General features: G+C 39.3%; 2 protein-coding genes, 1 long non-coding RNA gene and 1 other non-coding gene across 4 annotated transcripts; 1 reads left to right on the top strand and 3 right to left on the bottom strand.

The window, feature by feature from the left end:
• Positions 1 to 22,265: 22,265 nt before the first annotated feature.
• On the bottom strand, positions 22,266 to 25,643 carry LOC141644273 (uncharacterized). The gene is made up of 4 exons (XR_012543984.1): positions 25,217 to 25,643; positions 24,792 to 24,871; positions 24,397 to 24,561; positions 22,266 to 23,466 (listed from the first exon to the last, which is right to left on the bottom strand). It is a non-coding gene; the product is annotated as an uncharacterized LOC141644273 (long non-coding RNA).
• A 2,734-nt stretch (positions 25,644 to 28,377) lies between these two features.
• On the top strand, positions 28,378 to 28,812 carry LOC141641930 (mitochondrial import inner membrane translocase subunit TIM17-3-like). Its single transcript, XM_074450572.1, has one exon. It carries the CDS (start codon positions 28,378 to 28,380, stop codon positions 28,810 to 28,812), a length of 435 nt encoding a protein of 144 aa, XP_074306673.1.
• Positions 28,813 to 44,082: 15,270 nt separating this feature from the next.
• On the bottom strand, positions 44,083 to 49,550 carry LOC141641929 (uncharacterized). Its single transcript, XM_074450571.1, has 2 exons — positions 48,269 to 49,550; positions 44,083 to 47,993 (listed from the first exon to the last, which is right to left on the bottom strand). The coding sequence occupies exons 1-2, from the start codon at positions 49,548 to 49,550 to the stop codon at positions 44,083 to 44,085; spliced, it is 5,193 nt and encodes a 1,730-aa protein (XP_074306672.1).
• A 16,895-nt stretch (positions 49,551 to 66,445) lies between these two features.
• Positions 66,446 to 66,552, bottom strand: LOC141644691 (small nucleolar RNA R71). The gene has a single exon (XR_012544302.1). It is a non-coding gene; the product is annotated as a small nucleolar RNA R71 (small nucleolar RNA).
• Positions 66,553 to 72,089: the final 5,537 nt, after the last annotated feature.

Below are 72,089 nucleotides of genomic sequence, written 5' to 3'. Positions count from 1 at the left end.
TGATTTGTCTTTCTCTTAGAGAGGGAGAGAAATGAGAGGGGCAAATTCGGAAGAAGGCGGAAAAATGTGTGGGATTAAGTAATATTGTGTGCGGGATTTAGCACATCCCTAAGTTAATTAGAGAAAGTTTGAAGAGAATAAATCATGAAAAATGATGTACAAACTTATACTTACCATAATTAATGAAATATTTTCAACAAATTTTCCCTAATTAACTTATTAATATGTGCCCTAAGGACACATGTTAGAAAATCTATGCTCTCGATCAATTTTTTTGGCTGAGGAGTTTTAGGAGATTAAGAGTTTTTTTTTTTTTTTTGGTGCAAGGAAATTAAGAGTTAAGGTTGTAATTTTAGTGTTGTGAGTTCATTACAATTACGTAGATACAATGTCCTACTACCAAAATTGGTGTTGCTCATGATCTAGGTTTAATCCCCGTCAATATGAAAATTGCCCTTGTGGCTCCACTCCGTTAACCCCAAAACAGAAGAATCCAACACAAGATAAGCAGTATAAAATTAAGGAAAAATTGGATTAATTTTTATTAATTTATCAGTAACATTTTTTAAAATTCATTTAATTTTGAACATTCTTTAGACAAGCACAAATTGTTAGATAAGACTGTCTTATCATATAAGACCAGCCCATTTATATATCCAGCCCATGGGTCATTTGTGAGAGGAAACGGTATCCGTCACAAGTTTATGACGGATGTCCCCTCTCCCTTTTTGTGAGAGGTCACAAGCTTGTGACGGGATTAGCCCGTCACAAGCAAGACTAGCCGTTTTTCTTGATAACAGCTATTTATACTTAATTTTCAATTGCAATTTTATTTCGGTGTACAATTCTCTTTCATCTTCACTCTATCAGTCTCTCGTATCTGTAAAAAAATTGCTTAGGCTCCGTTTGACAAGACATTTAAGGTTTCTGATTTGGTCAAAGTAGCTTATTTGACCAAAGTTTCAATTACCTTATTTTTTTGCAAGCGTTTGGCAAGTAGCTTATTTAATCAAATAAGCTACCTGAAATAAAATGCTACCTAGAGTAGCATTTGAGATTTCAGGTACCTGATTTGGTTTGATTTTCCGTTTTTACCCTTTAAATCTATACTACTCCCTCCTATTCTAGATAAACCTCCATATTCATGGGGGCACTAGAATTAAGGAGAGTGATTAAAATAAGGTAAAATATCTTTAAATCTTCTATACCCCTAAGATCAAACGCAAACCTGCATGTTAGCGATCGGTGTAATTGTGACGATTGGCCGATCGGGGTTCTTTCCTTGCGTTAATTGATCGATGGCAGGCGAAGGTCGGCTGACAGTATTAATGGGCGAGCGGTTCAGTGGTTGCAGAGGTGATGAGGGCTAAGAAATCGAAAGTGATGGAGACGAAATCGTGGTGCTTTTGTAAGGGAATTTAAAAAGGAATTGTCAGTTTTTCATTTTATTTTGATTATAATTTTCGTAATTGGGCTGATCTCTTCTATTCGGGTCCGTCCTATAGTATAGGACGGTCTTATAGAAGAGTTAGTGGTCAGAATGACAAAAACCAGGATGCATGTAGCATCTGTTCAAGGAGATACTATATGTAGAATCTTTGTATGTTATCATTTGCTTAACTTCGATTCAAAATAAGGCGTAGATAGTGTGACGGTTTCAAATTTCAATGAATTAATAATCTACAATTTTTTCGGCCCAACATTAACCACAACACTACCGAGGTAGCTTAAAAACTCAGACTCATTACGGCTAAATTGACAAATTGGTAAAAAAAGTAAGGGATAATGGACAATTTGGTAGAAAAAGTTTCATTTTGGACAAATTGGTAAAAAAAAAATGAAGTGATGGACAAATACACCAAAAAAGAAATGAATATCTAGATAATTAGCACAAATGATCATTTAAGGCGGGTATATCCGTATTAAGTTTAATACGGGTCAAATAGTCGGAATAAAACAAAAACAAAATGCATGAGAAAAATGCAATAAGATATACTCGACCCGTTTTAATATTAAGACAGATATAGTTGTTTAAGGGTTCAGATGAGTCACTTTCGAGTTTACTAGTTTCGGATCGGGTTATCTCGGGTTGAGGTCCTTTTCGGGCCAACTAATATCAAGTTATTCATGGATTATAACCGGTTTGCAACAATAAATATTCGGGTCGGGTTACGGTTGGTTGGGTTAATTCGGGTTTCGGAGCTTGAGTTCGGGTGTCGGGTTGGGTTTATTCGGTACATCTGGCAAACGGGTCAGGCCAGGGCAGGTCGAGTTAGTTCGGTTTCGCATTTTTTTCGGGTTAATTCGGGTCGAGTCATTTTCGGTTTCGGATATGTGCGATATATTTTTCGGCCCATTTTCGGGTCAATGAATAAGATAAAAAAAGTCATTTCAAGTTTTTTTTTTGTTAAATTAAAGTTAGATTTTGTCAGCTCATTTTTTGGGTTGGGTGATCTTAGATCGGGTCATTTCGGGTCGGGTCATTTACGTGTCAAGAAAATTTGGGTCATTTTCACGCCAAGTCGAGTCAAACGGGTTATTAGCCACGAATAACTTGATAATAGTTGGCCCGAAAATGACCTAAACCGAAATAACCCGATCCGAAACCAACAAGTCCGAAATTGACTCGACCCTAACCGACTCGACCCGAACCCATGAACAACTATATCCGTCTTAAGATTAAAACGGGTCGAGTATATCTCACGTGTGCATATAAGACAAATTTGTTGCGTTTTTCTCGTGCATTTTGCTTTTGTTTTGTTCGGACTATTTGACCCGTATTAAACTTAATACAGACATACCCGTCTTAAATGATAATTTGTGCTAATTAATTGGATTACAATTCTTTTTTGGTGTATTTGTCCAATCCTCCATTTTTTTTTACTAATTTGTCCAAAAAGAAACTTTTTTTACCAATTTGTCCACTACTCCTTACTTTTTTTACCAATTTGTCAATTTGGCCGACTTATTACTCCCTCTTGTCCAAACTAGTGAGGATATCTATCCTACTTTTGTGTTTCATTGTGTGAGCCACTCCACTTACCTTTTGACACATCAGTTATGGTAAAATAAAATATTGCAACAAATATATAAACTTGCTGATGTGTTAAAAGGTAAGTGGCGTGACACATATAATGGGACATCAAATGGCACAAATGTTACCTTTGATTTGATTGGGAGGGAGTATAAGGCAACAACAATATTCTATTTTTGAATGACAAATAATGAAAATTGTGTTGAAAATTAAAACGACCTATCGTAGTACTAATGTATGGGTGACTGGGTGAGTAGTCCATTTTATTTTATGCTGCTCTTACAACTATTAATGTTTTGAGTTGTTCATTGAATTCTTGTTCTCGATCTAAAGATAATCAAACACAAATTCTCATTTATGACGCGTTACAAACTTATTACGCCTCATAATCCGGCTTAAACAATATCGTCACAAGCAAGAATAGCGGATCCATAAATAGTAGAGCATGAAAACAACAATTAGTCTTGCTGAAGACGGGTCGGAGCAAGTGACGGATAATGTCACTCATAAAACGAATAGGGGGGACAAGGTGGGTGCACCCCATATGCTTCCCTCTCTCCTCTATTTGGGTCATTTGTGAGGGAAAATGGTATCCGTCACTCTAAAGTGACGAATACGTGCCGTCACAAATGAGATTTTGTCTGAAAACAAAACTAATCACAACCCCACATGAAAACAAACACATAAAAACATGAAATCTATCTTGTCTTTTGCATGTATCTTTGATTTAAGGATTTAAAGAAAGGTTGACACAATGTCCAAATCATACCGCTAAAGAGGTCAAATGAGCTGGTATACAAAAAACCTCTCAATCATGCTCTTTTTTTATCATAAATCACAAATTCTCAGGGAGATATCCGTTTATAGTTATAAATATGCTAAATATCCACTTATTTTAAGCATAAGATAAGCAACCTCTTTAAATATTTTTACCCCATCTTTTACTTTAAACGGATATATTCGTCTATAATAAGACTAATTGCTTTTTTATATGCATGCAACTTGTATCAACAACTAAACTTGCCTATGTTGACTCCTCTTGATCATTAACTTCATAAAAATTGACAAAAAAATTGACATGAACACTTATATGGAAGTGTACAGCTTGCCTCAAGTGACCCATATTCATAAAAGGTCATAACCATAAACACAATCCATATTTACAACGGTCCGTCTTCCTTAAGATGAGAAAATATCACTATTTTATACTCCCTCTGTCCCGGTCATTTGTTGTCTTTTTCCATTTTGGGGTGTCTCAGTCATTTGTTGTCCTTTCTATTTTAAGAATAAACTTGATGAGTAATTTGATCATTCTCATTCAATTTGTTCCACATGTCATTTAGTTATTGGCCTATTCCTCTTTCCTTGGTCTTTGTGCCAAAACGAAAGGACAATAATTGACCGAGACGGAGGGAGTAATAAAAAATTAAAATTTTATTATATAAGTTTATGACTATACTGCCATTTTCTAACAATAAAATTATTGTTACTTTCTTACTTATTCTTAAAATCTAAACAAAGTCGTCGATAAAAAGTTCACTGATAAGTGATAGCATAGCCTCATAGGGCAGCACGGTAACTAGTAAAATTTTTATAAATGAATTTTAGACAATAATACCTTAATAGCAGGAAAAACCAAAAAAAAAAAGTAGAAAAAGTGTTAAGGAGATATGAGGGGAAAGCTTGATCATTATTAGGTTTGCCTTAGAGGCTTAAATAGGTTACAAGAGAGTAACAGTATCCCGTAAATAAGGAGATAATCATGCTAAATATAAGATTATAATCACATAATAATAGCAACTAGATAATATCTTCCTAATACCCCCCTCAAGCTGGAGCATGGAGATCAAGAGTGCCCAGCTTGCGAAGGAGAGTGAGAAACTGTGGGGCGCCAAGAGCTTTAGTAAGTATATCAGCTAGCTGGTCCTTGGTAGAAACATGCGAAGGAGTGATTAAACCTTCAATGATAGCATTGCGCACGAAATGACAATCAATTTCAATATGTTTCGTGCGCTCGTGAAATACAGGATTACTAGCAAGCTGGAGAGCGGACTGGCTATCGGTAAAGACTTCCATTGGCCGGGTCAAAGTGACGCCAAAATCCAACAGTAGTCCCTTCAGTCATTTCAATTCACAAACGATATTCGCCAGAGCCCGATACCCGGCTTCAGTGGAAGACAAAGAGACGGTGTGTTGCTTTCGAGTCTTCCATGAAATAGGCGATCCGCCAAGAAAAATATAACATCCTGTGACGGAACGACGAGAGAGAGAGAGAGTCAGTTCCCCAATCCGAATCACACCATCCGGAAACGGTGAAAGAACTATCAGACCGGAGTAGAATTCCTTGGCCCGGGCTTCCTTTGAGATAACGAACAACCTGTAATGCGGCAGCCATATGCTCATGTCTCGGCTGATGCATAAATCGAGAAAGAATGTGCACAGCATACGATAAGTCGGGGCGGGTGGCAGAGAGATAAACCAGTCGACCGACTAGTCGCCTATAGGATTCGGCGTCTGGAAGGATGTCACTAGTGGTCTCTTCTAATTTATGATGTTGTTCAATTGGGGTAACAGCAGGTTTTGCGCCAAGCAAGCCAGTTTCCGAGATGATATCAAGAGCATATTTTCGTTGGGAAATATAAATACCTTCACGACTGCGGGAAACTTCAAGACCCAAAAAATATTTTAAGAGTCCTAAATCCTTCATATGAAAACAAGTCCCCAAATACTCCTTGAATTGTGCAACAACGGAAGAATCATTACCGACAATAACCAAGTCGTCCACATAAATAAGAATAGAGAGACGGACTTCGCCTTGCAAGTAAGAAAATAGCGAATAATCGGAGTAAGATTGTTTGAAACCATATGACTTAAGAGCAGAAGTGAGCTTAGCGAACCAACACCGTGGGGCCTGCCGTAGACCATATAAAGATTTCTTGAGACGACATACTTTACCTTCTTTTCCACGACTGAAACCGGGAGGAAGACGCATATACACTTCTTCATTTAAATCGCCATGTAAGAAGGCATTGTGGACGTCCATTTGATGCAACTCCCATTTATTTATTGCGGCCACAGCAAGAAATGCACGAATGGTGCCCATCTTCACAACGGGAGCAAAAGTTTCTCCATAATCGAGTCCCTCGACTTGGTGATTCCCAAAGACCACTAGTCGAGCTTTAAGCCGTTCAACTGTACCATCCGATTTATATTTTATCTTGTACACCCATCGACACCCAAGGGCCTTTGTATCAGGTGGTAATTCGGCCAAGTCCCAAGTTTCATTACGTTCCAAAGCTGCAATTTCTTGTTGCATTGCCTCACACCAACCAGAATCACGAATGGCGTCTTTAAAAGACGGGGGTTCCATGCCTGCGGTTACAGCTGCAAGGAAAGCTCGGTGTTTTGCGGAAAAAGAATCGCAATTAACATAATGAGCAAGGGTGTAAGGCGTGCCTGATGAAGACGTCGGAGAGCTAGGCGGGCTTGAAGCGGGGGGGCGGACTGTTTGTGGTGTCGAGTACATAACCCGAAAGACGAGAATTTGGAAATTTGGTGCGGCGACCCTTACCCATTTCCTCGTTGGGCCTGGCAGTAGTGGGAACCGAACCAGTGGGCTCCGTTTGAGGCTCGGTAGAAGAGGTTGGACCAGGCGTAGTATGTGGAGTAGAAGTGCCAGGAGTATTAGGAGCCTCAGTAGCCAAGTTCGTACCATTAAATGGCTCATCCGACAGTACCGTATCATGGTCAGGAATGCTTTGTGCCGGAGTATTAGTGATAGCAAATGGAAAAATAGACTCGTGAAATACAACATCACGAGATACAAAAAACGATTCAGTTTCGAGGTCGTAAAGTTTCTACCCTTTTTTGTTACTTGGATAACCAACAAAAACACTACGACGACTTCGCTTCTCAAATTTGTCACCCCCGGTCTTTTGATTATGAGCATATGAAAGACACCCAAAAACTCGCAAATTATCATAGGATGGTGCAACCCCATAAAGACATTCATACGGAGTCAAATTATGAAGCAAAGGTGAAGGGGTTCGGTTTATTAGATAAACAGCGGCCAATATACATTCTCCCCAAAAAGTTTTTGGGAGATTAGCTTGAAAGCGAAGAACTCGAGCAATATTCAAAATGTGACGATGCTTACGTTCGACCCGCCCATTTTGTTGTGGGGTACCCACACAAGAGGTCTCAAATTTTATACCGTGTTGAAAAAAATAATCAGCCATATGATGGAACTCGGTACTATTATCACTCCGAACATGTTTTATGGTTTTAGAGAATTGTGTTTGAACCATGTGAATAAAACTCATGAATATATCAGTGACCTCCGTCTTATCAAGTAATAGATAGACCCACGTTGCACGGGAATAATCATCCACAATAGTTAAAAAATATTTCGCACCACAAGAAGAAGCGGTACGATAAGATCCCCACAAGTCGCAATGGATTAAATCAAATAACTCCGAAGCACGCTTATTATTCAAAATAAAACTATCACGATGTTGTTTGGCCAAATGACAAGCATCACAAATTATGTCTCTATTGCAAAATAAATTACGAAAAGAGGGAATAGTCTTGACCACTTTATCCGACGGATGTCCGAGACGTCTGTGCCAAAGATCGAAGGTCCCTTGTCCAGACACCGTATGTACCGCCAATGGACGCTCCCCCGCAAAAATCCAAAACAGTCCGTCCCGCAGCTCACCGACTCCAATCGTCTTCCTCGAGGAAGGGTCCTGAATAATACAAGATTTTTGAGTAAATTGAAATGAAAAAATATTATCCACCGTAAGTTGAGAGACGGAAATTAAATTGCAGGTTAAAGTGGGAACAAATAAAACACCAGTAAGAGTCAGAAACTCGTTAATATAGACCGAACCCATTACGGTAGACACGACCTGCTGGCCATTAGGAAGTCCAACAGCTCGACCTGGAATTTGGATTTGATCCTCCAAACACGACAAAGTACCAGTAACATGATTAGAAGCGCCTGTATCAATTATCCAAGGACACATACCACTGAGACGATCCGAGTTTAGCAAGGAATGAACGAATGCATTTGTTATCACTGCATTGGCACGGACAGTAGGAGTCGAAGATGCTGTAGTAGACGCACCACTTGTACCAGAAACAGAGCCACCAGCAGTCCCATTTTGGGACGAACCATAACCAGACCCGCGAGAACTACGGGCTCTATAAGTACGATATTCAGCAAGAGTGCGAGGCCTATCGCCCCACCATTCAGGAAAACGCATAGTTTTAAAGAAGCAGCGAGGGGCATCATGACCACGGGTTTCACAAGAGGAGCAAAACAGAGCACGTTTTTCAATACGTTCTCTGTCACAAAGGGCACGCCAATCAGTGTTGGCAGACGGGGTAGCAAAAATAGCAACATCAGATGTATCAGGTTGAGTTTCAACCCGCAAACGTTCCTCTTGAAGAACGAGATTGTAAGCACGGGTAAGGGCAGGTAGAGGGTCCAATTGGAATTGAGAAGATCGGATATTACCGTAAAGGGTGGGATCAAGTCCCATGAAGAATTGATGTAGCCTTTCGTTATCCATTCGCTGGAGAGCCTTTTCGCCGATTCCGCACTCGCATTTTCCACAGCGACAAGCAAACGGCGGTTCATGCTTAATAAGAGAATCCCAAAGAGACTTGAGCTTCCCGAAATAGGTAGTCACGTCCATGCCCTTGGTTTGTTTGCAACTGTTTAATTGAGTTTTTAAACCGTGAATCATGGTACCGTCGATGACGGCATATTGTGCTTTAATTTCTGCCCATAGAACAGACGCATCATCAGGGTAAGAAATATTGTCGAGCAAATTCGGATCAATCATATTTCGGATCCATTGAACAATTGTGCAATTGATGACCACCCAATTATCGAGTTCGAATGCGTATGTAGGTTTCTTAATTGACCCATCAACGAATCCGAACTTGCGGCGAGATTTGAGTGAAAACGTCATGGATTTTTGCCAAGCGTCGTAGTTATCACGACGAAGAACGATATTCGAAACTTTTGCTCCCGGGACATCGTGTGAACCGAGATAGTATGGACTAAGGGGATCGATTGTGGGATGGGCAGCGGAGGTATCGTCTCCGGCCATGGCTAAGGAGTTGATGATTTTCGTGATGAGAAAGAAAAAAAATATTAGGTTATTTTTTGTGGAATAAGAATCCCTGATACCATGTTAAGGAGATATGAGGGGAAAGCTTGATCATTATTAGGTTTGCCTTAGAGGCTTAAATAGGTTACAAGAGAGTAACAGTATCCCGTAAATAAGGAGATAATCATGCTAAATATAAAATTATAATCACATAATAATAACAACTAGATAATATCTTCCTAATAAAAAGTTTTAGTCCTTTTATTTTTCTTTCTTTAACCAAGAGATTCATGAATCGAGATCCTTATGTGCTCGTATTTTATCTTTTTCAGTCTTCTCGTTAAATTAGGACATTATTCATGTGAAGTTGTGAACGTCGTAGTCACAAGTGAGAAATTGAGGAGGATTTGGAGAATATTTGAGAAGTCCATCACCAAGTCAAATCAATTTTTAAAGATAGTATGCGGGAATGAACTTATCAACAGTCCCCGTCCTATTCCACAATACCAGTACCCAAATGATTTGGAAGGAGGGAGTAAATGAGTAATAGTCTAGTTATCTCAATACCCAAAAGCTGATAATCCCCCTATCTGAAAAAGTTGCTTAATATACCATGAAGGCATGAGCAAATAATTGGTAAGGACGAAGAGACAAGAACTGAAGAAGCATTCATTAAGTAGTTACAATCAGACTGCAAACAGGCCCAAATTCACGGTGCAACTACTAGTAATGTTTTCAATATAAAATTAAAGTTTTAGAGCCAAAGCCAAATTCCAAAGATATACTACGATAAAAGTCTACAAGTACTAGTGTACTACTAATAATTATGATGAAATGAATCACACTTAAAGGGTGAGAGCCAAAACAATTCCAACCCGGGGAATTACGTTGAACCAGCCAAAATCTCCAGCAATACTCACACGGGTGGTCTTCGTGGTGCAGTTATATTGCAGAACACCAGCTATTCCTCGATTGTTGATACGACCCTTTAGAGTGAATGACTCCCACGCATACTTACTTCCAAGGGAGAAAGTCTTCTCCTGGGTGGTGGTGTCATAGGCTACCTCCCCACCTATCTTTAAAGCTGGCTTGAGAATAACAGAATGATAGACAGACGCTTCCAAAATGCTAGTCTCAGCAGTGTTCCTGTATAAAACATAGCAACAAAAATTGAAAAGAAATATTAAAACTCTCGACCTTATTATTGCAAAGTTTTGATTCTAAACTCTTAAATTTTAAATTTGTGAGCAATTTATTTTCTATAATCCTGGTTAAAGATTTAAAGATTGATTACAAAATAGAAGGAAGGTTTCTCATAAATCAAAGGATAGGAAATCAATTATTTGGGGAAGTAGATTGTTGAGGATTAGAAAACAAATGTTAAAATTTGTATTAAAATGTTAAAAAAATTTGTATTATTAAATAAAATCATTAAATTTTGGCTTTTCATTCAAATTTGATTTGACTTTTTATTCTAAAAATAAATTAAACATTAAAACAAATACTAAATAAATTTTAGGATTTTATTGTTGGAGTAGATTTTACGAATAAAATCGTCATTTATTTTTTCAGCGTTTATAATTCTCACTATAATATTTCAAAATAAGTTTAACCGTTCAATCTAATTTGAATTATAGTTCACAAACAAAAATATAGAAATTTCTATTATAAAAAAAATTATTCTAGGTTGAATTAATTATATAGCTAAAAAAATGAAGACAATAATAATAATAAAAATAACCGTGATAAAACACTAATAAATATAGCAATATTCGTGGCATAATACTAATAATCCGTGGCAAACTTTTAGTAAATTGTGGAAAATATAATTTGACGATATATTATAACAATGTAGGTATTGATTAACAAATTTTTTTTTCTTACGAGCCATAATCAATTGATGTTAAACAAATATTTGAGGTGTTGGTTGCAGAAGTCGTTTTTGTTTTTTTAATTTAAAATTTGCTTTCAGCTTTCTAGAGTTTCAGAGGGGTGATTATTTGTTTGTCATAATTAATCTCTTACCTATTTCATTGAATGCAACCCTGTTGTAAAAGTGTTATTCATATGTGTCTTTTCAAATTGATTGGTTTTGCGTCTCATATTCTAATCTTCAGTTTTGTCGGCAATACCATACTGTTGAATCAACGTGATTGTTAATCTGAAATAGCACGTTTTTCTACCTTAAAATTCTTTTCATGAACATAAAATGAAGATATTGATTTGCTCTCAGATATTTGGAATGCTAACTGCTGCAAAAGCTTACATGTCAGCGTCACTTGCTCAGACAATTAGTGATAGTACGTATTGTTGTCCAAAATATTGATTTGACTCTTTGCTATGATGACAGAGGTGTTTGACATAACATTTGCATTTGGCTGCCTCTTAAAAAGTACTCCATATACATTAAACTAATCTGTTTGTGGATTTTTGCAGGTGCGATTATGCGACTCCGATATCCTGAGTGAACCAACAAAATTGTCTGGAGCATTAGAGATGACTAAGTAGAGTACTTACTTAATATACAAAGTACACTTTTGAGGAAAAAAACATATATTATGCTAGAGTTCAAATATTTTTGGCTAATCATTGAACTGCTAAGTAATACTAAGGCTTTGTTTGGTAAATGACATATTGATTAAATTTCAGCATATTGGAGAGGTTTAGCATGTTTGACTTACAAATATGCTATTTAGAGCGTTTGGTTAATGAGATATTGAAATAGCATATTGGGGTCCAATATGCTATTTTGCAATATGCTGCTTCTACCAGCACCCTCTCATCATGAGATATCTCAGCACCAGCCATGACTACTATCAAAAAACAAATCATCATCGCCCACATGCGGCGGTGACAGCCGGGATTACAAGCAGGCTTACACCTCACGGGAGTCTCGAACTCGTAAGGAGTCTCATATTCGTCGTGAGGTGGTGGAGAACGTGAGGGCGTGGAAGACGGAGGCGAGGGAGAAGGTGATGGCGTGGTAGACGGAGTTGATGAAGACGGCGGTGAAGACGACGGCGGCGACGGCGTGGTAGACGGAGTTGATAGAGACATCGGTGGAGACGACGACGGCGATGGCGTGGTAGACAGAGGTGATGGAGACAGCAGCGGCTTGAGATGCGGAAGCGCGGCGAGAGACGGAGACAGCGTAAGATGCGGAAGCGGCGCGACATACGGAATCGGCGCGACAGACGGCGACGTGAATGACGGCGGCAGCGTAAGAGACGGCGGCGTGATGAGATACGGCGGCGGCGATGAAGACGACGGCTTATCGAACACATACTTTTTAAGTATTCGTTGATATACCTCTTTAACAACTTCGATGGTGAAATTAGGGTTTGAGGGTCTACGCATAGGGTGCATCATTGTGTCCTGGTGGTGGTAGGGAGGTTGTGAGGAAAAGCTCGTCGGGTGGTCGGGTATTTATAAGCCCACCGCCCACGCTGCTATCGTTTCTTCCTTTCATCCTTCCCTCCTTTCTTTCTCTCTTTCTTTCTCGTCTGCTTGTATTGTGTTATTGTGTTTTTGGGAGGCCGGAGAAGTGAGGAACTGCGATGTAGGGGATGATGAATAATTGTTTTTTTTTCTTTTTTCCTAGTTTGTCAAAAATAGCCAATCATCAATATATTATTATACATACGCGGGATTTCGTGGGTTTCGATCCTATGGTGAGTTTGTGCTTATAAATTTTAATTTTGAGAGATAAGAGAAAATAGATGGCTGAAATTAGATCTCATGACATTTAAATAAATAAAAAACACTTTATCTAAAAAAACGCATCAGACTAAAGAAAAAAAACATATTATCTCTCTATACTCTATTAATTTTTTCTCAATCAGATTAAATATAGTATGTAACTTTGATGCTTCCCGATTATTGTCTGATTCACCTCTCATATGTCGTGAATCGTGATCATCATCTTCGGCCTTGGCTTCCATCATTCGTTTTTGCTTGATTCCTTCGAATTTCTAAGTTAAGTAATGGTTAAAGAGATGGGGAATTAGGGGTTAAGTGATTGAACGAAAAACAAGAAAAACGAAGTGTTTTTCTTAAGAGTGGGATTGAAAGGTTCTTACGAATGGGATTGAAGTCAAATTGTAAAGAAATGCATTGAGTGTGCTTGAACCGCTTACCATAAACGAGGAAGATTATGGTCTTGATCTCTCAAGTAGCAGTTCAGAACTTGCAGTGAAGGACAATGATTTCTGTAAGCTTTCCATATTCTAGCTTTTGGGGATTTGTCGTAATCTCGATTTCGAGAAATAAGAAATCATTTTTCTTATTTTCTGATTGCACAAATTATCAAAATAAAGTTTCCCGCAATATTATACTCAGTATTTGAGTCCGCTCCATTTACTTGTTAATTCCTAAATACATTTAAATCCACCTTTAGATCAGTTTAAGTCTCGTAATCTCCTAAGATTTTAGCTTGATTGGTTGGTGTTTGCCGATGGTGCAGGTAGCATTGCGTTCCCTAAAGTGAGCAGGCCAAGAGTTCGCCATACTGGACCATGGCCTCAGTCTGCAACTGAAAAGCCCAACAATCGGAATTGTTTCAAGGAATTTCAGACTAACATCCATTTCACTCATTGGGCTCAAGGTCGGGCTGCTGCTACTAGTTATCGAAGTAACAGGTGGAAAAGCGAAGTTTGCACCGAGGCGTTGATGGCAATTGAAGGTGGCGGATGTGACGGACTCAAAGTTGTTGTCGTGGAGTCGAGCAGGTTGGCGCTGGTTTGGTGAAGGGTCAAGCTCTTGGTGTATTGAGTTCAAACGATGCTATGTGCCTATGTCAGTCGTCGTGTATTAGTAAATTGAGTTATCTTTGGGATGAGAGACAAACATGAACCGCTTATTTCTTGTAGTTGTAAGAAGTGTGACTGCGATGTTGGCAAGCAACATGCCACTCGTTGAGAGTCTGATCGTTTGCACCAACTTTTACTTGGTCTTCTATCTAAGCGCTATGGTAGTATACGGTTAGTCCTTTTGTCCCAAAACCCTCTACCGATTTTGAACAGGGCGCGTTTCAAACCATATCCCAAGAGGATAGGGTTCATGACATGGATAGGACTAAGGATGGCGGGTCTGAAGCAGTCGAGTTTGTTGTTCGCTCCTCACAACCTTATGCCCGTCCTCCTTTTCTTTCCAAACCTGTTAAAAATAATTTGACGTGTACATAGTGCAAAAAGTCGGGTCATGATGTTTCCACATGTTTTGACCTTCTTGTTGAAATTCCTGAATGGTGGTACGAGCTCAAAGGAGTTAAGCCACCTGTTAAATTTGGTCATGGTTGTGGTCGAGGTGTATACCGTGAACCTAACAACTCGTCTATTCATGCTAACGTCGTTGAGCTGCCTTCTTCTTCTTCTTCTTCTTCTTCTTCTTCTTCTTCTTCTTCCAGTGGTACTTATCTTGGCGCTGTGACGGTGTATGACACACCATCTCCAAAATTTGCAGGTAAGTGGATTGTCGACACAGGGTGCTCACCTCATGTCACGGGAGACAAAGCGCTTCTACTCGATGTGCGTGTGGTCGCACCATGTCCCGTGGGTCTGCCTAATGGTCATCCGGTCCTTGTTAATTGTGTGGGGCGTGTTGATCTTACTTCCTCTCTTTGTGTTGAACGTGTTCTATTTGTTCTGGGCTTGACTTGTAATTTAATTTCTGTCTCACAGTGATGTGTCCATTTTATATATGCTTTTACCCCTAATTTTAGCTCGGTTTTGATTGAATATCACACTTTTATTAGTGTTTTTGTGAGATAATCTTGTGTTTTAGGTGTGTTGCTTGTATTTGTTGCATTTTGTAGGAAATTGAGCATTCGGTAGCTTATTCCTCTCATTTTAGCAAACACCGGAGTTCACTAAGCTAAGTGGAAGCAAGCATGATGACGGAATTACTTTTTCACATACGGATTTTACTCTTTCACATACACTTTTTCATAAACTTTCCATCTAATACCCCTCTCACCTAAAACCTAATAAATTAACTCTTCTATCAACTTTTTCGTAAAACATAATCTAATTGCTCAAAAAACATAACAATGGATCGTCAATTCGTCATTACCCGTTAATGAAGTAATTTTCTTGTTATCAATCATTAATATTTTTTATTAAATTTTATTTAATTAATTTATTGTTTGTTATAGATGAAATAAGTGTTTGTAGCGTTTTATTTAATTAATCAAATTAGGATTGATGTGGTTTCAATTCGCGGTGGCGGTACATGAATATTACCTAACAATCTGTAAAATCTTCATTATTGTTCCATACTGTTATGTCTCAGAAAATTGTTTCGGAATATAAGAGATGCATGAACATCGAGTTTAAACATGAACAATCTATATACAATTGCATGTGTGACCCGATTCCCCTAGACTCCTTTATCATATATTTTTACATCTTTTTATCTAGAAGTTATCAAACCAACCAAACCAACAATCGTAATCGACTTTGATAGAATTACACTCATATCATTTCATAACGCAATTCCCGTCTCCTTGTCTTCGACCCCTTTGTACTACATTCATTTATGTCCAGGGAAATTTATCTTTGGTTAGGTGTGAGACAAAGCCTATCACACAACTGAGTGACGATCTTAATTGTGAAGTTGTTACTAATTTTTCCTCGTGCATTATTCAAGCTATTCCTTTGAGAGTGATGATTGACACGGGTACTACCTTCGATGTGAAGCATATTTTGCGGGTTGTGTAGGTGCTGGTGATTCCTTGGTTTTATGGCACAATCGTCTCGGTATCCGTCTGAGAAAGTTATCAAGTTACTACCTTTTGTGGGTTCTACTAATAATATTATGCCTTATCCCTGCGAGATTTGCCATCGTGCAAAACAAGTTCGGGCTAGTTTTCCTTTGAGTTATAGTAATGGTACTCGTGTCTTTGAACTTGTCCATTGTGACTTATGGGGACCTTATGATCCTTCAGCGTCTTCTCGTCGTCGTTATTTTTTGACGTTGTTAGATGATTTTTCCCGTAGTGTCTGGATATATTTATTAAATGCTAAGACGGGATGTATTTGATGGTTTTTTGGCGTTTATTACTATGATTAAAACTCGGTTTTCTACTTCTATTAAAGTGGTTCGTAGTGACAATGGAACCAAGTTTAATTGTCTCCGCTCCTATTTCCATCAGCATGGTATTTTATTTCAAACTTCTTGTGTGGGTACTCCCCAACAAAATGGTCGGGTCGAAAGAAAATACCAACACATACTTAATGTTGCCCGTGCATTGCTCTTCCAGGCAGGTTTACCTATTAAATTTTGGGGCGAGTGTATTCTTGTTGCAGCTCATCTTATTAATCGTACTCCGTCTATGGTTCTCCGTGGTAAAACTCCTTATGAGGTATTATTTGGTTGTGTTCCTTCCTTTAATGAGCGACGAGTTGTAACACCCACATATACCAAGGAGCCTTAACCAGACCTTCCTTAGCATATAAAGGCGTTACCATCTCGGTTGCCCGAGGTAAGTAATCATCAAAAGTCGATAAAAGAACAATTATAGTTATATTACAAGTGTTACAACCAACTAACAAAATAAAGGTACAACTCGTCAGCTACACGTTATCTTTATCAGAACTCGTGACGACACACCCCTGCCAGGACCCCAGCTATCAACCACATCAACACCTGCTAAGACTGACTGCTCACCATAAGGGATCACGGCAGACACATAAACAAACAGGACAACCACACAAGGTCAGTAACTGAGACGAGACACAACATAAACCAACAACAATCGTCAACACAATACAAACACAACCAATCACACACAATCATACCCACTCCAATCAATCTCCGTCACCGACTGTCCACTGGACCAGCCCTGCCAGTGGGGGACCGCAGCCGTTCTCACTTAAGCCCCGCTCATCATACTGAGCGATAACCCTGTCCTATTAATGTGCACATCCCCTCCCGTGGCGGGTTCACGAAGGGCGAAACTAGGGCGTGAAGCCACTCCCGCAAGTGACTCCACTCAGCCGAGGACGCACCTCGAGAACCATAGACAAACAATCACAGACAGCTGCAATACAACAACAACCGACAACCAGTATACACCAACCAACTACCATGGATACTCAACTATACGGTCACAACAACAATACAACATCACACAACAACCGACACTCTAGACATTCAACAGAAACTGAGTAGGCGAACCTACCTTTAAGCGATTGCGACGATTCCATGTCCATACACGCAATACCCAGCAAACAAGCAACACCTATACACACAATATAACCATCTATCACTACCATTCTAACCCTAACTGAAAAACAAAGATACGGATGATGATGAAGACATACCTACATGAGGAAACCTGGCAAAGGACCGCTACCCAACTCAAGCTATGCACTCCTAAGGCACAAGGACCTTCAAAGGCTCCCATGGAAGGCATATGGTGAAGGGAAGAGGAAGGAACGACATCTAGGTTTAGAAGAAAGAGGCGGAAATGATTTGCGGTTTTAGGAAAACACGATTATAAACCCTCGCTGAAAAGACGCTACTCGATCGAGTAACTAACATACTCGATCGAGTGGCCCCTACTCGATCGAGTATCCAAGCTACTCGATCGAGTAGCCTCTACTCTATCGAGTACCACCCACAACTCCAGACACAAAGTAACTATGTCACGTAATCCCAAGCACCATTACCGCTCCCAAGGTCGGTCAACGCTGGTCAACGGGTCCCTAAAAGGGTGGGTATTACACGAGTGTTTGGTTGCGTTTGCTTCGCTCATAATCAACGGAGTAAAGGCAATCAATTCTCGAGTCGTAGTCGTAAATGTGTGTTTATGCGGTACCCCTACGGGAAAAGGGATGGTCTCTCTACGATCTTGATCAAAATGAGTTCTTTGTGTTCCCGTGATGTGAAATTCTATGAAGATGTATTTCCGTACATGGGTGATTCTACCTCCGCTACTGGTACTTTGCGTGTTGCTCATTCGGATGCGGATTCAGGGGGGATGATTGGAGGTGTGTGTGATGATACTTGTACCGCCTCTTCATCCGCATATACCCCTGCTGCAAATTTCCATCTTGTTATTGATGAGGGGCCCATTAACGAACCCGATGTTACCTCGTCACCAGTTCATGTGGCTGACTCTCCCTCTTCTTTGTCTGAGACAGTGCACACTGAACTCACGGACATAACAGAGGTGCCTCCTGCTGTTATTGAGAACACCAAAACCTTGCCATTTGACTATTTGGGTCGCGACAGGCGTGTGAAATACCCCAACTCAATTCTTCGGGATTATATTGTTAAAACATCAAAGTCGACTACTAGCCCATCTAGTGCCTCTCATATCACTGTGTCCTTGCCACCATCTGGTACGTCGTACCCTATAGCCCATTATGTTAAGTGTGACAAATTTTCATCCTCTCATAGTCGTTTTTTAGCTACTATTACGACTAATGTGGAACCGCGTAATTTTAAAGAAGATGTTCAAGAAGCAAGTTGGCGCGCTGCAATTGAGGCTGAAATGGAAGCTCTTGAGGCCAATAATACATGGACTCTCGAGCAACTTCCATCAGGTAAGAAGGCATTGGGTAGTCAATGGTTGTATAAAATAAAATACAAGTCTGAATCGACCATTGAAAGATTAAAAGCCAGACTTGTTGTCTTCGATAACCATCAAACCGAAGGGATTGATTATGATGAGACGTTCGCCCCGGTTACCAAAATGACCAAAGTTCGTACTTTTTTAGCTATTGCTGCTGCAAAGAATTGAGCATTACGTCAAATGGATGTCCATAATGCCTTCATTCACGGAGATTTAAATGAGGAAGTGTACATGCGATTTTCACGGGGTTTCTCCCCTACTCCAGGAACGGTCTGCCATCTACACAAGTCTCTATACGGGCTCAAACAAGTTTTGAGGTGTTGGTTTGAGAAGCTTGTTACTTCCTTGAAGCAATATGGGTTCCTTCAGTCATACTCGGATTACTCCTTATTTACTTATACAAAAGGTATTGTTCGGCTTAATGTTTTGTCTATGTTGATGATCTTATCATTTCGGGTAATGACACTGCTGCGTTAAATGGTTTACAAAATTATCTTCACTCGTGTTTTCATATGAAAGATTTAGGGGAGCTTAAGTATTTTCTGGGTTTGGAGGTAGCCCGTAATCATTATGGTATTTTCTCATGTCAGCGTAAATACATGCTGGATATTCTTTATGAGGTGGGCTTATTGGATTGTAAACCCGAGACTACTCCTATAGCGCAAAATCATCACCTTAGTCGTTCTTCCAGTTCTCTTCTCGCGGATCCTGAGCCGTATATACATCTCATTGGGCGACTTTTGTATCTCTTAGTTACGCGACCAGATATTGCCTATGCTGTTCACGTTCTCTCCCAGTTTATACTACTCCTAGGCAAGATCATTGGAAAGCCGCCCTCCGCACTGTTCGCTACTTGAAGGGAATACCTGGTCAAGGTATCCTTTTACCCTCCGACCGTGATTTAACTTTACGTGGATGGTGTGATTCCGACTGGGCAGCCTGCCTCGTTACTCGTCGGTCTCTTACTGGCTGGTTTGTTTTCCTTGGCCATCCTCCTATTTCTTGGAAAACCAAGAAACAACCGACTGTGACGCGATCATCTGCCGAGGCCGAGTATCATCCATGATTGCTCTTACTTGTGAGATTAAATGGTTGGGTGGCCTTCTTCTCAGCGTATACAACATACCAAGGGTGCATCTGTTTATTGTGATAGTCAGTCGGCTTTATATATTGTTCAAAACCCGGTCTTTGAAAAACGTACCAAACATATTAAGATCGACTGCCATTTCGTTCATGATGCTATCCGAAATAGACATATTTCCCCCTTTCATGTATCTACTTCTCAGCAGATTGCCAATGCTCTCACCAAGACATTGGGGTCGTCTCAGTTTAATTACTTCATTGCCAAGTTGGACACTGCGAATCCTCATACTCCGATTTGAGGGGTAATGGGCTAATGTACTTAATATATTGAGTTGGGCCTAATCCGGGAAAAAAAAGTTGTGTATGCCTAACTCCTAAGACTAACGACAAACAAAACAAAATACGGGAAAAATACTTTGTCAACTACTTCATTTGCTTTGCAATTGCAATTCTCGATTTCTCACATAATCTCCATGATCAGAGTAACTAAAGCTTTGTGCCAAGGCAAATTAGTAGTCTTTTGTTTTTTCCCCTCGAGTTAGACGTGCATATAGATATAATTCCTATGTGAAATTTATAGTCTTATATTTGACATGCATAGATTTAAACGTTCTTGATTAGGCTGATTTTGAGATGTTTTATGATCTTGGTTTAGAGCAATGATCCTGGGAATGGTTTGATTTTTGCATTTTCACAGTGATGAAGCCAGAATTGCTGTTGTATGGGGTAATTTTTAGTTTGTTCTCGGTTGGTCCCTTTTATACAATTATATACGGGTTTCCGCCAATGGAGGAATTGGTATTTGTGCTTAGGGGCTAAAATCTCCTGGGACAAGCTACAAAAATGCTAAATAGGAAGAATCTTGTAATTTTTAACTAAATTTTCAATTTTTTCATTGCATACAACATTACAACAACAATTATGACGACCTAATTAGCGCGACCCTTGCTTGGGGGTGGTCTTAGGGGCGAAATTCTTCAGGGACAAGCTACAAAAATGCTAAATAGGAAGAATCTTGTAATTTTTAACTAAACTAGTTGTTCCTCCGCGCGCGATGCGCGCGGAGTCCCAAGGATCATGTCCGTCTATTATGAAAAAAATTAGCTTGCATATAACTTAGAAATGATTTTTATATAATATTTGTTTACGTAACGACTGCCTTACGTATAATCTCCAAGGTAACAATTGATAATAATGGCTACATTTTTAGTTAGCAAAAATATTATTAGACGCACGTGTTCTAAATTCTTGTAATATAATTTACTAAGTAACGCGCTTAATTTATCTTTTTATTCCTTTCATATCAACATTCCGCTTTTTCCATTTTCTACTCGCCTCAATCTTCTCCCTTTATAAACTCCATCCCACTTCTAACCACTACCTATGCTACCACCAGACAACCACCAGCCCTCCCCCTACCAACCTCCTCCTTTACTGCAACTGTCATCTCTCGTCCCGACCTAGCCTTCCTATTTCGCAACCGTCTTCTCCCACCCTTTCTCTTACTCTTATTCGAATATGACGCCCGACCTTGCCCCCTCCCTCGCTGGCCTCCTTCGACTACACATGGTTACATCTTGTAATAAACCTATATCTACATATATAGAACGATAAGTAGCCTTAAAAACTCGTAATTGACTTGCTTTGTAATTACCGAGTCTAATGTGTGACAAATCAATCTAGCATCCTTAAGACCTTAACAGCTTATTCGCTGCCACTCCCAAGGAATGTCAATGGATCGGGTTCGGGTCGGGTGAAGCCTCATCCGTCATCCATCCATCCTTTTAAAATCTCATCCAACCCATCCGTCATCCGTGAAACATATCATCCGTCATCCATCCATCCATCATCCACGGATGAAACGGGTGGATCGGGTGATAAACGGGTGTTGTGTATTTATATATTTCAAGTTAAAAAAAATGATGATTTTTTTTTCTCTCCAAAAATAAAGTTAGATAATTATTTTAGTTTAACTTTCTAGTGGGTAGGTTCACAAAATATTTATATTGAGAGTAGAAAAATATGAAAATTTAAATATTTTATATCTTAATAATGTGTTATATGTAAAAATAAATAAATAAAAAATAATAAAATCGGGTGATGGATGGATGGCGGGTGGATGGCGGGTGGAATTTCTTCATCCAACCCATCCGTCATCCATCATCCGTTTCATCCGTCATCCATCCATCATCCATTTAAATCGGGTTTTCATCCATCTTTTAGGATCGGGTGGATCGGGTTTTGATGGATGCGGGTGAAATTGACATCCCTGCAGTCCCAAGTCCCTACTCTATAGCACAAACATTAGTGAGTCGATCTTTTCCGTGAAAAAAGAATTACATTCTACTGACCGAATTTACCAGTTTAGGTGTATGACTTGTATGCATCCTAGTTTGCTCCCAATTTTGGTAAACAATATTACAAAATTAGTAAAGGTATGACTTGAAAGTATCCGAATTTGCTCATTCTATTTGCAATTTTCAATTGTAATACATCTATCGTTATAGAGATTGCTCACATATATTCTTGAAGAATTCTGAGCTTATATTCCCTTGAACTATTCGCAAGTATAAATTGTTGGTATTCAACTGTCAAAGCATCAATTGTGGTATAAGCGTACCCACAACTCCCAAACATTGGTCAAGTTGTCTCCTGCTCCTACCTCCATTGGCCGTCGTACACCATCCACCTCGCCACAGTCAGTTGTGTCTCCATCCTTTATCACTGTTGTCATTGTAACCCACTAAAAACAAAAGTAAAATAAAATGCAATGAGTAAATAAATAAAAGCAAAATCTGGAAAAAGCAAATTAAAATCATGAAAAATGAGAAAGAAAAAACAAATGAGAGTGTAAACTAAAATTAAAATTAAGAATTAAACAGACACACAAGCGTTACTCTCCACCGTCAAACACCACTTTTAACCACATCTAATGTCTTCGCCTACTGTCCTGACAATAAATATCCAGTTGAATACAACATTAAACCAACTCAAAGCAACCCCTTTGAAAGAAGTTGCAGAAAAGGAACCAAACTAACCATACAAGCAACGCTAAATAGAAAGAAAATAGAATCAACGCAGCTCTAATAAAGCTTTAAAAATTAGGTTCAAGAATGGATAATTAAATCGGGAAAAAGGGTACATTGACAACAGTGGAATGCTGGCTTTTAAAAAACGGGAAACTATCGTTCTATATCTCTTCTAATTATGGTCTCCAATCGAATGCACCCAAAAATCTGGCCTAGGACAGGTACTGCAAGAATAGCTTAAAACACATCCAGAACTAAGACATGGATGTTTAACATTGGAACCATCGTTCTTTTCCAACTTCTTCACTTGATTAACAACTGTAATCAGTGAGTAAGCTGTTAGTAGATGGATAGCATGACTAATTTACACACCAAAAGTTAATTATTGTAATCGAGCTTGAGTTTTATTCTTATTGTTTGTAATAGGAAAAGAAATCAAAACCCATAACAAGAAAAAAGATTGATCAGGCAAGTTACTGGTAAGGGAAAAAATTGCAGGCCTGATGCAACAAATGGTTTCTCATGATGAGACTCAATAATCCTCCAATCAAGTTGGGAAACTCGTCTGACTTCTTGTCCTTCTTTAAGTTTCTTCTGAACTATGGAAATTTCACGCCAACACTGTCAGGGAAACAATATTTAAGGACACTGAGCATCTGGCCACAAAATTTATGTTCGATGAGCAATGACAAATAAAATAAGTTTACAACGAGCAAGCGGTGGGATTTACATGTGTTCTCATACACCGTAAAACTGACTTTAAAGTCTATCAATAGCATTAAAAATTTCAACGGGATGCCATCATGCCAAAAACAAATATACTTGTCTGCCACTTATCTTAGGTACGTGACTTTCATAAGAGTTCAATGGATGGCAAATCTAGCCCCTAAACGACAGCATACTGCATACAACAAAAAACCATCTTACCCATGCTAAACCAAAATTAGTCAAGGAAACAGCTAAATAAAAATGATTTTCAAATTCATTAAACAACCACAATTGATAATACTTCTCCTTAGCCCTTAGATACTCCAACATGGAAGCCTACAAAATCCATTCATAGTCATGGACATCAAACAACCTACTTTACACGTAAACAACTACCTTTATCTCCATTCCATCAGATGCATTTGCAGCTTATTATGGTTTCACCAGTATAAGTTTTGCTCAAAACTGCAGATCCATCTACCATACACCCCTCTTGAACCAGATAAATACTTAAAATATTGTTGTGATACCATTTACCCTATTTTCCAATAATGTTGATACACCACACTCTCAGGGAGCTGAACAAACCATGATACCATACACAATCAAGTTGCAAAACCTTTTGTACAAGTTACTCCGTATATAATTGATAATACATGATACAACTGTAGCCCGTCTCTAAGTCTGAAAACGAATAAAAAAGAGAGCTGTCTCCACACACACACACACACACACACACAACAAAAAGCACAAAAGAGTAGATTTAACCCGAAATTGATATAAAAATTAAGAAAAAATAGCAAAATTAAAATAGAACAAAGACAATGAGAAATCAGATCTCACCTTTTTAAGGAAATTTGAACGACATGGGACGAGTATTGCCGCAAGAACGAGGGTCAATAAGAATGAAACTCAAGCTCGATTGTGGTAGAGTATTATACAAAAAGGCGAAAATACCAATATCTGGTGTTGTAGTTGAACCCAAGAACTCATGTAATCGCAATAAACCTTCAAGGAAATAAACGTATGAAGATTAAAAGGGGAAGAAAACCCCTAAAACCTAACAGTCAACCACACGCACACAATTCATACCACATTTATCTCGCTTCATTACACAATTCATTAATCTTATTTACCATCCCTACCCTAAATACAACTGACGAAATAATTACGAATCACTCCAAACCCCTAGAAGGGAGTTTAATTTCATAATGAAATGAACAACGAAAGGGTAATACCTGAGAGGGCGGTGGGTTTGGCGAATTGGAGCCAAAAGAAAACCACTCAAGAGAATCACCGATTTTCACTGCATCAAAAGCTAACATCCAGAAAACAAAGATTAGAGTAAATGAGAAGAAACCAAATAAAAGTAGAGTAAAAAATGCAAATGAATATGTTCGTCTTTAACACAGATGAATATGTTATTTTTAGCACAAATGAAAAACGCAACACACGAAGAAATCAAAAATTAGCAAAATAAATTCACCAGATCTGAGAAACACAATATAAAAGTAAAGCAAGAAATGACCTCGAAAAAAATCAGCAAACATAAATTATAAAAAACGCAATACATGAACACTCAACAAAAAATGTATCTAAACCCTAATCAAGCAATTGAAATCAGTAAATGAAAAACGAGGAAATCGGGAAATGAAATCAATACCTGTGATCTAGCAGTTGCAACCCACTGCACCAAAAATTTCAGATCAACAACCTCTTCTAAGTTCGTGCCCAGATAAAATGATTAATTATAGGAGTTGGGGAGCGATTAAAGAAGAAACGGAAGATGTTTTTGATGGTGATGAAGAGTAATAGCAGGCCAAAGACGGAAGAAACAAATAGAAAGAGGAAAGAAGAAGGAAAAAGTAAAGAAAGAAGAAAGAGGAAAGAGGAAAGTAGAAGGTGTTGTTCATCACGCAGAGAGCACGAGAGTTACTGCTCGAGCTCGACTGTTCAATATTTTTCAAAAGAAGCGACCAAGAAAGAGAAAGAGAATGATAGAGAAACAGATGAGCGAGAAAGAGAAAAGCAGCAGAGAAAGAAAGCAAATCAAAAATATGTTTAGGGTGAGTGAACAGTGGCCCATGTGCAAGGGAGGCTCCTGTTACTGCTCTACTGTAGCTAAGGCAATATTTTCCAAAGTTCATGCATTTAGAAGGGTCTTAGATATTCAATTTTTTCATTGCATGCAATAGCAATTCTGGCGACCTAATTAGCGCGACCCTTGCTTGGGGTGGTCTTAGGGGCGAAAATCTTCAGGAACAAGCTACAAAAATGCTAAATTAGGAAGAATCTTGTAATTTTTAACTAAATATTCAATTTTTTCATTTCTAGCCGCTGTCAGTTCTGCTGTTAGGATGAATTTAGCCCAATAAAACATGCAGATTAGTTTCGAGTTTCGACGCACATTTCTAGGATAGTCATTCGTATCATCATTTTAAGAGGCAATGTATCCTTAGCCTAGGGATAAATAGCCATTGTTCTTACTTCGTTGTATCTATTAGTTACGTAGTAAGTATTAAGGTTGTTTTTTAATAGGACTAGGTTCAATGATTGCGAAATTTATTAATGGGATCTTCTATATGAATATGTGATAGGAGTTGTAGGCAGCTCAAGGTGCTACCATGTCTTAGAAATGTTTTCGCCTTAACCTCACACCCATTACTGTCTCGGTGTCTCCTCAACATGTTTGTTCAAAATGGTATCTAATTATGCTGATCTAATGTTACATAGCAGACTAGTACTTCATGTTTACGCGTAAATATATCAATAATAATAATAATAACGGTGCTGTCATATCAGTAACCTAAATTGTTGCTGTAGCCTGGTCTCCTGCCGGAAGAATAGTAGTAGTGAGCCTTGCACTTAAGTGTACTCGAGACATGCTTTTTAAAACTGAGTTTTAGATTCATTCCAGAGGTGCCAGCATGCTATGTTAAACTTGGAATCGAAAGGAAGAATCTGGTAGCCTTTTCTGCCAATTTTTTCCTCTGTAACAACGACTCAATATCATATTGATTATCTCGAGCAGACAGGGATATTGCAGATTACCTCCTCGATCTGCAGGCTCATGCATACCAACTTGGAACAGGAACTCAACACAAATTCTTCTAGAATAGGTATATTTTCAAGACATTGGTAGAAGTATGTTTCCCTCAGTTATTGCATGTTCACCATGTAAATTACTCGAGCTAAAAACCACTGTGGTTTTCACGTTCCAATGCAACAATGTACGTGATTTCTAGTTGATAGCCTGCTTCCAAGATTATCCATGGTACTAAGGACACTAAAATAACACCATTTTCGGGTGTGTCGCTATGGTCACATTAAGATTATTAGGGAGTATTTTTATTGGAGTAAGAATATTATATGGATGGTATTCAACCAAGGCCGCGACACTGTAAGACAATCGTTTTGACTGTATTTTACAGCATTATGAGCGGATACCAGAACCTTAATCAACACCGATATTTGATACTATGATGTTACCTTCAAGACATCATGGTTTCCTGTTTTATTTATATTCTAGTCTGGTCTGATAAACATAGGAAATCTTCTTACTAAGACTCTAAAGAGATTAGGCGCATCCTTTTTCTCTGTATCAGCGTTTGGAGTATTAATATAATCGTTTTCCAGTTCAATAGTGTGGCACTTGCAAGGTTGCATCTCAAGACAATCATAGATTCATGGTTGTTTTAAAATCATTATCCAACCACTTCACTATTGATACTGTGATTAGTATTTTCTGCTCTTACATTTCAGTAGCGATTTGTTAGATATGTTAACTCATTTAGAGGTTTAAACTCGAAAGGAAATATAATGATATACTTTGGAATGCACAAATTACAGAATAAGATGTGTGACCTTCCCGCCTCACATTGTAAGATGGTATTACACAATGATTATATAGTAGAAGAAATCATAAAAAAGGTCACCATGGAGTCATTTCTATCTCATCTAGTGGGTATTATTTGGCTGTGATTGATAAAGAGAAGGCAAAAAACAGCTTGAGCGACTATTTTCAAAAGACCCAGAATGTCGAGAATTGCATTGAATGACTGACTGCCACTTCAAGTGAGCCATTTTGCTATATTCCATGCTGAGCGAGATTGTCTTTCACGAAGATGTTATGAAGGTGGTTTTTAACTAAATGTTTGAACGGTTTAAGTTTCACTCCAAGAATTGGTATTGAGACTATTGACTATTGAGCGATTAGTCAACTTCCGACCAATGTGATCAACTGATCGATCACATGTTTTGCGAAGATTGAAGTATAAAAATTGTTTATTCTGAACATAGAATCCATACTCCGTACAATTTGTATTTCTGTAGTTCTATACCGATTATATATACTCCGTATATAGTTTTCTTGATGAATAAGCTTACTTGTAGCAACTTAAGCAAAGCCATGGCAAGCCTTGTTTAGATTGTCATAGCGGATCATTTGAAGCCGTGTCTTAAATCCATTCACATTATATCATTGAGTTTCATTCATAATAATACGAACAATAAATTAGGAAACTTAAAAGACTTGCCATAAAACTGATACGTCAACTATGAACAATAAATTAGGAAAACATCATAGAATTGTACTCATATTAGGTAACTCTCTTTTGTATCCTACAGTATGACCTATCTATATAAATGGTAAAATATCGGATCACCCAATTTAAATTTGAGAGTACATATATATATATATAAATATATACTGAAATCCCCAAGGTTGTTATCCCGAAAGAAAAAACTTGAATCCTTATGGGAAAATATATAAAAGAGGAGGTTTGTTACGATGACTTCACGGGTCGATCCAATATATACGAGTCCATGGATACCGTAGGATTGTCTTTCTCCTGCGGAACTTTCCTGGGATTCCCTTACCATTTGATCAAAGGAAGGGGTATGCCGATTATTTCTAGATTACATGGTGCAGCTATGAAATCTTCGCGTGTGGGTGGATTTTGCGCCATGCTAGCTATATACAGTGATGTACTTGCGTATCCTTTTTGCAAACTCCGCGGAGAAGGGATTCTGACTCACCCGGGAGACATTCTCGCCTGCGGTGCTGCTAGCGGTGCCCTACTGCAGGCCCATCGTGGCCTTCTTCGTGCCTCAGGCACAGCCCTTGCTGTTGGTGGATTCTTCGCTTCATTGACAGCCTTGGACGCAGGCTACAAGCCCAATAACTCTGAAATCAATACTTATGCTTATCCTCATTATCGTCCTCCTCAACACCGTATACTTGCGTATCCTGATTTATGAATTCTGTTCATTCGGCTTTGATTGACTAATTTAGTGCTCGATACATACACGTTACATTTTGTCCGCATTACTGTCTTCGCTGGTTTCGTTAATGTTATCTACGAATATAAACTACTCGTATGTATTAGATTTATTCTTTTGTTTAGATTTGGTCTACAATGGTCATATCCGCTTTGTATGCTCCTCCATTATCATAGGCGTATCTAGGGGGATGCAGCAGATGCACCTGGATCCTCCTGTTTCAGAAATATTTACATTAAAGTTTCGATAAGGTTATACTCCGTTCCTGTTCAGAAATATTTATCTTAAAGTTTCGATAAGGTTATACTCCATCTGTTCCGGTCAATTGTTGTCCTTTGATTTTGGCACAAAGACCAAGAAAAGAGAAAGGGCCAATTATCAATTGACAAGTGGAAGAAATTGAGGGTGAATGATCAAATTGTTCATCCAATTCATTCTTAAAATAAAAAGGAGAACAACTCACTGAGACATGACATCCCAATATGGAAAAGGACAACAAATGACCGGCACATAGAGATTAGTTGGGGTTTAAATCCTAAGTCTTCCTTTTCCTATTTTTATTATATATAAGTTTATGACTATACTGCCATTTTCTAACAATAAAATTATTGTTACTTTCTTACTTATTTTTAAAATCTAAACAAAGTCGTCCATAAAAAGTTCACTGATAACATAGCCTCATAGGGCAGCACGGTAACTAGTAAAAATTTTAGAGTAAATTATCAATTACACCCACGTCAAATACACATTTTTACATTTACTCCCACGTCAAATTTTTTTATTAAATTACACCCAAGTTAATAGCTCAGTTTACAAATTGCACCCAATATCGGAATCCGGCCACTTTTCCGTCAAAATTCAAATTTTCTGGGTAGAAAATTGATTTTAGGACATTTTTGCCCTCCCTTCCTTCTTCTTACTTGTCAGTTTGTTTTTTTCTTAAAACATCATCCATGGTTTCCTCTTTTACATCTTCAAACTTGACTCGGCTTTCGAATTGCTAGCACCAATATTTCACCCTCATCTTCCCCAATTTAATTTCTCCCTCATCTTCCCCAAATCCCCAATTTAATTTATATCAATTCGAAATAGAGAAAGTCCTCAAATCCCCAATTTAATTTATCCCCCATCAATTCGAAATAGAGGAAGTATACACAAAGGAAGATTTATGTGAACTGTATCTCTATGGTTTAGTCGATAACTGGTACGTTGTTAGCCTCTCCATTTTCCCTGCACGTCCTATTGTTTCTTATTGAGCATGGGGCAATTAGCAATCTCAGTTCTTTCTTGTTTCCCAATTTAATTTATCCCTCATCAATGTGTTGGCGAAATTGGGATTGATAAGGGGACGGGGAAGTTTAAAGGGTTTTGTTTGTTTGTAGCTCGGTTGAGGCTGCTCTTGTGGTGGTCAGACGGTGTTCGAAGCGGGCTCTGGTTGCAATGGTGAATTGGGCTTGTGGTGGCATAAAATGGTGAAAGGTCGTGCTTGGTGCTGCTAGTGTTGATGGTTGTTCTGGACTGAATTAAACTCGGGTTTCATTCCGAGCTTGCTTGGTTAAGTGCAGGTAGTGTGCGAGACATGTCAGTTGTTAATTGGAGGTTTCACCATGGTGAAGTAGAAGGAGCAATGAAATGATGGTTATTGAGAAGATGAAAGAGAAGCATGAAGAAGAAAATAAATGCAGGGGCAAAATCGTCATTTTATTAATTTTTTCACCTGAAAATGGCCTTGGGTGCAAATTATAACCGGAGCTATTAATTTGGGTGTAATTTAAAAAAAAAAATTGACGTGGGAGGAAATGTAAAAATGTGTATTTGACGTGGGTGTAATTGATAATTTACTCAAAATTTTATAAATGAATTTTAGACAATAAATACCTTAATAGCAGGAAAAACGAAAAAAAAAAGTAGAAAAAGTTTTAGTCCTTTTATTTTTCTTTCTTTAACCAAGAGATTCATGAATCGAGATCCTTATATGCTCGTATTTTATCTTTTTCAGTCTTCTCGTTAAATTAGGACATTTATTCATGTGAAGTTGTGAACGTCCTAGTCACAACTCACAAGTGAGAAATTGAGGAGGATTTGGAGAATATTTGAGAAGTCCATCACCAAGTCAAATCAATTTACAGCATTAGCAAAATAAGAACAAGTGGTTAGTTAGATAATGACGCCTAAATCATGTGATTGTGGAGTTCTTTGCCAACATAAGCGTTTTTCACCAATTAATTATCAAAATGGGTCGATTTTAAAATTTATTATCCAAAATAGGTCCACGTCAACACCGAAACTAGGCTCAGATCCAAGTCGCCATGTCAGTCAGCGACCTAACCCAATGAGTAACCAAACCTGAGTTTTGCAGTTCCGGACACAAAACGCCAAGGGGGCTGGCGACTTGGTTTTTATTTTATTTTTGAATGATGAACAGAGGGAATGGAGGGATTAAGCTCTGTTGTTAGCCCAATATCAAGTCGCCAAGCGAGGTGGCGATTTGATTCCTCAGCCCAGGTTCGATGAATCTGATCCTACATGGACCTATTTTGGGTAATAAATTTCAAAATCGACTCATTTTGATAATTAATTGGTGAAAAACGCCTATTTTGGCAAAAAAATTCGTGATTGTGTCTATTAATCAAGTACGCAAAACAGTGTGGTCTTAAGACGGTCTTAACTTAATACGAGAATAATGTTCCTCGAGTTAATAATAAAGCATTTTTACCGCCTCAAGCAACTTTTGCAATGGATTTATCATGCACCCACTACTCAGATCCTAGATTTCCCTACGATTGAGAATTTTTACCCAAGAATTTGTTTTTATGCCATACATACTTTGCTTACGGAAACTAGCAGCAGGCAGCGGGCAGCGGCCTATGGACTTCCGAATAAAGATTAATTTAGACTGCAAATCACGTCAACTACATACTCGATCGTAACAACCAAATTAAACATCATCATTATTGCTGTAATCCGCTGCAGATAAGCAAGAACATAACTATAGTATCAATGTCACTTTCAGCAGTATTACATATTACATACTGTTGTTTAGATGGTTTTAACTTTCGACTCTTAACTCTAGTTGAGTATTGCGTGTTGCTTGCAATTGTCGATATAACAATAATACGGCATATTTAGATACAATTATAGTAATACATACAATTTAGTATCTTATTAGTGCAGGAAGAATATCAAATACATAGCATTCACATATTTCAATCTACACCGGTTATACGTCTATAACATAAGGTGTGATTCCTGAAGACTGAAGTGGTATAACACGAAAACTGAGCCTCAATCTGATAAATAAAGACGGGTAATTTAGACTATAAGCAACGTTTAATATATTCATAGATAACATTAACGATACCAGCAAAGACGGTAATGCGGACTGATGGGGCATATTCTGCACCCGCTGACCAGTCAGCATATTGAGCAAGGTCAAAGATATCCACAGCAAGTCAACGGCTTAGACAGCCTAACCGACGAGGCCTGTCGGCCTGACAGATGGGTCCCGGCCGGGGCAACTAGCCAGCCAGGGCACATATCCGCGAACTCATATCCAAGACCCCTCGGCGGTGAGTCAACAGGGCCCGCCGGCCTGCCATGGGTCCCTCGGCCGAGGGGTAGATCAGTCTTTCCACCTGCTAGCCACTTGGCCACTCTGCCACTACGTGACAAAAGGTGAAAGTCTATAAATACTCCTCTACTCTCATTGAGTAAGGGATCCCACAACTGAACCTAAATACACTATTCATCTGGTAATATCTCCCTTATCTCTCCACAATACATATCTAGCCAAGTAACACAGCTTAATCCTTTAAGTTTACTGACTTGAGCGTCGGAGTGAGTACGCTTGGCACAAAGCCAAGCCCTCAGTTCGTTCATTGTTGCAGGAGAGGCCGAGAGAGACGATAGAAGCAAGAAGGGTTCAACTCAAGACATTATTCTACAAGCCACGGGTGGTAACGATACTTGCTCTGGAATTACACCCGGAACAATTGGCGCCGTCTGTGGGAAATAGACACTAGAAGCTAGTCACATTCATTCCCAAAAAAAAAAAAAAAAAAAAAAAAAAAAAAAAAAAAAACAAAACAAAAACCCACCCAAAAAGCTAAGAAGATGTCGAAACAACCAGAGAAGGTGTTGGTGGAAAACAAATTCTACCGAGACGACACATTCCACAACTCAGAAATCGGGCAGTCCCCCACCGGCCGTATCACTGATACGACGAACGGGACGCCAAAGGAACAAGATGTGCCGCTGCCCGCCGACCAGGTCACCATCATGGGACATGTGGTTGATGCGAAGAAAGGTGAAGCTACTCCTGGACATAATTGCCGCACGCTGGCGCTCACACCGTCACACCGACAAGAGCGGCGGAACCCGTCCGGAGACCAGGGCCTGAATGTGACTCCAAGAGACTTGAATGGAGCACTGGAAGAAGCTGGCCCCGTCAAGACGCCGGAGGAGCCCAGAGTGCCAGTGGTAGACCTAAGTCCTTCCCGCACCCGCGGGAGGACAGCGTCGCCGCGGCACCGACGAGGCCTGCCTCAGAGGAGTGAAAGAAGTCCGACTCGTCAGAGTCGGAGAAGAAGCCCGACTCACCAGAGTCGGAGAAGAAGCCCGACCCGCCACGGGGAGGGGAGCCGGATTAAGGATACAAGGAGCCGATCGCCGCGTGTCGTTCGACACGTGGTCGACAGCCCCTCAATGACTATGTCCTTGACGTCCCGGTGCCGACTAAGCTAAAGTTGCCGCCCATATCATACAAAGGAGAAGGTGACCCAAGCGACCATGCCGAGGCCTTCGAGTCTCACATGTCGGTATGGTCACATGCCAAGCGACCATGCCGAGGCCTTCGAGTCTCTGCTGCCGAGGTCTTCGCCCTGAGCAAGAGCGAGGGTCAGAAGTGGGAAAGACCTCCCAGGCCGAGGAGTGACGGTAACACGAGCCAGTACTGCGAGTACCACGGCCACACCGGTCACTTAACTGATAACTGCCGGCATCTGAAGAATGTCATTGAAGAACTGATCCGGAAGGGGAGCCTCAGCAAGTATGTAGCTATGTAGCTGGAGGCCCAGGAACAAAGTAAATACAATCGAGCCAAAACCTCGATCACCTCGACCAAAACCGGGAGTGACGGGGGAACGAGCCGAAAGATGCAATCGAGCCAAAACCTCGATCACCTCGGCCAAAGCCGGGAGTGACGGGGGAACGAGCCGGTAAATGCAATCGAGCCAAAACCTCGATCACTTCGGCCGAAGCCGGGAGTGACGGGGGAACGAGCCGGTAAATGCAATCGAGCCAAAACCTCGATCACCTCGGCCAAAGCCGGGAGTGACGGGGGAACGAGCCGGTAAATGCAATCGAGCCAAAACCTCGATCACTTCGGCCGAAGCCAGGAGTGACGGGGGAACGAGCCGGTAAATGCAATCGAGCTAAAACTTCGATCACCTCGGCTAAAGCCGGGAGTGACGGGGGAACGAGCCGGTAAATGCAATCGAGCCAAAACCTCGATCACCTCGGCTAAAGCCGGGAGTGACGGGGGAACGAGCCGGTAAATGCAATCGAGCCAAAACCTCGATCACCTCGGCCAAAACCGGGAGTGACGGGGGAACGAGTCGAAAGATGCAATCGAGCCAAAACCTCGATCACCTCGGCCAAAGCCGGAGTGACGGGGAACGAACGAGCGGTAAATGCAATCGAGCCAAAACCTCGATCACCTCGGCTAAAGCCGGGAGTGACGGGGGAACGAGCCGAAAGATGCAATCGAGCCAAAACCTCGATCACCTCGCCAAAGCCGGAGTGACGGGGAACGAGCCGAAAGATGCAATCGAGCCAAAACCTCGATCACCTCGGCCAAAGCCGGGAGTGACGGGGGAACGAGCCGGTAAATGCAATCGAGCCAAAACCTCGATCACCTCGGCTAATTAAAACCGAGGGCGACGGGGGAACGAGCCGATATGCCTAGATATTTACAACGGCAGTCAGAACGTAAACTCGATCACCTCGGCTAACTAAGACCGAGAGTGACGAGGGAACCACGACTTGCCCTCGGCTAATTAAGACCGAGCTTAAGAATGTATAAGTACCGTTGAGACGCAAATCTAACACCTCGGCGAATTAAGACCGAGCGTGAACGAGGACGCAATCAATAATGGTCTATAGATACGAACGCTGTCGCGCCGTAACCCCGATTCCCTCGGCCAAGGCCGGGAAGCAGCGGGGCCACAACGACCGATACGCTAACATGTTTACAGCGGCGGTGGGGACACGCTCCTTGACAGAATGCCAATCGACGTATCTTCTTCAACACGCTCCTTGGTATCTACTTGCCAAACGGTCCACTCTCAACCCTGGTCTCGGCCAACGTCTCTCTCTTTTCCACATCGGATGTCCATTACACATCCATGTGGAGGGGGATAGGGTGCGGCCTAAGCGAACCAAGCCGAGGTAGAAGAAGCGGGCGAGAAAATTTTTACTTGCGCGAGAATATACGCTCAAGATACATCGGAGCCCATACCACGGCATAGACTACGCTGGGGCAAATTGATGGGGCATATTCGCACCCGTGACCGATCGGATATTGAGCAAGGTCAAAGATATCCACAGCAAGTCAACGGCTTAGACAGCCTAACCGACGAGGCCTGTCGGCCTGACAGATGGGTCCCGGCCGGGGCAACTAGCCAGCCGGGGCACATATCCGCGAACTCATATCCAAGACCCCTCGGCGGTGAGTCAACAGGGCCCGCCGGCCTGCCATGGGTCCCTCGGCCGAGGGGTAGATCAGTCTTTCCACCTGCTAGCCACTTGGCCACTCTGCCACTACGTGACAAAAGGTGAAAGTCTATAAATACTCCTCTACTCTCATTGAGTAAGGGATCCCACAACTGAACCTAAATATACTATTCATCTGGTAATATCTCCCTTATCTCTCCACAATACATATCTAGCCAAGTAACACAGCTTAATCCTTTAAGTTTACTGACTTGAGCGTCGGAGTGAGTACGCTTGGCACAAAGCCAAGCCCTCAGTTCGTTCATTGTTGCAGGAGAGGCCGAGAGAGACGATAGAAGCAAGAAGGGTTCAACTCAAGACATTATTCTACAAGCCACGGGTGGTAACGATACTTGCTCTGGAATTACACCCGGAACAATGAACGAAGTGGTATAACACGAAAACTGAGCCTCAATCTGATAAATAAAGACGGGTAATTTAGACTATAAGCAACGTTTAATATATTCATAGATAACATTAACGATACCAGCAAAGACGGTAATGCGGACAAAAAGTAATATGTATCGACGATTAGATTAGTAAATCAAGGGCGAATGAACATAATTCATAAATCAGGATATGCAAGTATACGTTGATGAGGAGGACGATAATGAGGATACGTATAAGTATTGATATCAGATTTTTTGGGCTTGTAGCGTGCTTCAATTGCTAGCATCGAAGCGGTAAATGCAGCAATAGCAAGGGCGGTGGCTGAGGCAGGAAGAAGGCCACGACGGGCCATTACTATGGCACCGCAGGCAGCATTGGAGGCGACAATGTCTTCCGGGCGAGTCAGAGTTTCTTCTCCGCGGAGTTCGCAAATAGGATACGCAAGTACCTCATCCCATATAGCTAGTAGGGATAAAAATCCACCCAGACGCGTAGATTTCATAGCAGCACCATGTAGTCTTGAAATAATCGGCATGCCGCCACCACCAGCAGAAGCACCCCCGCCTTTGATTAGATGATAAGGGAATCCCAGGAACATTCCGGAAGTGAACCAAAATCCTACGGATTCCACGAGATCGTTTATATTGAATCGTCCCTTGAATTGATCGTAACGAACCTCACTTTCCCTATAGATTTCCTCCCTACTTTTATCCATAAGGATTCAAGTTTTTTCAGGATTCAAGTTTTAATTTTCTTTGGGGTTTTTTCCTCAGTTTAGGGTGATCCGATTTCATACCATATAATTTGGTCATAATTACACGATACATACCTAATACGAGTACAATTCTAAGATGTTTTCCTAATTTAATATTCGTACATTTTTTTATTTTTATTTTGACAGGTTATTACAAAAAAAAGGGTTAGGTTATTTTGGTAAATACATTCAACCAACCCCAATTCTTTTACCCATTAACATTTTAGAAGATTCCACAAAACCACTATCACTTAGTTTTCGACTTTTTGGAAATATATTAGCGGATGAATTAGTAGTTGTTGTTCTTGTTTCGTTAGTACCCTTAGTGGTTCCTATACCTGTCATGTTCCTTGGATTATTTACAAGTGGAATTCATGCTCTTATTTTTGCAACTTTAGCCGCAGCTTATATAGGCGAATCCATGGAGGGTCATCATTGATAACTTTAGGTGTTGTTTGGCCAAGTTTACCTAAAAGAGTTTTTACTTTTTAAAATGAGTTTTTCCACAAACTACTTCTTGAAAAAGTTGTGACTATTTGGCCTAACTTTTGTAAAAAATAATTTTTCCCAATTTGATGTGTTTGGCCTAATTACTTTTATTCGACTTTTTTGAGTTTTTTGTTTACTATATAATTTGGGTCTGCGTCACACTTGTCAAACTTTTCACCTTTAAGCGCATTTTTTCTAATAAAAATTATGTAATGTCATAGTTACAACCGCAATTTTATATTATCTAATACTCATAAATCATAATCATGATATTCATAGCCGATGTTATCTCCTCGATTAGAAAGTTGTAATATCAACTTATTATATTGCAAGATGATGAAACTCACCTACAAATATAATTAATTAGTCAAACTATAAACAAAAGCATTAAGCATTTATATTGGTGGGTACTTGAACTACAAAACAATTACTACGTACTTAGCCAAAGAAAAAATAATTATAAAATCAGACCGTCTTATAGTTTTATACTATGTGATATTACTTTTATAAGCTAAACATTCAATTTTTACATATAAACTATAAAGGATCGTCTCATAATCTTTTCATCTCAAATTGTAAATTATTTTTCCTTTTTATATAATTAATATTGAGCTTATATTTAAAAAATACCATAAGACAAATCATAAGAAATATACGGAGTACATAGCAATAATCAATGCCCACATGACTAGAAGCAGCCGATTAACAAAAAATAAGCAATAATGAGTGAAAAATATTAAACAGTTCGATAGAGTACAAACAATAAAAAACCAAAACAATTGCCCATCTAGTAGAAGTTGTGAGAAGTAGAAGTAGAAGTAGGTATTTGCAGCTTCTGTTTTTAGTGACTTTTTTTAAAGTTTTAACTTTTCAAAAATAGTTTTACACCCATCTAATATATAGTGTTTGGCCTAGTTTCTATTTTTTCAGTTGTAAAAGCACTTGTAAATCTTGGCCAAACGGCACCTTAGTATCCTTAGTGGTTTCTATTTTATACTTCGTATTTGCTAAATTTGGTACACTGCTGTAAGGCCTGTAACCGTGTTAGATTGCGTTTCACCCGATATCGATATTTGTAAAAGCGAGTAAAAAAACATTACAATTTTGACGTGAAAATCTCTTCTCAGCAAAAAGTGTAAAATTACGGTATTCCGACAAATCGATCCACTAATAAATACTTCTCTATTTCGATCATTTGTTGTCATTTTTCATATTTGGGTGTATCAGTCAATTGTTGTCCTTTCTATTTTAAGAATGAACTTGATGAACAATTTGATCATTCATACTCAATTTATTTCACTTGTCATTTCGTAATTGACATCTTCCGCTTTTCTTGTCTTTGTGTCAAAAATAAAGGACAACAATTGACCGGAACGGAAGGAGTATATATTGTAAAGTACTCCCTCCGTCCCGGTCATTTGTTGTCCTTTGCTTTTGGCACAAAGACCAAGGAAAAGGGGAGGGGGCCAATTACTAAGTGACAAATGGAATAAATTGAGTGTGAATGATGAAATTACTCATCAAATCAATCAATCAATATATATACTTAAAAGAGGAACTTTTGAAGCGATATTAGTGGTCGATAATAAGATAAGAATAGTCCAAGTTTTGTAAACTACTTAATTTGTAAATTATAAAATATTAGAAATTAGAAATTACCAATTAAAATATATATACTTAAAAGAGGAACTTTTGAAGCGATATTAGTGGTCGATAATAAGATAAGAATAGTCCAAGTTTTGTAAACTACTTAATTTGTAAATTATAAAATATTAGAAATTACCAATTAATTAAGATAACAATGTTTAGATTAAATAATTTTTAGAAAACAAAAGGTAAAACAACTCTATCCTATACAGCTTTTAATTTATACTTCGCATTAGGTTAGATGTTCGTTGGTGCTAGACTTCTTTGTTTTATAAAAGCGGTGCTTGGTTATCGCAACGCTATACAAGACCACAAGTATGCAACATCTAGACTTCTTTGTTTTCATATATTAATAACCGGATATTAGCAAGCACGCCGCTGCCATGGTTAATTTGTTCGTGTAGCGAGCACATCGCTATCATGGTTAGTTCGTTTAGCAACCACGACGTCCTTGCAGCTACTTCGCATAGCTAGCATAAAAGTCCCTCGCCGATTTCGTGATTCGATTACCTTATTGTTTCGCGCACGATGATGCTGCCACGGGCAAGTTTGTGCACGCGGATGGAAGCCAGGGTGCTGTGAATGGAACTATGGAAATCATGTGAATGGAATTATAGCGGCCCCACTTTTAAAATGATCAAATTACTCATCAGGTTAATTCTTAAAATAGAAAGGACAACCACTTTACTTATTTATTATCGAGCTTTAAAATTGACTCATAAAAAGCTTGAAAATACAAAGGATATAGAGTAAGTTATAAGGAGTATTATTTGTTTATAGTGTGATATATTAGGTTTCATATTATATGTGAGATGGTATTTTAGAAAACTTAGGCCCTGTTCTTTCTGGTTTTTTAGAGTGAAATCCAATCAATCAATCAATCGAATGGAGCTTGAGCCGAATCAATCGAAATAAATCGAATCGAATGGAGCCAATCGAATAAATAGAGCTGAACTGAAATGAATCGAATCAAATCAATAGAGCTGAGCCGAATCAAATCAATCAATAAAGTCAATTGAATCGAACTAAATCAAATAATCATGTTAATAATAATACTCCCTCCACTTTTTTATATATGACGTTTTGCATTTACGAGGTAAGCCTTTGACTTTAATATTTACAAAAATATATTTGTTCAAAAAATATAAAAATGGTACCATTAAATTCCTTACGAAAAACTTTTTCATATGAATATACATATCATAATATTTAGTCTTATATTTTAAGAGATATTGAAGAGAGAATGAAGTGTCTCGAAATGTGAGAAAGTCATATATAAAAAAATAGAGGGAGTAGTATTTAATATTATTGTTACTAACAACTATAATAATATTAATATTCATAGTATAATACTAATATTAATATTTATAGGAAAAAAATTATAATATTATATATGAATAATCATAAATTATAATAATTAAAAAATAGTAATTTTTTACTAATAATATTCTTAATATCATTATTAGTAAAAATAATTGTTTCGACTAAAAACACTCAAGTAAGCGTTGCTCGAATCCGGGTCGGGTCAACGCGCTCATCTCAGATGGCACCTCGATCCTATGCTTGCTTTCTTCGGATGGATCTTGCACGCGTAACAAACAGGGCCTCAGAGGGTTCGCAAGAGGTCCTTCTCTGATACCTTATGGTACTGGTGGATAGTCGGGACCGTGCTTGAAGGTAAGGTCTCCGTGCCCTCTCATAGTAGCTCGAGTAGTCTTACTTCTAGAGAGAAGAAGTTGTTGGTGAGAAGTATTTTACCATTGATTGGCGAATAATGAGGTATTTATAGGTTTCTATATGTACCTCAAATGATGGCTTGGCAAGCATGGTTACCTGATTTGCTATGAATATGCCTTACCGATTCACGATTCGCTTAAAATGTGTTATATATATTTTCAGTAATCAACTTGATAGAAGTCGCTTTTAAGGATCCGTGATTTGTAGGGTACCAATTGTAAGTGAATCCGTAACAATGTTGGCAAGTGTGTTGACTTGTATGACCCCGTATTGGCTAGTGAGTCAAGTCGGTTGGGAACTTGGGCGTGCCCCATCAATAATATTTATAAGAAATGTTACTAATTTTAATAATAATACCAATAATAATTATAATAACAACAACAACAACAACAATAATAATATTAACATTAATAACATTATTATTCATTTTAACAACAACAATAATAATACCAATAATAATTATAATAATAATAACAACAACAACAACAACAACAATATTAACATTATTATTCATTTTAATAATAATATTCATAATAATAATAATAATAATAATAGTAATAATAGTAATAATAGTAATTATAATAAATTAATTATTATTATTAACATTATTATTAACAATATTATTAATTATAATTATAATAATAATAAAGAATAGTAATATTTAAAAAAAATAGTATTATTGATAACAAAATTAATAATAACTATTAAATTTAAGATGAGTAAAGTCAAATGAAATTGAACTTAATGGAGCTGATCGAATCAATCGAATGGATGGTGAGCTGAAATGAATGAATCAATGAATGGAGCTGAATCAATCAATCGAAATGAATCGAATCAATAGAGCCGAGCTTTGAATCAAGTGGTGAAAATAAGCCAGAAAGAACAGAGTCTTACTATGCTTTGTTTGCTTAAAATGGATTCTTATGAGACTTATATCCTAACTAATTTACCTCCATATAATGGTGGATGGACGAAGCATGTCGTGAGGGAGATGAATTGGTATATAGGTAGATTAAAGATAAAATTTATTATGTTGCATTAAAAATAGGTCAGGTGTTCATGTTTTGTTAAGAGATGAATATAATAACGGTTAAAATTTAGTACGTTGCATTTAAAATAGGTAGAATTTTATGCAGGTGAGGAATTTCATCTAATATAAGTATTAAGTAGAAATAAAGAAGCTCTTTAAGACGACTTTAGAAGCAGAAGCAGTTAGCCGGTTAAGCTAACTATGTCTAAATGACTCTAAACACTAAAGATAAAAAAGTAGAGACTTGCTAAATTCTGAGAACAAATTTACTCAATCCAGCATATTTTCTCCCTTTATTCTGAGCATATATCCCTCTTATTTCTCATACCACTAAAAGAGAAACCAGAGAGAGAAACAAACACATTTGTTAGTGCACCAATTACGAATACTTAAGTTAACATATACTATCAATTACTCCCTCCGTCCCGGTTATTTGTTGTCCTATTTTATTTTAGGTGTCTCAGTTATTTGTTGTCCTTTCTATTTTAGGATTGCATTTGAACTGCAATTTGAACCTCTACGCTCAATTTGGTCAACTTGTCATCTTATAATTGGCTCCTTCCTCTTTCTTTAGTCTTTGTGCTAAAACAAAAAAACAACAATTGACCGAGAAGTAGGGAGTAATAATTAAGTTAACTATTCCATTCTAAACTAATACTTTCGCTTGCTATAAGTATTAATTTCATATTAACCTAATTAATAAACTAGCAAAACATTCTTAAACTAATCAAAACCACTAATTTTAATGAATGTCCATTGAAAAAGTGTTGATAAAACAGAATTACATGTGATATGCATGAATTACGATCCATTATTGTCGAAGTATTAACGAATTGGTTGGGTTTTGAGAGGGAGAGAAAGAGAGTTTTTTTAATTATCTTTTGAGACGAAGGGCACTTATAAAATATCATGGGTAAAATGCGCGGGATTGAGTAATTGATGCGCAGGATTTAGCAATTGCGAAAAAGAGTATCGCCCCCATGTTACTGAATATTTGTTTCGACTCCAGTTGACGCCCAAGTGTTAGGGTTTAAAAAGCAATAATCCGTTTCTTGCGTTTAAACAACTACTATATATGTGCAATAAATTTTAAGCAAATTACTAAAAATAAGAAAGATTCTCTCTTATGAGAGAGTTCATAGAGTTAGGCTCTGTTCTTTTCGACTGAAAACAGTTAAATTGAATTGAAGTGAAATATAGCTGGATTAGACTAAGCTGAAATTAAAACCAAAAGAACAGAGCCTAAATACGGAGCATATGATAGTAAGTTTTTATAGTGATTTAATCATTGAATTGGTATGACATAGTTGAGTTTCTTAATGAATTTCCTTACGTGTTCCTTTTTTAAATTAAAAGATTCGATCTCAAGCATTATTTGCTACTTATATTTTATAGAACTACCTGGTCTTATAAGATTAAAAGGGCATCTTGAAAATCAATTCATTTTAGTCAGCAATCTCATAATAAATATTTCGAAATCATTGTTTAGATATTACCCGGGCAACGCCCGGGCATGAAATCTAGTTCATTCTTAAAATAGAAAGGACAACAAATGACTGAGACACCTCAAAATGGAAAAGGACAACAAATGACCGGGACAGAAGGAGTATATATGAAAGGTTATAATTATTATTGTGCAAGACAATACAAGGGTCAAGCCTTTTTGCTAGATACTTCTATCTCATCTAGTGGGTATTATTTGGCTGCGATTGATAAAGAGAAGGCAAAAAACAGCTTGAGCGACTATTTTCGAAAGACCCAGAATGTTGAGAATTGCATTGAATGACTGACTTTCACTTCAAGATAAAAAGAAGAGTAGCAAGTCTGCAAGTGAGCCATTTTGCTATATTCCGTCATAATCCATAATAAAAAAAATGAGTCTTTAGCTCCATTGGAAATGAAACTATAATATTTGTCTCTTGACATTTGTACTGAAGCTCGGATGTCAGCTATCCATGCTGAGCGAGATTGTCTTTCACGAAGATGTTATGAAGGTGGTTTTTAACTAAATGTTTGAACGGTTTAAGTTTCACTCCAAGAATTGGTACTGAGACTATTGACTATTGAGCGATTAGTCAACTTCCGACCAATGTGATCAACTGATCGATCACATGTTTTGTGAAGATTGAAGTATAAAAATAGTTTATTCTGAACATAGAATCCATACTCCGTACAATTTGTATTTCTGTAGTTCTATACCGATTATATATACTCCGTATATTTAGTTTTCTTGATGAATAGGCTTGTACCAACTTAAAGCAAAGCCATGAAGCTCCGTATATAGGGGTATTCAAAGTTAGTTCATACTCGAGCTCCTGTAATCCTTGTTTAGATTGTCATAGCGGATCATTTGAAGCCGTGTCTTAAATCCATTCACATTATGCCATTGAGTTTCATTTTTTTTTTTTTTTTGAGAAGAAAACCCGAAGGCTTACTTTAATAACGATAAATCAAACAAAACAGCATCGTTTACGGACGGAGGCAGTGTATCCGACCACTCTATTCTACCAGTATTCCTAGGATAAACATGCGCCAAAGCGTGAGCAACAGAATTGTTCACACGGCTAGAAAAAGACCAAATAACAGTATTAAAAGAATTACAAATCAGTAAAATTTCCTCAATAACTAACATAAAGCAACTTCGTCCAGATAATTTCTTCTTGAGTGCTTCCACCACCTGTAGACAATCGCTCTCAAGGACCACGTCCCTGTAACCTGTCCGTAGAGCTTCCTTTACGCCTTCAAGAACAGCGACTGCTTCCGCGACATGTGGCTCCCAAACTTGATCCTGTACTATAGAGACACCCCACAACACGGCACCCTTCTCACCCCGACACACCAGCCCCAAACTTACCCCTTCATCCTCCTTCACCCCGGCATCGACGTTTACTTTTACGAGACCCCTAGGAGCAGGTTCCCACCCCCGCGGCCCATCAGACCTCGTCCCTAAGTCCTTCCTCCTACGGCCCTTCATCACCTCATATGCACTCCCTTCCATTTCAGCCACCACGTCACCCACCCGTCTTAACACCACCCAAGGATCGACTTCCCTGTTATCGAAGATGACATTATTACGGTGCTCCCACAAAGCCCAGCAGCCAACCATAAACACAATGTGCTCCCTCACCCCAAGCTCCCTCCATCTTTCCTCCACCCAGTCTCGAATCCCGCCCCCTCCTTCTCCCTCCTCACCTTCCAACCCGAGACCCTCCCACACTTTCTGAGCCACCCAGCAATCTTTAAATAAATGCAAACTTGATTCGAAAAAAGAATTACACAAAGAGCAAAAAGAATTCTCACCTCGAACTCGAGCTGCAATGTTCGCTCTTGTAGCTATTGCTTCACTGCAGAGTTGCCAGAAGAACAGCTTTACTCGGGGCCAAACCGGGACTTGCCATAACCGCTTCCAAAGCCACATCTCCCTACTCCGGTCAGAGGCACCACCCACGTCCACACCATCCCCCCCAGCAAGAAGTTTATAGGCAGATTTCACCGTGTACACACCGTCCTTTTCCATCCTCCAATACCAAATATCACTAGGCCGATGTTGGCTCACACGAATATTAACAATGCGGTCCACCTCGAAAGGCAAGAAAAGGCTCGCTACACGCCCCATGTCCCAGCCATTACCCTCGGTAAGCAGCTCCGACACTAACATCTCCTCGTTACCAGCCGCACATGGAGAAATAACTCGACCTGTGTGAGTCCCAGGTAACCACGCATCACGCCAAATCCTTGTCGAGGTGCCATCCCCTATTCTCCTTCGCATCCCTCCATTCAGGACCAATCGAGCTTCCACAAGTCCACGCCATATATAACTCGGGTTGTGCCCCATAGTAGCCGTCATAAAATCACCATTAGGATAGTATCTAGCCCGCATCACTTGCTCCCACAGACTACCAGCCTCTGTAGTTAGCCTCCATGCTTGCTTACCAAGGAGAGCAAGATTAAAAAGCTTAAAATTCCGGAAACCCATTCCCCCCATGCCCTTAGGTTGATAAAGCTTTTTCCACGCGACCCAGCTTATACCTCTCTTTCCTTCCTCATGGTTCCACCAGAAATGCGACATCATTGAACGTAGCTCATCACAGAAATTTGCGGGAATTTTAAACACACTCATAACATAGGTAGGGAGTGAATTGGCCACAGCCTTTAAAAGAACCTCCTTACCAGCCCTAGACAAGATTTTCCCGCGCCATCCCTGAAGCCGTTTACTTAGCTTATCCAGGATGATATCTGTTAAAGCTTTTTTAGAACGACCCACCACCGTAGGAAGTCCCAAATAATGATGCTTCTCTTCCACTTCAACAATCCCCAATCTACTAGCAAGCCCGCTCCTTCTGTCCCTCGGTACCCCTTTGCTAAAGGAGGCCGTAGTTTTATCAAGATTTACCAACTGACCTGAAGCCTGCTCATACCGCCTGAGGATAGCTGAGACCACATCTGCTTCCTCCCCTGTGGCTTTCACGAAGAAGAGGCTATCATCGGCGAATAACAGGTGAGAAATAGGTGGTGCCCCCGTGGAGATGCGCACCCCGTGTAAAGCACCTACCTCCGTCGCACGTCGCAACTGATGAGAAAGAATTTCAGCACACAATATAAAAAGATACGGAGATAATGGGTCGCCTTGTCGTAACCCTCTCGATGGCCTAAACTCTCTAGCTGGGTGCCCATTAATCAGAACCGCAAAGGACACCGTCGTCACGCACGTCATCACTCTATTTATCCACCCACTGTCAAACCCGAAAGCCACAAGCACACGCTGCAAGAAACTCCATTCAACGCGGTCATACGCCTTATCCATGTCAAGCTTTATAGCCATGGATCCCTCTGTTCCTTTCGAGTTCTTCATATGGTGAAAGATCTCAAAAGCTATCATGATATTATCAGTAATAGCCCTACCCGGAGTGAAAGCACTTTGATTGACTGAGACGATGTCACCCAAAAATTGCTTCAGTCTATTTGCCAACACTTTCGAGATTAATTTATAGACCACGTTGCAGAGGCTAATAGGCCGGAAGTCACGAATTTTATCCGGAGCTTTTTTCTTTGGGATCAAAACAATATTAGTTTTATTAATATCCCTCGGAGATAGCTCGCCGCGAAGTACAGCTAGAACCGTCCTAATGACCGTTGACCCAATCGTGTTCCAATAGGATTGATAAAAGAGAACATTCATACCGTCTGGACCCGGGGCCTTCAAAGGATGCATTTGGTTGAGAGCCTCGATAATCTCATCCTCGCAATATTCACGCTTCAGCATATCATCCATGTTACCCGTCACTCTCGTCCCAATTCCCTGGAAAATGGTCTCATCATTAGTCGGGTTTGACGTCGAGAAAAGCTCTGTAAAATAATTATTGGCCACGACCCCCACTTCCTCATCCCCCATCCGGATAACACCCTCGTCATCAATCAGCTTCGCTATAAAAATTTTCCTCTTACGCTCACCAGCCCGCATATGGAAGAATTTTGTGTTCTTATCCCCGTCCCTCAACCAAAGAGCTCTGGACCGTTGTCGCCAATATTGTTCCTCTTGTCTACGCAAGTCAGAGATTTCAGCCACAAGCTTCCTTCGACGTCGCACGCTCTCCTCTTCCCTATCCCCTTCGTTGAGCCTTTCCAGTTGTTTGCGCTTACGATCAATGTCTCGCCCTATCCGGCTAATACTCGTTTTCTTCCACGCCTGCAATTCCCGAGTACACTCCCTCAGCACCGTGACCAAGTCCCCTCTTCCCTTCTCCACACCCCGTTCCACGGCTTCCTCACAACCCTCCGAACCCACCCAAATTTGTTCGAATTTGAAGGGCCGAGACTTGACCTCTCTTTGGATTTTATAGTTAAGAACCAATCGGATGGGAGCATGGTCCGACCATTCCCGGTTAAGATAAAACAGCTTCGCGTAAGGGAATAAATCAGACCACTGGATCGTACAAAAAGCTCTATCAAGCATAGACTGTCTGTTACACTCACCTACTTGCCCATTGTCATAAGAAAAGTTATATCCTTCCCACGGCACAGTTCGAAGGCCACACTCATCCACTGCAGCTCTGAAACTATTCATCTGACGCTGAGGTCTGCTACCCCCCTTCATCTCAGTAGAGAAAAGAATTTCGTTAAAGTCGCCAATACACACCCATGGAAGAGAAGACTGCCTACTCAGGATCCGCAGCAACTCCCAAGAAAGGTGTCGGTCAGAGACGGCCGGCCACCCATAAAACCCAATAATCCTCCACTCCCCCTCCGCACCACGAACCAAGAAGTCCATATGGTGAACGGATGATGACTGAAACACACAATCCACCTCTTTCTTCCACCAAAACGACAGACCACCCGAACGCCCTACACTATATACGTCAATACCAAAGTAACCTTCCATATTCTCCCTCACCCTCCTCATTTCACGGCCACACAATTTAGTTTCAGATAGGAATAGTATGGCCGGGGCCTCCCTCCGTATAAGATCACGGAGCGCACTTCTCGAGTCGGGGTTGCCCAAGCCCCGACAATTGATACTTAGGGTATTCATTGGGCCCGGCGGGGTTGAACTTCGTCAACCTCCGCCTCAGGTATTAAGACGCCCCCGTCTAAGCAGCTTCGAGATCTTTTATGAACACCCTCTTCCTCCTCGTCATCTCTACTCCGTTTTCCCCTATCAGTCAAGACCACCCTTGCCATGGGAGGTGTCAGAATCCCATGCCCCTCCCCCCGTGCCTGTTTCTTCCACTTCCTGCTCTGCCCGTATCCACCCTTTCCAGCCCCACCTCCTATTACTCCTGCCTCCCCTGAGCTGACAACATCTCCCTTATCCCCTTCCTCCATACCCACACCCACGCCAACTGTAAAATCCGCCAACTCACCAACCCCCGCACCAGTGAACTCCCCTTCCTCTCTACACTCCACTGCCCTCCTCACCTCAGGAACATAGCTGTCCTCGACTCCCTCCTCCCTGCCCTCCTCCCTTTCAGCTCTCTCTTGCAAAACCGCGGCTTTCACGCCCACATCAAGCACCATCTGATCATCCCCCTTCCCTGAATTGTCTGGCCCTTCCTTTCTTGTTTTCTTAACTCTTAAGTCCGGGGCAATGGACTGGAGTTTAGATATCATAGAATTGACCGCATCCTCCGTGTCCTTCACCTTCACAGCATCGAAGCTAGCCCTCAGGTCTCTGGCAGCTTTCCCTGGGCCCTCCTTTACCGTTTTAACGACTTTCCATGGTGACGCACGCAACCACTCTCCGAATTTCAAGTCCTCATCATCATAAGGGCCGTCATCACAATCCTTCTCCCCATGGCCTATGATACCACAGCCGTAACAAAATATGGGGAGCCGTTCATATTTGACGTCAAAGCTTACAGTCTTGCCCCCCTTCATTTGAATAGGTACAGTCGCTTTCAAAGGTTTACGCACATCATGCAAGATACGTAGCCGTATAGCCCTATCTAATTCCACATTAGGTCCGACTTCGACATCAATGAACGAACCCAGCATATCACCAAGGCGCTTGGCATTCGACATACTAGTTCGCCCCATTAAAGGGAGGTCATAAACACGTGCCCATATAGGATAATGGAAAAGCGGGACATCAGTGAGCTTACCATTGTTGTTGGGTTCGTTGAAACACCAAAGAAATTTATCGAAGTGCCAAGGTTGCCCTTCCAAAACCCTAGCCTTGTCTCTCTCCGTTTCAAATCGAAAAATGAAAGTTTTGTCCTTCGCATCCACCACATTCCCCAGTATCGATTTAGTAGGATTCCAGAGATTAATCATCATAGCTATGGCAGCCTTCACATTAATAGCCCTAGTCGACCATAGTTTCCCAACCAGAAGGAGATCGTTCTTGCCCATATTTGTTCCTCCATCCTCATCCCACACGAAAGTATCCTCCCCCAACCCCATCGGTTCCTTCCCTGCCCGGTGTTGGCCCGTCATAAAGCAATTCTTCGGCACCTGCAAAACGAAACAAAAACCACAAAGAAACACACAGTAACAGAAAACAATTCCCACAATTACTCGTGAAAAAAGCCTCAAGAGGAGGAGAAAATCGAAGAAGCGAAGACGGAACCCTAGGAAATTAAGACGGAACCCTAGGAACCCTAGACTTTTTTTTTTTTTTTAACCCTAACCCATTCTTTTTTTTTTTTAGTTTCATTTTTTAGTTAACTAATAAGGTTTCTGTAAAGTCGTTCATAATAATAATAATAATAATAATAATAATAATAATAATAATAATAATACGAACAATAAATTAGGAAACTTAAAAGACTTGCCATAAAACTGATACGTCAACTATTTATATACGGATACGAACAATAAATTAGGAAAACATCATAGAATTGTACTCATATTAGGTAACTCTCTTTTGTATCCTACTGTATGACCTATTTATATATATTATATGGTAAGAAATCGGATCACCCAATTGAAATTTGAGAATACATATATATATATATATATTGATAATTGATACTGAAATCCCCAAGGTTGTTATCCCGAAAGAAAAAACTTGAATCCTTATGAAAACTATAGAGGAAATTTGTAAGGAAGTAGATGAGGAGGTTAGTTACAGTGACTTCACGGGTCGATACAATATACACGAGTCTATGGAAGCCGTAGGATTTTGTTTCTCCTCCGGAATTTTCCTGGGATTCCCTTACCATCTGATCAAAGGCAGGGCTGCTGCTGCTGGTATGCCGATTATTTCAAGACTACATGGTGCAGCTATGAAATCTTCGCGTGTGGGTGGATTTTGCGCCATGCTAGCTATATGCTGTGATGTACTTGCGTATCCTGTTTGCAAACTTCGCGGAGAAGGGATTCTAAATCACCCGGAAGACATTGTCGCCTGCGCTGCTGCCAGCGGTGCCCTACTACAGGCCCATCGTGGCCTTCTTCGTGCCTCAGGCACCGCCCTTGCTGTTGGCGGATTAGTGGCTTCATTGGCAGCCTTGGACGCACGCTACAAGCCCAAAAACTCTGAAATCAAAACTTATGCTTATCCTCATTATCGTCCTCCTCAACACCGTATACTTGCGTATCCTGATTTATGAATTCTGTTCATTCGCCCTTGATTTACTAATTTAGTGCCCTTGATTACCGTCTTTGTTGGTTTCGTTAATGTTATCTACGAATATAAACTACTCGTATGCATTATATTATTTTTTTTTTGTTTATATTTAGTCTACAATGGTCATATCCGCTTTGTTTGTATCCTAAATGCTCCTCCATGATCTATTATTTCGGAGAATCACACATAAGTTGTTTCAATAATAATGGTTATAAATCTAAAGGTGGTAATCGGGTTGTTTGAGTCGGCATTAGGCCGGATCGAACCATGTTGGGTTCGGGTCATAACTACGTCCAGACTGGGCTTGGTCTGGGTTCCAGTCACTTAACAGTCGAATCAACTCTTGTCTCGGGTTCGCGTTTGGGTCAGGTTGGTTTGGGTTATTGTCGGGTCAGGTCATTAACAGACTCGTATATGGTGTGTAACAGAATAAGGTTCCTGATCCTGAATTACATAGCAGACTATCTGTGCAATGCAGAGTAGAGGGTGTAGGGATAACACGATAATTAGTGCTGATTAAAGTGGCCATAAAATAATACGCACATATATTTCACATACACGATGCTGGATTGTACTAAGTTCAGCCAAAATTAAGTTTATATCAGAGCGGAGTAGTAATAAAGCGGCTTCTAATTATTGACATAGCTGACCAATTTCCTCGAGTGCATGAGTATCCAATCTCAGCTATTGGACTGCAACTTCGATTTTTTTTGCTTCAGAAAATGTCGGACTTAAAAAGTTGCCAAAAGATCACCAGCTCTATATTTATGTGTGCGGTTTATGTCAGAAAAAGTTGTTCGAGCACCCACATGAATAAAGACTGGCGTGGCTCTAATCTTGATAAGGTAGTCCTGTTTCTCCTGCAGAGATGGGCAGATGGCCACACTGATCAGAGTAAGCCTTCAGGCCAAGATTACAAAGCAAGCCGGCTAACGCTGGTTCGGCTAGAAAAGCGCGCTCATGAACGGTTGAGCTTGTGTAATTAGATAAGATATTACTCTTATTTTATAAAAATATTTTGTCATAGTTATATATTTATATCACACGTAAAAAAATGTCGCATTGATTTTTCAATATTTTTATATAAAATTTTTGAGCCTTGTTATTAAAAATATCAAAAAAAAAAAACGAAAATTCAACAATTATATATAGGCTCGAGTTTGGCTCAAGCTCGCGTTAAAGCTCGCAAGCTTAATAACGAGCACAATTTTTTCAAGCTCGCAACTTCATAAGCATAAGCTCAGCAAGGCCAAGCTTGTGCTCGGCTCGGCACTATCCCTAGAGACGACAAGTGTTTTCAGTCCACTCAACCAGACTGGGCCTCGCGTGAATAGACAATTCAAGGACCAAAAAGTCCATGCGTAGAATTGTGCGCAAAGAAAGAACCTAGGCCCACCCAACGCCCTCGACCACCTTGATTAGGATAATTAATTAATGGGGCACACAATTTAGGCCCAAATCACTACTAAGGCCCATGAAGAGAGGACTCTATTATTACAGCATCAGTGATTAAAGTTACATTTAGAGTTGGCATTGGGTTGTGCTAGGCCGGCTCGCGTACCAACCCATCGTGCCTTCTCCAAACAATGGTCCGGCCTAGGCACGGATATTCGATTGGCTGTGTTGTATCGTGCTTGGCCCACTCACTCAAACCCCGCCGCGGCCCGCTTCTAGCACGCCTAGTTTTGTGCTCGGGTCGTGCCTGGCCCATGGGATAATCGCGCCTAGCACGTGGGCCGGCCCAATAGCCTTAGTATTTGTTTCCTAAATACTTTTTGCATCTTACCCACCTAATACCCGGCTACCCGCAAATTATTAAAAAAACTAGTAGGATTATGATAACTATACAAATCTTGTTTAGTTATAATTAAGATATAATGTTAATAAAGACTATTTTATAAAGTTTTTTACTAACTTATTTGGTGAAAAAATAAAATTATAAATATCAATTCAAAAAAATGGAAATTAATAGTGATTAAACCAACTTTTACGAAAATATTTATTGAATAAAATTAACGCTTAGTGGGTTAATGGGTAAGCGGGGCGGGTATGGTTTATATTTTCAGCCGTTGGGGCGGGGATGATTTTGGAAACTTGTACTCGCCACGGGTGATAAGTAGGGATGGCAGTCCCACCCTTACCCTGTGGATATCCATCCACCCGAAATTAAATAGGTGGGATATGGATGACGATTTTTTTTCGAATTTAGGGTAGGATATGGATATGGGTGAATTTAGGGTGGGATATGGATTATCGTCTCTCACTCGCTTAACCACCCTGTGGATATCCGAAATTAATATTTATAATTAATTTTTTATTAAGTTAATAATTATTTAGGTCACTAATGATTTCCCTTCAAAAGTATATTTTTTTATCAGAAATTTTACTTAATTTTAATATCATACTGTTATTTAGGAAAAGTAAAACTTGTATTTATGTGGATATTGTTATTTTCACTAATCAAAGTAACTTACTTTTGTTAGTTCAATCAATAATATAATGCGTTGGTGGTTTCTTTGTAGTTGGCGTGGCGTATTTGTATGGTCACTTGCTTTGCAAAGACACTTTGTTGTTGGATATATATTGGGTTGCTATTTTCTAACACATATTGTTACTTGAATTATGTATGCCTTTTAATTTTATCGCTACAATTTTTTTACGATATATTATTTTTAAATTTTATAAGCTGTAAAAATATCCAACGGGTATCCGATCCACCCTCTTCAGCCGGTGGATATGGATATGGATGGATGAAAAAATATTAAATGGATGAGGGTGGGATATGGATGACCATAAATTAAATGGATATGGATATGGATATGGCTCCACCCCATCCATATCCCACCCATTGCCATCCCTAGTGATAAGGCGGGGATAGGTACGAGTTTTTTTTGGTGGGTACGGGAACGGGGGAGCCTATATCCACCACCGCCCCGCCCCAATGACCTCCCTAGTATAGAGTTTTTTTTTTGTTAGTGTTGTTGTTGTTTGCTGCGGCTGCCGGTGGTTGTGGGCTGGTGGTAGGGTCCACCATGGTCAGGGGGAGGCTACGGTAGTGGTGGCAGTGGCGGCTCTTGGTGGTTGTGGGTGTAGTGCGTGTTGTTGTTGCGGGTGGTGTTTTTAGTAACGAGTGTTGTTGTTGTCGCCACTGTTTGGTGGCCGTGGGCTCCTCGCCGTGGTCCACCACGGCTGCTGGTGGTGATTAACGGTGGCAGCAGGGTATGGTGGTTGTCGGGTTAGGAGGAAGGACGGGTATGAATCGGGATTTGAATAGCTTTAAAACGGGATTTATTTAATTAGTTAATTCGTATTTAATTAGATTAGATTAGATTAGTTAGTTATTAATTATATTTAATTAATTATATTTAGGCGACGGTTTTTGTGGAAGATTATTTTATTTGGGTTGCTTATGGAGATTTGCTAGAAGGTAGGTTTATCCTACTCAGTTTCAATATTGTGTTTATTTGCTAAATGAGTCATTTATTATTAATTGCATTGAATGAGTCGGTAATTGACATGTTATACGATATCTGGCATAATTGTGTTGTTTTGGATGTCGGAGGACATGGTTAGCTATTTGTTGTTGAGAAGACGTGAGGCGGTTGGGAAACCGTCTCACGCTTGGGTCGCCTCTTGGAGCTTCCCACTCCAAGAGGGGAAGCTCCAAGAGGGATATGCACTTTAATGGCTTGAGTTTGGTTGGACTCGTGTGGTTGAGACGACACGATGTCTGGCAGGGTATCCGATTGGCTTCCGGACCCGGTACGTCTGGCCGTGTCCCGTTACGTATTTGTGGTTGTTGGTATGTCTGGGCGTGTCCCGGTACCAGTGTGGTTGTTGGTGTGTTTGGCCGTGTCCCGGTAACAGTGTGGTTGTCGGTATGTGTGGGCGTGTCCCGGTACCGTAGTGGTGGTTGTTTGATGGTGGTTCTTTCATGTTATAGTCATGTTGCATACTCACACATTTTGAGTTGAGTCACACTTTATTTATTTATTGAAACTGACATTTGTCTGTCTGTGTAATTGTCACCTATTTCCAGGGTGGCATGTGTTGATCTATATGATATTTTCGATCATATGGGGAGCAGGTTAACTGGTTAAGTACATGTTTGCTTGTTGACTTGATCGGGATTCGGACCTCGCTACGGACTTTGGAGTCGAGTACACAGTCACAAGGTAGATCATAGATGACATATTCATAGACAAGTTGTATTTCATTTATTCATTAGTTTACGTTTGTAATAACTAAACTTGTTATTTATTTATTAAAGTTTCTTGATTATAATTCCAATTTTACTGTCTCGGGAAATCGAGACGGTAACATTTCCTAATTACCTTGGCCGGGTAAGAAGTTGGTGTTAGAATATATGTACCTTGTGTAACAATGCCTAATTGCTAAAATCTCCTATTTACTAAATGAATAGGCGAAACTCTTATTTTTTCCGCCTAAATAATATTTTCTAAAATAAAGTGTAATATTTTTAGCGTATATTATCTCACAATCTTTTAATGACACAATCTTTTAATAAATTTAATATTTAAACATTCTATATTATTTCACATTATACATAAATTTATCTCCATTATTATACGAAAAAAAAAAGTTGTATACTTTTTTTAAAATAATTGTACCTAAAAATTCATTGACTGATAAGAAGTTGCACTAAAAATGTTAATAATAAAAATATTTTAAAAATAACATCATTAATTTCTTGGTAAAAAGAAAACTTTTATTAAAATATTCATTTCATGACTTTGTACAATTTTAATTTTTATTGCTCAAATTAAAATAAAGTTATGAGAAACATAAAAGTAAGTCAATCATCAATTTAAAATCCATAAATAATACGGAGTATACTAAAAAGTAAAATTTTATAAATACCGTGCATATATTGCACGGGATCTAAACTAGTTTATTCTAAACCAATAGATTTTTTTTTGTTACACTTTAAACCAATAGCGTAAAAAAAAGTAAACATTGGCAGAAAAAACATCAAAGAGTAATTATTAGCAATCTGGCTCATTGTAGACGGACACTATCTGTCTAAAGCTGTAGACGGATAATGCCCCTCTCACAAAATGCAAACGGGGGGCAAGTAGGGGTATTCATTTCACACCCACTTGTACTATCCACTCTCATTTTGTGAGAGAGACACTTCCGTCTACAGGTTTAGACGGATAATGTCCGTCTAAAGTGAGAATTTGTGATTAATTAGATATGAAGGTCGGGAGATAATGAAAGATCTCATATTTAGACTTTGATTCCAAAAAATAAGCTTTCGACCAAAATTTCATTTACCTTAATTTTTTATAAATATTTAATAGATAAATTATTTACCAAAATAAGATTAGCATGTTAGAAATAAACTGCCTGTATTTTTTTATTCTTTCAATTTATAAGAATTTATATGTCATTTTATATCATTTTACCAAAAAAACAGCTACCTTTCGGTTAGTTTGCCAAACTTTTTTATTTAATCAATTGAATTATCAGCTCTTAATTTTCAGTTACCTTTTAAGGTACTCTTTTTAGGTTTTAGTTAACTTTTTAGTTTTAGACCATCCCCAAGCAAAAGGTCGACTTAATCGGGTCAATCATAATTTTTACTCTTAATCACCCCTTATTAACTTGACCCATTTTACCCTCCCAAGCAGAAGGTCACGACCTGGGTCAATTAATCCAATTATTTTTCACTTTCATCATTTCCCACATTCTCTACCTCGCTAAAACCTCTCTTACTTTTTCCATCATTATTTACTAACTAAATATACACAAGTTATTTTTGTATTTTTCATAAAATAAAAGTAGTCCAATATGTTAAATATTAATTTAATGGGATACACTACTGGAAAAAAATTATTAAATAACATTGTTAAAATTTAAAAATTGAAAAGACGATTTTATTGACAACAAAAAAACCGCAAATATAATTAAAAAAAATCGCATACATAAGATAAAAAAACATGAAAATAAATAATTCTAAAAGTTCCAAACTAATTCTACATAATAAAAAGAAAAGCAAAAAAAAATTGAACAACCAACCAGAGAGTGACACCTATTGGGTCACAAAGGAGGTCAATTTGAGCCAATATAGGTCACAAATTGACCTTTACTCACCTTGATCACTCCTTAGGTCATCCTAATTTTTTCTTAATTAAGGATTAAGGTGACCTTTCACAAATTGACCCCCCCAATTGACCGTGCTTGGGGGTGGTCTTAGTATGACTAATGAAATTTAAGGTATGAGTAATGTTTATGTTATTTATACTATATAATTAGTTATATTATGTATTTTGAGTGTCACTTACTTATATTAGAATAACTAGTTGAATAGCCCGTGCGATGCACGGGGCTCTCATTAGGATCATCTGTATAAATATATTCTATAGTTGATAAAAAAAAGTTCAATTATGTTTAAATCATTGATAAATAAAAGTTCGTGATTGGTATAGCTGATCATTAATGAACTATTAGTGCTTTTATCATATAAGTTTTGTCATTTAGTATTTATCATTTCAGTTGTAAAACATCAAGTAACATTGTAAGAGTATGTAGTTAGTTTTTTCATTATTGTTATAGGCATCACTGATTTTTAATTAAATACAAAACGTTATCTCCATAAACATAGTGCAGCTTACCAAATAAACCGCTCTTAATAATTCAGACAGACCTTTATGAGTTTTACAAATTATTTTAACCTATAACAATTACGTAAAACTAAATGGTGTTACATAAAGCAACATGTATCATAATTATCTATATTTAGTGTGTTTAGAGAAAATGTTAGATCTCTTATAGCATAAGTTTACCTTGACTATCTACAATTAAGAGTGTTTTGGTATATATACTTATCGTAAAATCAAATCCATACTGAATTCCAATAAAATTAGTAGTCTCTAAACAACAGTACAAAAATATATGTGATTCTATTACATAGAATGCATGAGGCTTCCATTAGGATCATCTTTTACAATATGCATGTTGAATGTTCTAAGAATTTGTTGAAAAATAGATTGTAAACGTTGGTTTAATTTACATTGTCATGGTTTGGTAATAGAATTCTATTAAGTTGATAAAAAAAAAGGGCATAACTATGTTGAAAATAGGAACACACAAAACTATTGGGTTGATTTAGTTGATTATTGATGGATCAGTGGTCCATTTAACATAAAAGCTACTCCTTTTGCTTTACGTTAATTATATTATGTAGTTACCTATTTTATTGGTTTACGCACCGCCGATTTTAGTCAATTTAAAACGTTATTCCCAAAAAAAAATGTGGTTTAATTCCCTAAAATGAACACATGATAACTGAGACTGATTTTTATAAGATTCACAAATTAGATTAACGTACAACATCTACAATATATTCCATTTTGTAAGCATACGACAGTGTAAATGTTGGTGGTACGTAAAACAACATGTATCTCAATTACATATGTAAACTGTTTGGAGGATTTTTGTTAGATCTCTAAATAATAAATTTGTTTTTAACTATCTAATACCATTAAGACTGGTTGTTCCCTATGAACTTCATGCGAAATATATAATACCACATCTAATTTTGTAGATGTGGGATATATTTTTGAGTGAATTAATGATCAACTTTTCAAAGTCTGACCTCCAAAAAGCAAATGAAGAGTTTTGTGTGGATTGGACGGAGTAGGATATTAGGATACTACTGTTAAACTCGATTAGTTTTAGATTAATTTTATTAAAATTATAACTCATTTTTGTTTATTTGAAATTTTGTCTATCAACAAAATCAAGTATCATTATCTTATATTATTATTTATAATAACAAAATGAACAAATTTTCAAAAAAGAGTTTCAATTTTAAGAAAATGGCTTCAAATTACTAATTATAAATGTACAATCGTTTCACTTCATAACCAATATATATGCAATTAGTTGTCTTTATTTTAACCTAATTTATTACACTAAGCAATGCCTTATATTCAACTAAACTCATATGTGATACCTCATAGTTAGCCATTAACAAAGAAAAAGATTTTTTTTTTTCAAAACTCAGGTTACCAAAGTGGGAAGTAGTCGAAACCTCATGACAACAAAGCGGAATTATGCAAACCTCAGGGCACTAAAGTGAAATTTACCCAATCCTCTGGGCACCAAAATGGAAATTTTCCAAAAAAAAAAAATTATGAAAAGATACTGCAAAAATTATTGCACTTTTAAATATACAATCAATGCATGACATAGTAATAACCAGCCATACGCAAACCGCGGTAAATAATTAAGTGAATAATAACACATAGATGAATTGGAATTAAGAAAGTAAAAATTGATGTAACCGAATAATTTTTATTATACTTGGCAGTTCAATACATTTTTAACGTCTATTATGGATTTGATATGAATTTGAAACCAGTTTGAAGATAAAATTCGGTGATATAATAGCAGATTATATATAGTCCGCACAAATTTTCTATATATTTATCGTACACTGATTCATTCATAAAATCATAGTTAGCTGGTTCTTGGATTATTAGTCCCGTATAAAATTGTAATTCTTGACTTTGTTCATTTGTATTTAAATTTTTGGCTTGACAAAATCGATATGAACCTTATTTAATATTTTTAAATGATAGCTCAATTTTTTTTAATCTTATGTGAGTATTATTGGTAATCTAATCATATTCAGAATTAAAACTATTTCATGCCACCATTGAAGTTGTTTAATTCTAATATTGTCATTATAAAAAAAATTTCTCCTCCCGCCGCCATTGTCAATTCAAATGCTAACTAAATGTCATTCCTTACTTCTTTTTCCTATTATGACATGTTACTTTTTCTGGAGTATTTTTTTAAAAATAAAAATCAACTTTTTCTTATGATTTTTTGAAGATAATTAGGGGTTTGGTTATAATTAACAACTCGAATATTTTGTAAATCTTTTAAATATTCAAAAATGTTTTAAAATAAAATTATCTTTATTACTACACGGGTTTCACTAAGTAGTTAAAGTCGAACAACTTAGATTTTGGAGAATATTTTATATTTGTAAAAAATTAGGATCTCTTTTGTTTTTTTTTCTCACAATTAGTAATTGTATGTTTATAAAATATGCAATTTTAATACTTTTATACGTTATTATATGAACTTTTTTGCGTTATAAATATTTCTAAAATAAATATTTTTTATAAAATTATTTTTCTATTATTATTTTAGTATAGAATAATAAATAAATTATTAGATCCACTTCTATTAGTATTATTTTTCTCATAAATAATTGATCTACTTCTAGTAGGATTATTTTCTCATAAATTATTAGATCTAACTCGATTAGGATAATTTTATCATAAATTATTAAGAGGAAAAAGCTAGATCTACACTTATTAGGATAATGATAATAATTTTATATAAAAATTATTTTATATATAGGAATTCTAAAAAAGTTGGACTCTCTAATATCGCTCGAAAAGTTTCTGCTTTATATATATGTATTGATTTTATTAAAATAAATTTAATCTACTTATATTAGGATAATTTTATTATAATATTAATAAATCTACTTTTATTGGAATAATTTTATTAAATTTGTTTCGAAATCTACTCTTATTAGGAATTTTAAAAAAGTTGTACTCTTTAATATCGCTCGAAAAGTTTCTGCTTTATATATAGGTATTGATTGATTTATGTTATGTATTGCCACAATTTACTAAAATTTTGCCACGGTTTGTTAGTATGTTATGAAAATTATTGTTATATTTATTTGTGTTTTGGCATGACTATGGTTACTATTGTTGTTATTGTCGTCGTTTTTTTCTTGTTCTTTTTTTTATTATTAAGGATTCAAAAAAATATTTCTCGCTCGAGGCCTTAAAATTATCAACACAGTTATACAACCCATATTTACAATAGTCCATCTTCCTTAAGACGAGAAAATATCACTATATTATAATAAAAAAAATTAAAATTTAATTATATAAGTTTGTGACTAAAACTGTCATTGGTTGATCCGCAAATATTTATTACGCAGTATTTAATTAAAGTTAAATGATCCACCGACAGCGACATTAATGAATGAAACGACGTCTAACTTATCGGAGATCTGGCACACAGAAAACAGTGACAACTGACAAGAATGCGGGAATTAAATTCAGCGAAATCGAAATCAATCGCAAATTCAGCAAAATCGAAATCAATCGCATGAACATACATCGAAACCTCTAGCACGGTGGATACAGTAACCGACGCACATGAGAAATAGAATCACTTGACAGACATTCGAAAACACTCCTGGCTTAATCGGATCCGCCGTGTCGGACTCCTCCTCCTCCGGCCACGACTCAATCTCCGCATGCGCCTCCGGCCACTCTAGAATGGGTGTAGAAAGATGTGACTCGGTCGGCGCCTGAGTAGACGGCGGTAGAAACGGCCAGTGAAACTACCGTACCTGAAAATCCTGCCACTTGTTATACCCATACTCAACCGCTCTCTGACCTAATTCCTTCGCTCTTTCTTTAGTAAACTTTCCGGTCCATTTACCTATTTTTATTAAACCCGAGCAAAACGCCATTTGTGTGGTGTTTGTTCTAAAACGAATAGTGACATCAGGAGGTCATTTATAGGCCGGTGAACCTCCCGACGTTCCTTCTTTTTTCCGAGCATACAGGGGAATCTCTCAATTGCAATCATTTTTACCTTTTTTTGTATGGGTAAATGGTTTGGGGGGTTGTGTTTTTCCCCGATTATGAGTCGGGTCAAGCGGGTTTGGGTTGTGTCTTGTGTCTACAAGGTTGCAGTTTATGTTGGGTCATCAGCGGTAACAAGTCGGATCGGATCGGGTCGTTAGCGGTTTAGTATCGGGTCACATTATCAATAAATATTTTCTCATATATATTTAGTTTTACATGGGTAATTGAAGTTTTATTTAAGTGAAAATAATTTAGATTATTGTCGATTTTAACTTATTTACAACATTATTGTCAATTATTAAGTTAATTTATTGTCGGGTCATCTATCGAGTCGAGTCAAGATCGGGCCAAATTTTTATATAATTGTAATGACAACAACTATTAACATCATATATGTAACACCCCAATTATCCGGCCAAGATAATTGGAGCGTTACGATCTCGATTTCCCGAGGCAGTGAAATCAGAATTACAATTAAAAAACTTTATTAAATAAATAACAAGTTTAGTTATTACAAACATAAATTAATGAATAAAGTTAATTATACAAATTGCAAGTCGACTACCATCTATGTCATCTATACTGTGCTACTCGACACCGAGTCCAAGGCGTGGCCCAAATCCCGATCACGTCAACAAGCAAAATTTGTACTTAACCTGCTCCCCAAATGATCGGAAATATCATATGGATTTACACGGGCCACCCCGATATAGGTAACAATTACACAACACAACAAATGTCAGTTTCAATAAATAAATAAATAAATAAATAAAGTGTGACACGACTCGAGTGTGTGAACATGCAACATGACTATAACATGACTGAACCACTATCAAACAACCACCACCACGGTACGGGACACGCCCAGACATACCGCCAATCATACTGGTACTGAGACACGCCCAAACATACCGATAACCACAAGCAGGTACCGGGACACGCCTAGACGTACCGGGTCTGGAAGCCAACCGGATCCCCTGCCAGACGTCGTGTCTCAACCACACGAGTCCCTCCGTAACCCAAGCCATTAATGTGCTCATCCCTCTTAGAGCGGGAAGCTCCAAGAGGAGACTCAAGCATAAGACGGTCTTCAAACCGTCTCACGTCTCCAAAATAAGTAACCAATCGTACGAATTGGATAGCTAACAGAACAATTGCTTTACTTTAGATTACGTGTTTTCTTAGATTTAGTTTTTGGTAAAATGTTCCAGTAATGACAAGTTGCCACATGATTAACTAAGTGATGATGAGTTGCAATTTCTTATAAGATGCTAAGTAAGAGAGCATCCGTTCGCCGAACACTGATGGAAGTGTGGGGCAAGGGAGTGCAGGAGAGGAGCGGAGGCTGGGGTGAGTGGAGCAGGGGGATGGGGCCTTAAGGAGGAGATGCCGGATTAGGGTAGCCGGAGAAAGGGAAGTCGAGCTCTGCTCGAGCAAGGTCTGTCGGAGGGTGGGTTGTCGGAGGGGTCGGTGGTGAAGAGAGGTGAAGAGAAGAGAGAGGAAATTGAGTGAGAGAGGAAAAAAAGGACAAGGGCAAAATTGTAAAAAAACATATATGAAAGAGCATAATGTCAAGTTAATCACAAGCAAGGTCAATTGGTAGGTCATGATCTTGCTTGGGTCAAGTTAATCACAAATTAAGAAGAGGATTAGGATGACCCAAGGTAGAGAAGGTCAATTTGTGACCTAAGGTAAAGCAAATTGACCTACCAATTGACCATCCATGTGTCACAATTCTATTAGTTACAACATTTAAAACAAAACAAAATAAAACAAAAACTAAATAAAGTGGAAGTAAGAGAAAGATTTTGGTGGGTAGTGAATATGGTAAATGATTGAAAATGTTGGAAAGTGGAAAAATGATTGGGTTGGTGACCTAGATCGTGACTTTCTGCTTGGGAGAGTAAAAGTGGGTCAAGATGAATAAGGTGTGATTAAGAGAAAAAATTGCGATTGACCTGATTAAGTCGACCTTTTGCTTGGGGATGGTCTAAAAAGCACGATGCACGACCCAAGATATTTCATAATAACAATATTAGGTACAAACAAAGATTAATGATAAATGGATACTGCAATATGTAACTACTAGTATTGTTGCCCGGTTTCGCCCGGGCTACCTCTACTTACCATTAATTTTTTTTTTCATTAAATAAAATTACTTAAAGTTGCATAACCCATAAATTTATCAATAATACATTTTTCAATGACATATCCTAAAATTACGATGAAATAAATTTTGAGATAAATCCACTACTCCCGCTATTAATATTTTACTCTTATTAATGAAACAATAGTAATAACATTTCCCTACTGATATAGGACCATTTTGCACTCTTTTTCCCTCTATTTTCATGCATATTCGACCCCATTTAAGGCGGTTTAGTACCCCCTTTACTCTCGTTTCTAGTCCCGATTCCCTTTACTATGACACTTTGGCCCCCTTGCAGAAATTGAGGCGGGAACGGGCGAAACGAAGCTAGAAAGACGGGATTTCTAAGCTATGTATGAAAGATGAAGGGAATTATGCTGAGGAGTACCCTCAGCCGGTAGGCCGGCAGCCGGCTAGCCGGCTGGGAGTACATTTACAAGGAAATGAAGGAAGAAGTATGAAGAAGCATCCCCAGCCGGTGGCTTGGCCAGCTGGCTAGCCTACCGGGGAAGACATATGAGCTTAACACATACAAAGAAATGAAGAATGTTACAGGAATCTCCCAGCCGGTCAAATGACCGGCGGCCGGCTAGCCGACTGGGAGTCTCTCCAAAAGCCAAAAGTCAAGATTGAAGTCAAGGGTGCCCCAGCCGGTCAGGGACCGGCGGCCGGTTGACCGGCCGTGCACACCTGATGACCTCCAAAACTCGTTCAAAATTCCAGAGATCTCCCAGCCGGCCAAAGCACCGGCGGCCGGTTGACCGGCCGGGAGTGCGTATACGTGTTTCAAAGCCCATTTCCAATTTCTGTCCTAATCCTTGTGGAACCTATATATACCCCTCTCCTTAAACCCTTGGACACACAACCCTAGATCCAAAATATTTACCCTTTCAAGTTTAAAACTTTGTTAATTATTTTGTTAATCATTCCCTAATTAAGCTAGTTCTTCAATTAATTGGGGATTGAAGTTGGGTTGTAAGAACAAGATTGAAAGTTTATACTTATTTATTCTATCCTATTTTCTTTCTTGCTTGGGATTGGTATTATTTCTCTCCTTATTTTCATTTGTTTACATCTTGTTCTTCCTTCATGTTTGTTTGAATGTTTATGTTAAAATTATTGTTGTTGTTGTTGATTTCATCCTTGTTCATCTTTGCATTGTTCCTCTTTCCTTTGTTTCTCTTTCATTTGTTCATACTTGGATAGTTGTCCTCAAAGACTTAATCTTTGAGTTGATTTGATTAAAGATTGCATATTTAGGTTTAATCACCCTTGTTACTAGATTAAATCATCTTTCTTTACAACCATTGTTGGATTGTTGCATGTTTAGTAGTAAGATTCACCTTCTCACCATGTTTGTGACCAAAGCTTCCATCTTTATTGTTTGCTTTGCAATTAGGACCGTGATTAGTGAGTAGTCTTCCACTAGGGCTCGGTTTGACCCAACATGAGTAATTTCACTAATTGAATTTCATAAAGGCTAATTATTTGGGGAAATTGGTGAGGGTAGGTTAGAGGATTGACTTGGTTTATGGGTTGACTTTTGGGTAGTGTCGACTTACGACCCTTGACCACCAATGAGAGTTGGTTAGGTTGTGATTTGGATACCCGAGATTTGACCCTATTGTTGACCTTGGTTGAGACCGAAAGGAGAACCGGGTAGGACACCTCTAATCTAGCGTTTGAAATCGACCCTCGAGAGAGGGAGTGGGATGACCCGGGAATTGATGGGGCTTAATGACCTTAGCAAATATTGGACTACCTTGAGAGAATGCATGTTTTTGGGGTAGTCGGGTATTGAGTTAGGGATTCCGACCTTCGAACCCGAGAGGGGGGTTGGTAGGTAGTACTAGTGTCCTATTTCGAACCCGAGAGGGGGGTCTTAGGCGAATTAGAGTCGTCACCTCCTCACCTAACTACCCTTGTGATTAGCCTAGAGATTTAATTATGTGGAATTACGAATTGTTTGGGAAGAACCGAGTCCTAGGCTTTTAATTATTTGATTTACAACTTAGTTCTATCTTTCTCACTTTTTATTATCTCGTTTAATTGCATTTCTTTCTATTTTGTCTAGTTTAGTTATTAGATAAACAAAATTCCCTTATTGCCGACTTAGCTAAACATTAGGATTAGAACAATTAGTAGTCTTCTCAAACTCCTTGTGGGATCGACCCTTAATAGTGTACAACGATAAAATCGTGCACTTGCGAGGTATAGCTTGATACCATCAAGTTTTTGGCGCCGTTGCCGGGGAGTTCGGCTAGATATTAATTGTTTTCGTTCTTGTTTAGACTAAGTCTTTTGTTACTAATCCCTCTCTTAAGTGTGTAGGACTTTTTGCATGGTTAGGAGAGCTCGAAGAGGTCAACCAATACGTCCGATTGACCACGAGATCGAAGCAACCGCGAGAAGACTAAATTCACTCCGAAGAAGAGGGCTTATAGAAACACCGATTCCTCAAGAAAATCCAGTAATTGAGGACCTTCAAGAAGAACCACGGGTCTTTGAAGCTTTCGAAAATCCTTTTGCAGCACCGGAAACGGAAGTAACAATGGCCGCGGTTCCTATGAGAGACAACTTGGCTCCTAAAAAGGTGGTGAATCCGAGTATCGTCAAACCACCCATTCAAGCCAACAATTTCGATGTGAAAGCCACCTTGCTTCAACTTGTCCAAGGGAATCAATTCGGAGGGGGAGCCACCGAAAACCCCAACGAGCATCTCAACGAGTTCTTGGATAGTTGTGACATATTCAAGGCCAATGGAGTGACGGAGGATGCCGTACGCCTTAGGCTTTTCCCTTACTCCTTGAGGGGAAGTGCCAAGGAGTGGCTTAAAAGTTGTGAACCCGACTCTCTTCGGACTTGGGACGATGTCTCTAAGGCTTTTCTCAACAAGTATTTCCCACCCCAACGAACCGCAAGAATCAAGAGTGAGCTCCAAGGGTTCACCCAACAAGAAGATGAGACCCTTTATGAAGCATGAGAGAGGTACAAGGGCCTCCAAAGGCTATGTCCTCACCACGGTATTGGGGATGATGAGCTCATCAACAATTTCTATGAAGGGTTAAACAATGAGATGAAGATGAACCTTGATTCCGGCTCGGGGAAGGGAGCATTGGATAAGATAGATCACAAGACGGCGAAAGAGCTTATCGAAGAAATGGCTTCTCGTACCTTTCATTGGAACAATGATAGGCACAAGAGGAAAGGGAAGTCAACGGTCGAATCGGCCAACAATGTGGAAGTGAAAGAGATGATAGAAGAGCTTAAGCAACAAGTTGCCTTGATGAGCTCAAGCAAAACATCTAGCAATTCTTCTATGAGAAACCAAGTCTATAGTTGTGAGCTTTGTGGAGACCAAGGACACCCACCCAATGAGTGTCCTTTGGTGGTTGGAGATGGAAGTTGCATGGAGCAAGTGAACGGGATATGGGAGTCTAGTCCGGCCAAGCAAGCATTTAACAACAACCAATATCACCCCGGAATGAGAGCCCACCCAAACTTCTCCTATGGCTCTCAAAATGTCCAAAACCCAACCTTCCAACAAAAGTCACAACAACCAAACTTTCAAGCTCAAAAACAAAACACAACATTCAATCAAGGTCCACCGGGTTTCCAAGGAAGAACCTTCCAACCAAGACAACAACAATTTCAACCACTTAACCCACCAACCTCCCAACCTTTCCAACCATTCCAACAACCCACCCAACCAAAGTCAAACATGGAGCTCATGATAGAGCAATTAATGAGTTCTCAAACGCAATTCATCAACCATACCACTCAAAAACAAGAAGAGGCAACCACATCCATCAACCAACTAAGAACCCAAATGCAAGCTTCTCAACGAATGACGGACAACCAAATCTCCCAATTGGCTACTCAAATGAGCCAACTACAAGCCTCCCAAGGGAAATTCCCGGGTAAAACCGAGGAAAATCCGAAAACCATGAATGTTATCCACTTGAGGAGTGGTAGAGATTTGGAAGACCGGGAATTTGTCAAGAAAAGGAAGAGTAGTAGACCGGGTAATGTGATTGAACCTCAAGTTGTGGTTGAACCTCCTAAGGTAATTGAAGAAAAGGAGGGAGAAGAGGAAATCGTGGAAATTGTTGTGGAAACTCCAAAAGTAATTGATGAACCAACAAGGGTGTTTGAAGAGCCTCAACAACAAGTGGTAGAGAACTTATGTACCACCGGTTCCCTTTCCGCAAAGGTTGGCAAGAGCCAAACTTGAACAAAAGTATGGGAAGTTCATGGATATGATGAAGGGTATCAACATTACTATGCCTTTCATTGATGCCGTAAAGGAGATCCCAAACTATGGAAAGTTCTTGAAGGAGCTAATCTCAAACAAAAACTCCTTGAGTCCGACAACTACGGTGAACTTATCCAAGGAGTGTAGTGCAATTCTCATGAATAAGGCTCCTCAAAAGCTTGAAGACCCGGGGAGTTTTTCCATACCTTGTAAGATTGGGACCGTGCATATTGAGAGGGCTTTGTGTGATTTGGGGGCAAGCATTAGTCTTATGCCCCTCAAGATTTTCAAGAAATTGAAGGGTTATGAGCTCTCACCAACAAGGGTTTCTCTCCAACTTGCGGATAGGTCGGTAAGATACCCCATTGGTCTTGTGGAGGATGTCCCACTCAAGGTGGGGAAACTTGCATTCCCATGTGACTTCTATGTTATGGACATCCCCGAGGACTCAAATATTCCCATCATATTGGGGCGCCCATGCCTTGCTACGGGGGGTGCCATGATTGATGTGAAGAATGAGAAGCTTTCTTTACAAGTGGGTGAAGATAAGGTTGAATTCTCTTTGAACAAGGCTATGAAAGAGCCTTCGGAAGAAAAGTCTTGTTATATGATTGATGTGGTAGAAGAATGGGTTGATATGAAGAAGTTTGATGAAGACAAGGGTTTGCAAGGGTTCCTTGAGGGCAAGGTAAAAGATTGCAAGGAGCACCGGGAATATGCTTTAGCTATGGAAGCTACAATTGAAGAAGACCCGGACAAAGAATTTGAAAGCTTGAGAGGAGATGGTAAAAAGGAGGAGAGATCTACGCCTCCTCAAGTGGAGTTGAAACCTCTTCCTTCTACTCTTAAACATGCTTTCCTTGGCCCTAATGACACTTACCCTATTATTGTCAATAGTGCACTCAATGACACCGAACTTCAAAAGCTACTTGATGTTGTGAGAAAATACAAAGATGTCATTGGGTACTCAATTGATGATATCAAGGGGATTAGCCCTTCTTTTTGCACCCATCGCATTCATTTGGAGGATGAGAGTGCATCTTCCATTGAGCCTCAACGCCGCCTTAACCCCGCTATGAAAGAAGTGGTTAGGAAGGAGGTGTTGAAACTCTATGATGTAAGCATAATATACCCTATCTCCGATAGTGCGTGGGTGAGCCCGGTGCATGTTGTGCCGAAGAAGGGCGGGGTCACGGTAGTCACCAATGATAAGAACGAACTCATTCCAACAAGAGTCACAACCGGGTGGAGAATGTGTATAGACTATAGGCGCCTTAACTAGGCAACTAGGAAAGACCATTTCCCCCTCCCTTTCCTTGACCAAATGTTGGAAAGACTTGCCCAACACTCTCATTTTTGCTACCTTGATGGGTTTTCGGGATTTTTCCAAATCCCGATTCACCCTAATGACCAAGAAAAGACCACCTTCACGTGCCCGTTTGGCACCTTTGCCTATAGGCGCATGCCCTTTGGGCTTTGCAATGCGCCGACTACGTTTCAAAGATGCATGCTTGCGATATTTTCTGAATATGTTGAGAATATCATGGAGGTGTTTATGGACGATTTCTCCGTCGTAGGCACCTCATTTGATGGATGTCTAGCTAATTTGGGTAAGGTCTTGAAAAGATGTCAAGAGAGTGGTCTAGTCTTGAATTGGGAGAAATGTCACTTCATGGTGACATCCGGGGTCGTTTTGGGTCATGTAGTGTCAAGTAAAGGCTTGGAAGTTGATCAAGCCAAGATTGAAGTGATCAAAACTTTACCCCCTCCCACTAATGTGAAAGGAATTAGAAGTTTTCTTGGGCATGCCGGTTTTTACCGGAGATTTATCAAGGATTTTTCTTTAATTGCCCGACCTTTAACATTGTTGCTTGGAAAAGATGTGCCATTTGATTTTACTAATGAGTGTTTGGATGCTTTTAATAGGTTGAAAGAAGCTCTCATCACCGCTCCAATTATGCAACCTCCCACTTGGGGAGAACATTTTGAGTTGATGTGCGATGCTAGTGATGTAGCGGTGGGAGCGGTGCTTGGACAAAAGAAGAATGGTAAACTCCATGCCATATATTATGCAAGCAAGACCTTGGATGAGGCTCAAGCACACTACACCACCACCGAAAAAGAGCTTTTGGCGGTCATATATGCCATGAACAAGTTTCGTTCTTATTTGGTGGGCTCTAAGGTAATTGTGCACACCGATCACACGGCGTTGAGGCACTTGCTAATCAAGAAGGAGTCAAAACCACGCTTGATTCGGTGGATACTTTTGCTACAAGAGTTTGATATTGAAATTCGAGACAAGAAAGGTGTAGAAAATGTGGTGGCCGATCATCTTTCTCGGCTATTACATGTGAAGGGTAAGGATGGATTGCCAATAGATGACTCCTTGCCGGATGATCAATTATTCGTACTTGCTTTGATGGATGTCCCTTGGTACGCGGATTATGTCAATTACTTGGTATCCGGGGTCATCCCACACGGTTATGATTCCCACAAAAGGAAGAAATTCTTTCATGACCTTAAGCACTATTTTTGGGAAGAACCGTGCCTCTACAAGGCTTGTGCCGACGGGATAATTAGAAGATGCATTCCGAATGAAGAAGTCCAACCCATAATCTCTCATTGCCATGACATGCCAAGTGGAGGGCATGGTAGTTCACGAAAAACCGCCGCAAGGGTGCTCCAATGTGGATTCTTTTGGCCTTCCCTATTCCATGATGTGGCCACCTATGTCAAGAAGTGTGACAAGTGTCAAAGAAGTGGTAACATTTCAAAGAGGCATGAAATGCCAATGAACTACATACTTGAAGTGGAGGTATTCGATGTATGGGGCATTGACTATCAAGGCCCTTTTCCCTCATCAAATGGGAATGAGTATATCCTTGTTGCGGTGGACTACGTGAGCAAATGGGTGGAAGCAATCCCAACAAAGACTTGTGACGCGAAATCGGTGACCAAACTCATGGAGACAATCATATTCCCACGGTTTGGAGTTCCACGGATTGTGATTAGTGACCGTGGAACTCATTTCCGGGAAAGGACTCTTGATGCTCTACTCAAGAAACATGGGGTGCAACATAGGCGGAGTCTTGCCTATCACCCACAAGCTAACGGCCAAGCCGAAATCTCTAACCGCGAGATCAAGATGATCCTTGAAAAGACCGTGAGCCGGTCAAGGAAAGATTGGTCAACCAAGCTCAATGATGCGTTGTGGGCTTACCGGACCGCTTTCAAAACACCGATAGGAACTTCACCGTTCCGGTTGGTGTACGGGAAGCCTTGTCATTTACCGGTTGAGTTGGAGCACAAAGCGCATTGGGCCATCCGACTCCTTAACTTTGATTTGAAGAGCGCCGGAGAGAAGCGGCTACTTGACCTCAACGAGCTTGAAGAGTTTAGGCTAGAGGCTTATGAGAGCTCTAGATTGTATAAAGAGAGGACCAAAAGATTTCATGACAAGGCCATCATTCGGAGAGAGTTCAAGGAGGGAGAGTTGGTTCTCCTCTTTAACTCAAGGTTCAAGTTATTTGCGGGAAAGCTCAAGTCTAAGTGGTCGGGACCCTTCACCGTGGTCCGCATCTTTCCACATGGTGCCGTTGAAATATCCGATGGGGATCAATCCTTCAAGGTGAACGGGCAAAGGCTCAAGCACTACGTTGCCGGAACCCCTATCATCAAGAACGTGAGCTCTATCGCCACCTTTCTTCCAAATTATTGATTGTTATTCATAACTCCGTCGAGCCTACGACATTAAACAATGGCGCTACATGGGAGGCAACCCATGCAACTTTGTATATATCATGCATTTAGGTAGAATTTGAGGAATTTTGGATGGATACTACTTGTCAATTTGATTGTTGTCGGTCATGATTGTTGAAGATTTGGGGTCTTTGTTTGATGAACAAACGTTTGACCATTTATTGGCCTTTATCCGACGTCCCGAGTCGGGTTTGAAAGTCGAAAACACGAGAATCCAGGCCAATAGATGATGGGAATTGGAATAAGGGTATATTGGACAAAATTTGAAGGAGTGTATTCCCAGCCGGGTGACCGGCGGCCGGTCTCCTGACCGGCTGGGAAGTTTCTGTAAAATCATACGAATTTTTGGAGAATCCATAAGGAAGAGTAGTCCCAGCCGGGAGGCCGGCAGCCGGTCCACCGGCTGGGAGGGCGTGAATTTGGATATATGTATCAAATTGGATTGAAGGGAAGCCCCAGCCGGGTGACCGGCGGCCGGTCCACCGGCTGGGGGTACGCTTATGGGGGATTTTCAGAAGTTGGCTTAAGAGGGAAGTCCCAGCCGGCAGGC

The sequence above is a fragment of the Silene latifolia genome, chromosome 2, assembly GCF_048544455.1.
Source record: "Silene latifolia isolate original U9 population chromosome 2, ASM4854445v1, whole genome shotgun sequence".
NCBI lineage: Eukaryota > Viridiplantae > Streptophyta > Magnoliopsida > Caryophyllales > Caryophyllaceae > Silene > Silene latifolia.
Note: the sequence above shows the minus strand (reverse complement) of the source record. Positions and strands in the feature narration are given on the sequence as shown.

Coding starts and splice junctions, on each gene's coding strand:
- LOC141641930 (XM_074450572.1), top strand. CDS start 28,378: ATGGATACCGTAGGATTGTCTTTCTCCTGCGGAACTTTCCTGGGATTC.
- LOC141641929 (XM_074450571.1), bottom strand. CDS start 49,550: ATGGGGTTGGGGGAGGATACTTTCGTGTGGGATGAGGATGGAGGAACA. Junction 47,994..48,268: donor AGATGACGAGGAGGAAGAGG/GTGTTCATAAAA, acceptor TATATAGTGTAG/GGCGTTCGGGTGGTCTGTCG.